The sequence below is a fragment of the Populus nigra genome, chromosome 9 (assembly GCF_951802175.1).
Source record: "Populus nigra chromosome 9, ddPopNigr1.1, whole genome shotgun sequence".
Lineage (NCBI taxonomy): Eukaryota > Viridiplantae > Streptophyta > Magnoliopsida > Malpighiales > Salicaceae > Populus > Populus nigra.
This window is the reverse complement of record NC_084860.1, coordinates 15205039-15258545: the sequence shown is the minus strand read 5'-3', so window position 1 is coordinate 15258545 and position 53507 is coordinate 15205039. Positions and strand designations below refer to the sequence as shown.

The 53507-nt window shown below is 31.6% G+C and overlaps 5 protein-coding genes and 1 pseudogene across 9 annotated transcripts; 3 read left to right on the top strand and 3 right to left on the bottom strand.

Annotated features, from left to right (window-relative positions):
* The first annotated feature begins 5628 nt into the window (after positions 1-5628).
* LOC133703536 (autophagy-related protein 18f-like) lies at positions 5629-11946 on the top strand. Of its 2 annotated transcripts, none has more exons than XR_009843903.1 (8): positions 5629-6469; positions 7742-8164; positions 8246-8677; positions 9065-9292; positions 9397-10227; positions 10302-10468; positions 10993-11121; positions 11258-11395. XR_009843903.1 is itself a non-coding variant. In XM_062128128.1 (8 exons), exons 1-7 carry the CDS (start codon positions 6242-6244, stop codon positions 11619-11621), a joined length of 2673 nt encoding a protein of 890 aa, XP_061984112.1. In that variant the 5' UTR covers positions 5629-6241; the 3' UTR covers positions 11622-11623; positions 11735-11946. The 2 variants fall into 2 exon arrangements, 1 of the variants encoding a protein (XP_061984112.1); XM_062128128.1 differs by lacking the exon at positions 10993-11121 and adding an exon at positions 11735-11946 and having other exon boundaries at positions 11258-11623.
* A 947-nt stretch (positions 11947-12893) lies between these two features.
* On the top strand, positions 12894-17620 carry LOC133703127 (probable galacturonosyltransferase 12). Of its 2 annotated transcripts, none has more exons than XM_062127559.1 (7): positions 12894-13369; positions 13579-14666; positions 15608-15663; positions 15756-15911; positions 15997-16587; positions 16672-16974; positions 17068-17620. In XM_062127559.1, exons 2-7 carry the CDS (start codon positions 14456-14458, stop codon positions 17350-17352), a joined length of 1602 nt encoding a protein of 533 aa, XP_061983543.1. In that variant the 5' UTR covers positions 12894-13369; positions 13579-14455; the 3' UTR covers positions 17353-17620. The 2 variants fall into 2 exon arrangements, with proteins under 2 accessions (XP_061983543.1, XP_061983542.1); XM_062127558.1 differs by having other exon boundaries at positions 12894-13388.
* A 5367-nt stretch (positions 17621-22987) lies between these two features.
* On the bottom strand, positions 22988-24207 carry LOC133702925 (uncharacterized). Its single transcript, XM_062127257.1, has one exon. The coding sequence runs from the start codon at positions 24076-24078 to the stop codon at positions 23050-23052; it is 1029 nt and encodes a 342-aa protein (XP_061983241.1). The 5' UTR covers positions 24079-24207; the 3' UTR covers positions 22988-23049.
* A 2352-nt stretch (positions 24208-26559) lies between these two features.
* On the bottom strand, positions 26560-29828 carry LOC133703846 (transcription factor ILR3-like). The gene is made up of 5 exons (XM_062128549.1): positions 29463-29828; positions 28444-28506; positions 27627-27704; positions 27372-27534; positions 26560-27212 (listed from the first exon to the last, which is right to left on the bottom strand). Exons 1-5 carry the CDS (start codon positions 29639-29641, stop codon positions 26946-26948), a joined length of 750 nt encoding a protein of 249 aa, XP_061984533.1. The 5' UTR covers positions 29642-29828; the 3' UTR covers positions 26560-26945.
* Positions 29829-34922: 5094 nt separating this feature from the next.
* LOC133702791 (photosynthetic NDH subunit of lumenal location 3, chloroplastic-like) lies at positions 34923-35603 on the top strand (annotated as a pseudogene).
* A 164-nt stretch (positions 35604-35767) lies between these two features.
* On the bottom strand, positions 35768-42574 carry LOC133703851 (kinesin-like protein KIN-14N). 3 transcript variants are annotated; one of them, XM_062128556.1, is made up of 17 exons: positions 42417-42574; positions 41888-42138; positions 41643-41787; positions 41440-41549; positions 41233-41352; positions 40939-41142; positions 39224-39400; positions 39075-39149; positions 38820-38966; positions 38603-38741; positions 38374-38483; positions 37742-37903; positions 37465-37670; positions 37021-37102; positions 36827-36931; positions 36633-36737; positions 35768-36122 (listed from the first exon to the last, which is right to left on the bottom strand). In XM_062128556.1, exons 2-17 carry the CDS (start codon positions 42077-42079, stop codon positions 35943-35945), a joined length of 2259 nt encoding a protein of 752 aa, XP_061984540.1. In that variant the 5' UTR covers positions 42080-42138; positions 42417-42574; the 3' UTR covers positions 35768-35942. The 3 variants fall into 3 exon arrangements, with proteins under 3 accessions (XP_061984540.1, XP_061984539.1, XP_061984541.1); XM_062128555.1 differs by having other exon boundaries at positions 42391-42573; XM_062128557.1 differs by having other exon boundaries at positions 41888-42135; positions 42391-42573.
* Between the last annotated feature and the right edge of the window lie 10933 nt (positions 42575-53507).

The following is a 53507-nucleotide window of genomic DNA, read 5'->3' as shown; positions in this document are numbered from 1 at the left end:
CATTTCTTCAATCTTGTTATTTGTTTGTAAGATTATATATTTTCCATTTTTGTCACAAAATCAATGCTTGGAATTTTCCGCTCTCAGTCATAGTTGTTCATTAAATATTGCTCTTCAATTCTCTTGCAACATCCTTAAAACACATTACGCATGTGTCTATATATACTAACGAAGACGAAAAAACCTTCAAATAATTCTAGATTTTTAAATGTGTAATCAAATTTCCCATGACATGAACTTTTTTTTTTTTGTGAAATCAGTGGTTGAAATGGTGAGTGGTAAGTAATTCAGCGAGCAAGGTCACTTGACAGTATTGGGTTGAAAGTTTTGGATCAAATCTTGGTCAGACTAGGAACCAAAAGGGAAGGCTGTCAAGGTTTAGTGAACCTCCTCGTGAAAAATAGCTGGCCATTCTAGATTTTGATATTTTTAATTTTAGACTCAAAATTCTTAATGTATTGGCTTGGTAGTGCGTAAATATGGTGGTAATTGTGATGGTAGTGGTGATAAAAATGTTGGAGTTATGATTCTGGTTATTTTTTATTTTAAAAATATTTTTGAAAAAAATTAAATTTTTTTTATTTGTTTTAAATTAATATTTTTTTGGTGTTTTCATATGATTTTAATGTGTTGATATTAAAAATAATTTTAAAAAAATAAAAAAAATATTATTTTAATATATTTTCAAATAAAAAATATTTTAAAAAATAATTACACTCTCAAATATCCCCATAATAGAATATATTGATGATAAAATAATAATGATGATAATCGGTGATGTTTGAAACATTTTGATGATGTAGTAATTAGTTTATAATCCATAAAATATCTTATAAGATTTTAAAAATTAAAAATATTTTCCAGCATGTAAGCAGAAAATATTTTACATTGACTATATTTAAAAAAAAAAACATTTAACGAGAAAGAAGCTTTTACCAATATAAAGTTTAAAGGAATATATAATACCTAAAACTTAATCTATAATTATGTTTCTATTAAACTATAAAGTCTAGATAAGTAATAAACTATAATATCTAATTAAATAATAGGCTATATTAATTATAAAACTAGAAGTTCATAATTGAGCTTTAACCAATCACGTTCAAATCAGATAGTAAATTAATTATGAAATATAATTTTAAATTAGAAAAAATTTAATTAGGGTAATTAATTTCTAAAATCCATCACATATTGAAGAAAAAAATAACATAAAATTAACAGGATTTTGAATCATTTTATTTCACAAAGACTAAACATGAAGAACTTCATAGAATAATCTTCAAGAACAAGTCTTCCACGTGCCCTATGTTTACCGGTAATTAATACCGAGTGCCTCTGTCGTTTCAATATCATCGGCCATCCCTCATGCCTTAATTATATCCGACATGTCACCTGTCTACGTCTTAGTCAATTACTAAGACGTATCCTATTCTCTGTTTATTCTGAGTATCGATAAAAATATAATAAAATCAGAAAATATTTTTGTTGCCCTGTTAACAAAAAAATAAAATAAAATAAAAATAAAAATAAAAATAAAAATGTTAGCACAAGTCCAGAGTGATATAACGCAATATTATTATGTTTAATAATTTTATTTTATTTTTATCTTAAATGTATCTACCCACGATTTTTCCTTCACGGTGAAGAAGACATTTCCCCAACATCAAGCCTTCGATTGGCCACCACCCCAGCCTACCACGACAAGGACCAGAATGATTTTCAAGCTGTTTAACAATTTATCATTATATAGGAGTTAATTTATATGTTATTTGATTTTTTTATTTTTTTTAATTACACCACTTTTCTTAATAAAATTATAAAATAAAATGATACAATTTTTTTTAACAAAATAATTCAAAATTTAAACTTGGTATGGATCAAGAAAATAAAATACACCATATAATTTTCTTAAAACAAATTATAACCTTTTTATTTTAGTTTTACTATATGGATTTTTCTAAATTTAATTTCAATCAATAAAAGAAACTTTACAGATTGATACGGGGGGGGGGGTTTCCATAAAAATTAATTTTATGATAAATATTTTTTTTAAATACACACAAATATAATTACCACGATAACACACGAACAAGATTATAATAATATAAACATAATACTAAATAATTGATTATGGGTGAATAATTAAATTTGTATCATACCTGTAATGCAGCTCAAACAACAAGGTATTCTGATAAAACTCTTTCAATTTGAAGTTGAGTTCATATCATGCTATTAGCTTATTTATATAAAAAAAAACATCTTAATTAAAAGATTAAATTATTAAATGAGACTATAAAATATAATTTATATTATTTTTTAATATATTCCTTTTAATAAGCAAAAACGTTTTCATTGTTCTTGTAAATCTTGCTTCGACTCATTACACAAGCCATTTGTATTTCTTTCATTAGAAGGTACGTAAAATTAAATTGAAACATTCTCGTGTATTATATTTTCTGTGTTTTTTTTTTTAATAAAATCTAAATGTCTTGTCATATACAACTTTAGATAATGAGAGGGTATATTTTTTTTATTAAAAAAAATTAAAAAGATTTTGATAAAATAAAATAGTTTGATATATACCGTAGTTCTAAACATGATATTTAAAATTATCATAAATAAAAAATATGATATATGTCAAACTATATTAATTTGCTATTTTTTTAAAACTATGTTATTCTATCAATTTTTTTTATGAATAGTGTTGATTTTAAAAAAACAAAAACAATATATTTTTTGTTTTTTAATGTCTTTAAAAATAAAAAAAAAATAAAAATAAAAATACATATGATATTAAAACCTTTTATAAAGAATATTTTGAGCAATGAAATTCATAGATAGACTAATTTTTATTTTAAGTGCCAAGAAAATAAAAAAACTGTATTCTCCTTTATCAACGAGGATCAAAAGTCCATCCTAAGAAAATGGGGCTAAATTAATAGTCAATCATTCACTAATTAAGGAGGATTGCCCAATGATTTGGGTTTAAGTAAAATTCATTGTAACAATACTTATAACATATCATGTAATTTAATGAATTTACTGTTAAAAAACAACTTTAATTAAAAAATTTAAGTTATTAAACAAGTTTTTAAGATATGGTTTTTATTATTCTCTAACACACCTTCCAAGTGAAAGCTCTCTGAACTTGAAATTTGTACATGCTCACATTACATTATACTTAATTTTTATCAAATAAATAATAATAGTGAGATTTGAACTTCTAATCGTTTGATTACTAAAGTTTTGATATCATATTAAAAAATCAATTCAACTCAAAAACTTAAACTATTAAATAAGATTTCAAAATATAATTCATATTATTTTCTAATATCCATGTTCTTTAGCCTTTGATATTAAATTGAAGCTAAATTTATGTTAAATCTGTGAAATGTTGGAATATACAATGAAATGGAATTCGGGAAATTCAGTAAGTTTAATCCAACAAGTATAACTATGGAACTTAAAATCATAATTAAAAAAGAAATCATTGAACTTAATTTAATTATACCACAGAAGATCAACAAGCTTTTAAACCCACATGTTTCAATTTTCAAAACCAGAAGATTAATTCAAGAATAACACATAATATCATAGAAATTAAATCATTGTATTATTAATTATTCTGTACGTGATTTACTCAAAGTTATTATACAAATTAATTATTCTCTACAATGAACTTGAAATGAAACGGGTTGTGGATGATGAACCAAATTCAAAAACTTATCCTTTGATTCCCAATCCTTCACAAGCTTAAGTTTGGACACCAAGTCTTGACTAGAATATTGAATAATCGCCCAAGCTGTTGAGTGTTGAACTGAGCAGCCTATGGTGTTTAGGATTGTATTTTAAAAAAAAAAACTAAATTCTTTTAGTTTTAGCTTTGAAATATATTTTATTTTGTATTTTCAGATTGTTTTGATGTGATGATGTTAAAAATAAATTTTAAAAATAAAAAAATAATATATTTCCAAACAAAAAACACTTTAAAAAATAACTTATACTAGACTCCTAAACATGCATCAAAACTACGAGGGTATTTGAAAGTGTAGTAGTGATTATTTTTTAAAGTGTATTTTCTCGGAAATGTATTAAAATAATATTTTTGACATCAATATATCAAAATGATTTGAAAACATAAAAAAATATTAATTTGAAGTAACGAAAAAAATAATTTTTTTAAAAAATATTTTTAAAATATAAAAACAAAAAAGCCTTACCTGTATCTAATATACAACTATAAAGGAGAATACGGGAATAAGGGGATGATTGAATGTTGTTTGCTTGCCACTCAAGAAAACTTAGCTTTTCAAGCAAACCATTCAAGCCAAGAAATTCTCATGTTTCATGCTCGATCCCTTAAAAGGCTTAAATATCCCTACATTCTATATAAGATCCTCTCAGAGCCCATTGATCCTGAGATATGCACCGTAGATCAAAATGATCACCGCTTTGGCAAACTCAACATAGATGCCAAGAATACAAGAAATACACACCAGTTTAACCGTGCAGGAAAACCTAACCAGACATATCCGCTAGCATTCTCGAACCCATAACTTCAAGAGGAAGAAAAAAAAATTAGATTTTTTTTTAAAAATCCGACAAGAATAATTATTTACTTTTATTGTAGAAAATAATAATAGGATATTGAGAGATGTCAACCTTGTCTAGCTCCATCTATGAACTCACTACTTACCTATCGATGGGTGGACAACTCTTATTGCTCGATTAATCCACTTGGTAAGGTATTTTAAGGGGTTGTAGTAAGTGTTTTTTAAAATATCTTTCTTTTTAAAAAATATTAAATTAATATTAAATTAATATTTTTTTATGATTTAGATATGCTAAAGTTAAATAAAAAATTTTAAAAATATTATTTTAATATTTTTTCAAGTGAAAAATATTTTTTAAAAACATTATGCATTATAATACCAAACATGCACTAAAGCTCGAATTCATCTGATTTGTCTTTTCATGTCCCAATAAAAAACCACAGTTTTTAAACTTGACTTGGTAGTCAACTCGGACCAAGATCCAGGTCACGGGTTTTAACCGGCTTATTCTGAGTTGATCCCCAATTATTTTTTTATAAAACAAAACGACATCGTTTTTATTAAAAAAATAAGTAGTTAATGGATTACAATCAAGTTTTTAATTGGATCAACTAAGTTTTTATCTTTTCTTATATTTTGTTAAACCCATCTGAGTTCCAACCTTAAATCAGTCTGATCTCGGGTCAACCCACCAAACCAGACCAAGTTTTAAAACTATTCACAAAAAAAAAACCTTTCCACATTTTCTTCAATTTATCTAGAATTATTTTTTATTAAAAATTAACATATTTATGAAAATATTTTTTAAAGTTTACCGGGTGATTTAAGGACTAAATAATTATTTTGCATTTTGTTTAAATTTCTCATGAATAATTAAATATACACCTCCATGCTTGGTTTATTTAAAAAAGAAAAGAAAAAGTGAAAATGGAGAAGGTGAAAATTGATTAACCTCATTTAATTAAAGGCAACAGCAACCAGACGTCCATCTTTTTATCGTGTTTTTTTCTTCTTATATATATATATATATATATATATATATATATATATATATAGAAAGGAAAACACGATAAAACTGAATGCGGAGAGGGACAGAGACGTGAACGGAGACACGTTTCCTCTATTTTCTCTTTCATCATACTAAATCCTTCCTCTTCTCATTATCCTTTTCTCTTTCAAATTCCTCTAAAAAAAACCTTCAAAAAAAATATCAAATTAATCACCTAAATCAAATTCTCTGTACCATAAAATTAATTAATTTTTTAGACAATCCAAAATATTTATTCATCTCTTTGTATATTCCTCCATTTCTCTTAATCATTCTCTTAGTTGGGTTTTCTTTTGATCTTTTTTTGCCTCAAAACACCCCAAAAAAAACATTTTTTTTGAAGTTGAATTGGTGGTTTTTTTAATATATATATTTTTATTTTTGCCTTTAGTTTAGCTGCCTTTTTTCATATAAATAAAATTGGAAGTCATGGATGCACTTGTAACCTAGAAGATTCAATTTTTTATTTTGGGTTGAGTTCAGGGTTTTTTTTCCCCTGTTCGATTTCTTCTATGGTTTTTTGATTCTTCAAAAAAGGAGCAGTCTTTTGTTATGCTAAAAAGGGAAATTGGAGAATCAGAGGTTATAGCAAATTGGGTATTTGCTACCTTTGTTTTTTTTGGCTTTTGTTGCTACTATTATGAGGAATAGTAGTATTAACAGTGATGTTCAACAACAGCAGCAGAAGAATTTGCAAGGGAGAGTTAATGGTAACAATATTAATAATAATGGTTTTTTGCCGAGCTCGTTTCGGGCGATTTCGAGTTATTTGAGGATTGTTTCGTCCGGTGCATCAACGGTTGCGAGGTCTGCTGCGTCGGTTGCACAGTCTATTGTGGATAGGGATGATGATGCCAATCATGATCAGGTAAAAAAGTAAAAAAATTAAACGTTTTTAATAACTTTTTTGTCTATGTTGTGTAAGATTGTAGAGAAGCGAAGATGTTAGATTGTTGATTTATGGTTAGAGAGATTGAATGTGCAATCTAGTTAGGCTATATGATTTTTTTGTTTCTGGTATTTTAGAGTGGGCCATGTTGAATTTTTAATTGAAAGTTTTGTTCTTTTTAAGAGGTTTGTGTACATGTATGTGAACGTGTGAATCTAAAGTGCTCAAGTTGAGATTGGGAATAAAGTGGGATTTTTGAAGCATAAGCAGTTCATATATGGTGTGTGATTTAGTTTGGAAATTAAAAGATGTTGGTGTTAAATTTGTGATCCAAGTCAAGATTATGGAGTTTGAATGTGCAAAATAGCTCATTTATGGTGTTGTGATACTATTAAATGTGTTCTTTATTAGTTGGAAGTGGTTTAATTACGGTTAGGCAGGGGAAATTTGGAACTGGTGTGTTATTTTTGAGTGAAAGAGGGAATGGTGGATGGATAGTGAGGGATGGAAGAGTAGGAAAGGTACTGCCTTACATGACCGAGTGGATTATGTACCTTCTTGAACCTATGTGTTCCTTTGATTCTGATATATTTTCAAGTGAACGAAGTTGAAAGGATTAAGAGAGAAGGCATGAATGGAGTTGGTTTTTGCTTTCTTATCTTTCAACTAGATACTCTTTTATTAGTCAAATCAAACAAGAGAAGTTTGGGTTCAAAGTTTGATTTCTTTCCTTACTTTCCTTGCTTCTCAAATAACTGGAGAGATGGATTACTTTCTGTCTTCCTTTCTTTTAGTTCTAAGCCAGTTCATCCCTTCCCTAACCAAATAAACTTTTCATGTGAAAGATATGGTGAACTGTGGTGCTAGCCATTTCAAACTTGTTGAATAAATTGATGTTTGGGGACTTCAAATATATCTTTCAATTGATTTAGGGGATATTGATAGATATAAATACAAGTCTTCTGTAATTTTATTTTGGATGATAAGGCTGATGTTCTCTGCTGCAATTTGGAGAGTGAAAATTCTAGCATGCTCATTTGTACTTATCTTGCAAGTTAAATCACAGCGATTTGGACTGTTGATTTTATATTCCACTATAAATTGAATGGGATACTAGTGTATGACTTCTGGTCATAATGGAGAGAAGTTGAAATACTGGGTGCACAGCAATCTGGCCTGTTGATTTGGAGTTCTTGAAATCAAGATCTGAAGGAGAGAGCTCTGATCCTTTATCATTTGTATAATATGCAGGTCTGCTGGGCTGGGTTTGACAAGTTAGAGGGTGATGATGATGTCATTCGTCAAGTCCTCTTATTGGGATATCAGTCTGGTTTCCAGGTTTGGGATGTTGAAGAAGCAAATAATGTCCGCGACCTTGTTTCCAGACATGATGGTCCCGTGTCATTCTTACAAATGCTACCAAAACCAATAACATCAAAGAGATCAGAAGACAAGTTTGCTTACAACCGACCTCTTTTGGTAGTTTGTGCTGATGGTGTTCAAGATGGGAATGTTTCTAATAACCATGACCCTGTTAATGGTAGCACTGTGTCAACTGTTGTCCGGTTTTATTCTCTTAGATCTCAGTCTTATGTACACGTGCTAAAGTTCAGATCAGCTGTTTATTCTGTAAGGTGCAGCTCTCGAATTGTGGCTATTTCTCAATCATCTCAGGTTTGTTTGCTTGCGCAGATTTGTCTTTTTCCAAGCATCTTTTTTTTTTCAGCATGTGATAGTTAGGCTTTTCTGCTGCAGGTACACTGTTTTAACGCCACAACATTGCAGCGGGAATATACTATTCTTACAAACCCTATGGTCATGGGTTCTCCTGGTTCTGGGGGTATAGGCTATGGGCCTCTAGCAGTTGGTCCCAGGTGGCTGGCTTATAGTGGAAGTCCAGTTGTGGTTTCCAATTCTGGTCGTGTGAGCCCGCAACATCTAACACCTTCTGTGAGTTTTTCTGGCTTCACTTCAAATGGGAGCTTGGTTGCTCATTATGCAAAAGAATCAAGCAAGCAACTTGCTGCTGGAATTGTGACCCTGGGAGACATGGGATATAAGAGGCTGTCCAGGTATTGTTCGGAGCTCTTACCTGATTCCCATGGTTCCATCCAATCAGGGAGTCCTAGCTGGAAAAGCAATGGAACTGTTAATGGTTATTTTCCAGATGCAGATAACATTGGAATGGTGTGTATTGTGCTTCTCCTTTTGTTTTGTTCCAATTGCTACTAGAACCTTTCTTTTCCACACTGTTTCTGTTTACCCTTATGTTAATTTTAAAGTAAATGTGTTTTGTTTGCTTTGATGAGTTTCGTTTTGGAGAAATGCATGATATTACTTAATAACAATGGCACATTAAGAGTATTAACTGGCAACCCCATGCAAGTAATGTTCATTTGTTCCGAGAGATGAATTTCTGCCCAGGAATGTTATGTTAGGAAGTAGTTATGAGATGATGCTATTGTGTTTCATCTGCATGTCTTTTCTGCCTCGATTTGGATTTTCTTTAATAAACTGGTACAAGTATGATTGCTCTTGTAGAATCCCCCCTCTTATGTACTCTTTGTTTTTCAGGTTGTTGTCAGGGATATTGTCAGTAAACTTGCTATTGCCCAGTTTAGAGCACACAAGAGTCCTATCTCTGCTTTGTGCTTTGATTCTAGTGGGACCCTTTTAGTGACTGCCTCAGTCCAGGGTCATAACATTAATGTTTTCAAAATAATGCCTGGACTCCAAGGAAGCTCCTCTGCTGGTGCATCTCATATACACCTCTACAGGCTGCAACGTGGATTTACAAATGCAGTAAGACCAGAACAGATGTTCTTATATTTTGTTTTGGATTATTGCATCGTGTGCAGATAGATTTGATCTTTGTTTATCTTGTCTCTTCTGGTTTTATTTCTCAGGTTATACAGGACATCAGTTTCAGTGATGACAGCTACTGGATTATGATAAGTTCATCAAGGGGAACAAGCCATTTGTTTGCTATTAATCCCTTGGGAGGATCATTGAACTTTCAATCTTCTGAATCTAGTCATGTCATGAAAAATAGTGGATTGGGAGTAATGACCAAGCCGACTGTTCGTTGCCTGCCCAGTTTAGGTTTACAAATGCATGGTCAACAGAGCCTTTGTGCATCTGGCCCCCCACTCACACTATCTGCTGTCAGCAGAATAAGAAATGGAAATAATGGTTGGAGAGGCACTGTAACTGGTGCTGCAGCGGCTGCTGCAGGCAGACAGGGTTACCTTTCCGGTGCTATTGCTTCATCTTTTCACAAATGCAAAGGCAGTAATGATATGTATGTGGATGGAGCGTCTTTCAAGTCAAAGTACCATCTTCTAGTTTTCTCTCCTTCTGGTTCTATGATACAATATGCATTGAGGATATCAGCTGGTGTAGATTCAATGGCAATTGCATCTGGACTTAATGCAACTTATGAATCAGCTGCGGAAAATGATGGAAGGTTAGTAGTTGAGGCAATGCAGAAGTGGAATATATGTCAGAAACAAAATCGAAGAGACCGAGAGGATAATGCTGATATATATGGTGAGAATGGGAATTCCGATAGCAACAAGATACATCCTGAAGGCATAAAGAAAGGAAATAGTATATATCCTGAAGATAGTGCAGTCACAAATGCAAAGATCAGCTCTGAGGAAAAGCATTATTTGTATATTTCCGAAGCTGAACTGCACATGCACCAACCTCGTTTCCCATTATGGGCAAAACCTGAGGTATTTTAAAAAACTGTTAATAAAAAACATGCACATTTTAATTCGTGTCTGAAATGCTGTCAATTGCTTGCCAGATATACTTCCAATCAATGATGACAGAGGGGATAAAAGTGGATGATGCAGATGCATTGCAAGGGGAAATTGAGATCGAAAGAATTCCAACTCGCATGATTGAAGCAAGGTCAAAAGACCTGGTCCCAATTTTTGATTATCTTCAAACACCAAAATTTCTACATACAAGGTAGGCATAAAAGTTTTGTATCCATTTACTTTTCTGATTATGTTGAAGTCTTCAACTTTATTGAATAGAACTCGTTAGCCCCTTCAAAATGGAAAAATCCCTCAGGTTTAAAAAGCGTCAAAAGAATTTGGCCTTTTACAGATTGGAGTTCAATTTTGTATGCAGAAGGCTCTTGTTTCCTACCAAAATATATTTGTTTCTCAGCAGAAAATTTTATATTTTTGCTGATATCAATGTTCTCTTATTTTTACCCAGTATAGTTTGTTTTGAAATGATCCTACCTTATGTGACTTCATCTGTAGAAAGAAAAAAAATTGTTACTGTGCCGATCAAGTGTTTTTTGATTATCGTTTTTTCACCTGATTACACTCTTTATTTAATTCCTAAGAAGATGGCCTCAAAGCTGATCAAAAGTGATTTTAGATTCCTAGTGTAGATGTATATTCTATTTTATGGTCAAACAAATTCATTTCCTCAAATGCTATTAAGTTGATTGGGGATAAAAACATTTTGATTTTTGGCAGCATATATTTTTGTGGGCTGATCAGATTGGAGCATTTATTGAGGGATGATTGAATCATGAAATCCGTGACTAAGGAAAACTTTGTTTAATTTTTTGGGTACTGCAAGCGGCTAAGTTTTAGAAGTTGCAGGTTACTGAAACATCTTTATGGGAGTCCACATCATTGATTTATTTATTATTTCCTGTTTTTCATTTCATAATTTTTTATGTGCAACAGGGAGAACCCATATTGATTATCATGCAAATATAATTTCTATCACTTACAGGGTTCCTTCCTTAGATAGCAATAGTAATGGGCGTCTGCAGCATCAAAGTTACGGGCCGTCTGAAAATGGCAGGCTTTCTTGCAGGAGCAGCTCTGGCTCCCTTGACTCCATGACTGAGAATGGTGCTGTAGTGGCTGAACTTCACAATGGTGTTGAAGAAACTGGGTGGAATGGTTCTAGGATGCCAGTAGAAACTAGGGGCATTGTAAATAGCGACGGCAGCCCTAAAACTAATTCTCGGCTTGAGGTTGTAAATAATAGAGAGAGCTCAAGAACGGAGGCTCAGCTCAAGTTTGTAAATAATAACAATGAAGGTCTGAAAATGGAGAATCAATTTGAAAATGAAGGTGATGAATTTGATTAGAGGTAATTTTCTACCCTTGAAATCTTTTGAGTTCATCAAAACGAGTGCGTTGAGATTGATCACGCTGTCAGACACTAACGTGCAAATTTCGTTCTCTTATTTTTTCCTTTCAGGTGTGCAGTTATTCTTTTATTATGTGGAAGGGTCATTAACCATGTTAAATATTGTGGACAAGAGTGAGGCTTAGGTGGTTTGACTGTGAAGCGGAATTGTGGATTACTGCTACTATGTTACTGGGGTTTCGTACTTTTGTTCACTTTGTAAATAACCGCCGAATATTCCCCCCAATCAGTTGGGATATGTAAATAATAGCATAACTTCATAACTTTTAGTTCCTTAAACAGGTTACTTACCACGCCGCTCCGCAGCTTGGATCAAAGATCTTTTTAACCAAAAAACGTAATAGGATTTTTTTGATATTATTATTAAACATAAAGGCAATCGACTGCATCCAGCCTTTCATGAAGAACTGAAAGGTTTGTTGCAGTCTTGTATCTAGACTGCTGTTTCTCGTGGCGCCGCTGCAACTAGGATTGTTGTTGTCTCAGTTGCTGCTACTTTTTTGCTTGTTCTGGTACTATGTTTTGCATCCACCACTATTGGCGAAGGTGTTATTTTTATTTTTTTATAAAATAAAAAAATAGATTAATTCTGGTCAAGTTGTCTAACCCGTAATCCAAAACTTGCTTTAGATTGATATAGAGTATAGTAATTATGGTGTCTTCAGGTTCATTCATTATAGTAACAATTGAAAAAATAGGTATAATGTCACCGGTCGTGGTTTTATCTCTGTTAAGGTATCATTTACGAGTGAATTTCAACTTGATTTTTGTTAAAATTTGATTTTTTTTTTGTTTTAAATTAATTGTTTTAATGTTTTGTTTTGACTGATGTTTAAAATAAATTTTTAAAAATAAAAAAATATTATTTTAATATATTTTCAAATAAAAATTATTTTAAAAAATAAACATTACTTAAACTTTCAAATACCCTCTGAATCTTTAAAGCGCCCAGTTTGAACTTTTAAACCTGGTGCTACAGATTCTTGTGATCCCCCTGTTCTTTTCAAATCATAATTATCTGATATCGATATATAATGTCAATTGTGTATCTACTTTAGTTGATTTGACTGCTATTTTATCACCATAACAAACATCATTAGTTCCAACCTTATCCAATAATCTTATTTGAATGCCTCGCATAACCGAGGAATCAAATTGTTTAGTATTAATGTATCCATGTTTCTGCCTTTTTTTGAAATCTCAACAGTTAAAAAAGAGGGACTATATTATTTTAATGGCATCTTTTCAGGAAAGTGTTTGTCTACCATATGCATGCTCTCATCATCATCTAGAAAGCAGGCATGGTTGTGGCATCGTTGTTTTGGGACATGCATGTATTTATGATCTGTTTCTAGTCGTGTGCTTACCTTCAAAACATCATTGGGTTGTCTCTCTTCTTATATACTACGGCAGCCTTATCATCTGATATTACTGCCTCGAGCTTTTGGTTGTGTTTTCTTCATTCACTTTCCAAAATATTAGCGTACTAAGCTTGATCCATGTGCATTAAAGTGTGTTTTTTGTTGGCTATGTATTTCATCAAAAGGGGTATAAGATGTTTTTTGTCACACAGAAAATAAGCTATGGACTTGTTAAAAGAAGCTGACATGCTCTGGTGTCAATCTTCAAGTATGCCTATTGAACAAAACCATGACTTGAAAGAACTTGCAGATCAAGTACCTACTGGTAAGGGAAGATATCAAAGGTTGGTTGGTCGATTAATCTATTTTTCACATATAAGACACACCATAATTAAAGGAATAATATATCAGAAAATACTATACTCTAATTTACTTGTAAATTGTTAATTTTTAGCTATAAAATAAAGAAATCAATGTGATATTCATAACAACATGTTTATATTCTTACATGGGTTTTTATTCTTTTCCGAGCAGAACACAAGCAAAAAGATTGTACAGACACGGTCTTTGTTCTCTCAGGTTCTCCGAGGATAGAGGACCAACCTGGATGCATGTTCTGTTCGCGTTTTGCAGGCATTTCTGGCGAGTTTCCTGCTTGCTTGTCAGTATCAGAGATTGGTCATCAGCTTGCTAGTTCATAAATCGATTATATTGTGAATATATCAGACCAATCACGCCCTAAGTAATCTGATTGCTATTCTCTACAATACTGATCAGCTTGATTTGTTACTGGAGAAGAATAGTTTCCTGTTCTTACACACCAAATAGTGTCCAAAACGAGGAGTCATTTTCCATTTAGAAGCCTTGTGATGTCGAAGTCCAAACTCCCTTCATCATGCTACAGAGCAAAAAAACTTCATTTGTTGGCAAAGTTAAGTGGCACCAAACAACAAACCTTCTAGTTAAATATATATATTTTATCAAACCCTTCCTCTCAACGTCCCTCCTTCAGTGCCAAGCCAAAGTACTCCAAACCCTTTAAAGCCTGTTCTAAGTCCCATGTCTCTTTCTCCTTAACAACCCTCTTCGATCTTTCTCATGTATATTAAAACATTCAAAAAACAAGTCTAAAAACACACACACACACACACACACACACATGTCTAGCCCAATTGCTAAGCAAGTTTAATTAGGTGACTGATAGAAACCTCCTTAAATTAACTCCTACCAAATCCTTCCTCTTACAGCCGAGTTCTTGCAATTCTACTCATCAGTTCTTCTTTGAGTGCGACTGCCAAATGATGAAATAACCAACCAAGAAAAGACAACAAGAAACTGCTCTACTTTTGGGGTTGATATTGCTTCTTGTTTCTTGTTTTTGCTGTATTTTAGGTGTTTGGTTTGAAATAAAATGCGGCTTCTTATATCACCAAGTTTGAGGCATGTAACAGTTCTTCCAGGAAATGGTGTTAGAGAATTTATCAAAGTGAAGGTTAGAGCAAGAAGGGTTTCGTATCGAATGCTCTTCTACTCTCTCTTGTTCTTCACATTTATTCTTCGGTTTGTGTTCCTTTTGTCCACCGCTGACACCATTGATGCAGAAACCAAGTGCTCTACACTAGGTACATTTTCAATATTAGTATATTGCATTAATTTCTTTTCGGTTCTTCTTGTCATGTCTTTCAGTAGATTTTCAAAATGCAGATTGCTTGCGTTGATTGATGATATAGTTAAGGATTTAAGAATAATGTTTCTCCAAAGCTAGAGATTAATGAATCTTAAGATATAGCTATCAAAGAGAAAACACACACACACACACACACACACACACACATATATTTTATCCAAAAGAAATTAAGGATCAAGAATCATGGAATGAATTAGATAAAAAAAAATAAAATACAAGGATAAACTTGGAAATGAATTAAATTAAAGAAAGGCTGATGAGAAAATATGTTACTTTTTGGGGATCAAATGCATGGCTATTATGAAAAAAATAGAAACTTAAGGACCAAATTAGAAGATATTAATCCTTTGGGGCACCAAAGCATAAGGTAGTTCTGAACCTGTCAAGCGCTCTTGCCCCAACATCAGGCTATTTCATTGACAATTATCATTAATAAAACAACCATATATAGCTAGTCAACTGTTAGCACATCAACAGATCTGAAAAGGAAAGATTCAACCATTTGATACATTCACCAATGGCTGGTGTGAAACCACCCTCTGCCCTTAAGAGGTTGCCTTAATAGTTGTTGTGTGTTTGGTGTTGTAGTAATTTTTGCTTAAAAATAAATTAAAAAAAAGTTATAAATTATATTTTTGTTTTAAAAAAGGTTTTTAGTGAGAGTTTTCGGTGAAATCTATTTAAAACTATAGTTTGTGTTAATTAATTAAATACTTTCAAAACTATAGTTGGGACAAAATATAATTCCAAACGGATTCTTAATCCTAATATAAATTAGAATGAGGATGATAATATTATTAGTACTTGCTAATGCAATATAATTTGGTATTTAACAGCTTAATGATCTAGCCTTAATATTTAATCCAATACTGATAGGTTGCCTGGGGAAAAGACTAGGACCAAGAATATTGAGGAGAAGGCTTGATTCTGCTGTAAGCTCCTTAACCCTTGAATTTGATTTTGTGTATCAAACTTTCTATAATGTTAATTGCTAATGATTGGATTCATTGTTTGGTGTCTAAAGGTACCAGAGGTGATATATCAAGTGCTAGAACAACCACTTGACAATGATGAATTAAAGGGAAGAGATGATATTCCTCAGACATTGGAGGAATTTATGGATGAAGTGAAAAACAACATATTTGATGCAAAAGCTTTTGCTCTCAAGCTCAGAGAAATGGTATCTTATGGTTTATATCTGCTGTTTGATGCCCACACTAACTGATGGGAATTCTCATTGTCAATTAACAATCGATATTTTTCAGGTCACTCTACTTGAACAGAGGACTAGAAATGCCAAAATCCAAGAATATCTGTACAGGCATGTCGCGTCAAGTAGCATACCTAAACAGCTCCTTTGCCTTGCCTTGAGGTTAGCCCATGAACACTCCACCAATGCAGCTGCTCGACGCCAGCTCCCATTGCCGGAACTCGTCCCTGCGCTTGTCGACAATTCTTATTTTCACTTTGTCCTAGCTTCAGACAATGTGCTTGCTGCTTCTGTAGTCGCCAATTCACTTTTCCAAAATGCTTTGCGCCCCGAAAAGTTTGTTCTGCACATAATAACAGACAGGAAAACGTATTCGCCTATGCAAGCATGGTTCTCATTGCACCCTCTATCTCCTGCAATAATTGAGGTCAAGGCATTGCATCATTTTGATTGGTTCGCAAAGGGGAAAGTCCCAGTTTTAGAAGCAATGGAGAAGGATCTAAGGGTGAGGTCACGGTTTAGAGGGGGCTCGTCTGCAATCGTGGAAAGTAGCACCGATAAACCTCATATTATCGCAGCAAAGCTGCAAACACTTGGTCCCAAATACAATTCAGTGATGAATCACATTCGAATTCATCTACCTGAGGTAATAACGTTTCAGCAATGTTATACAAACATGAGCTTTATTCGATCCTCGTAATGCTTAGTGTCAATGTTCCTGCTTTTGCAGTTGTTCCCAAGTCTAAACAAGGTTGTGTTCCTAGACGATGACATCGTGGCGCAGACCGATCTTTCGCCTCTTTGGGACATTGACATGAATGGAAAGGTTAATGGGGCAGTAGAAACCTGTCGAGGACAAGACAAGTTTGTCATGTCGAAGCGGTTAAAGAACTATTTGAACTTCTCTCATCCTTTGATAGCAAAAAATTTCAACCCGAACGAATGTGCTTGGGCTTATGGCATGAATATCTTCGATTTAGAAGCTTGGAGGAAAACCAACATAAGCATAACATATCATCACTGGGTTGAAGAGGTAATCACCGATATAAATCACATTGTTTCCAAGCAACATGTGATGATCCTCAACATTCAGTAATCAAAAATTGTTCTCATTTTCTCCTTGCAGAACTTGAAATCAGGCCTGAGTTTGTGGCAGCTAGGAACATTACCACCAGGTCTAATAGCATTCCATGGTCACGTCCATGTTATCGATCCCTTTTGGCATATGTTGGGGCTAGGCTACCAAGAAAATACTAGTTTGGCCGATGCTGAGACTGCCGGCGTCATCCATTTCAATGGTCGAGCAAAGCCTTGGCTAGATATAGCATTCCCTCAACTCCGGCCCCTGTGGGCCAAGTACATCAACTCTTCTGACAAGTTCATTACGGGCTGTCATATTAGGACATCATAACTTGAATTTTGAGAGGATAACGTTGACCGCAATGGTGGTTAATATATGTCTATCTATGAGGAGGCAAAAAAGGAAAGAGGAGAGAATTCTTCACAAATTCAAGGTCTTGACTTCAGAATGTATAGATATATACAACCACAGGCATTTGTTTGATTGATTTTTTTAGAACTCTTCCTCTGTGGCTGAAAGTTCTTCCCTTGCCTTCCCTTTTTACTTCAATTCTCAATTCAATTTTAATCAGAAAATCATGTTTATGGATTTTCAACCATTGACAACATCTGTCGTTCATTATAACGATTATCTAATAACATTACTACTCAGAATAGAACATCTGCACGCAGCCGCAAAAGGAACAAGAAATCATTTGGTTGGATTCATAGGATTGGCCCTCTAACAAATTTAAATCAAATTTTATCAAGAAAGGAAATCCGGATTAAATGGAAAAGGGCCTAAATCAAAATTGAATTAATTAAAGTAAAAATCAATAGATTATATTAATAAGGGTGAAGAACTACAATTTTTTGTTATGTTTTTATTGTATTGTAGCTGGTAGTCTTCCTCTAGTGTTTTTATAAAACGGATGCTCAAAATAAAGGGAAAAAAACAGAAGGCAAACATCGTTATCTGAACTATGACTAGGCGCTACAAAATGTTGATAATTGTGGTTAATTAAGCAATTAAAGATTAATAATTGGGGAAAAATCACTAAGTAAATTCTTAAATTATATCTTACTCTCTCTTCTGGTTACATTTGACACTAAAACTTTGAAAAACTTAGCATACTTGGTAATTATTGGGTATTGTAGCCAAACATCGAAGGAGCATACTTTGAAATCTATTGTCTTAATTAATTAGTTCTAACTCGAGGTTGAGCCTTCTACTAGTGGAAAGAAATGACATAGAAAACCTATCCAAGGATGTTCTGGGACCAGGTCGATAGGTAAAAGCCCAAGAAGATGACTTGGAAGGAAAAACTTGAGTTCTTGTATTGACAGCCATAGGTTTTGACTTGAGTGTCTGATTATACAAATCTTATTGATCCAGAGAGGTGATTCAGAGGCCGATAGCCCAGTACTGTCCCGTGTTATACCGTTGGTCAATTAATTTTCTTTTTTTTGTTAATATAAAATAAATGTTAACATGCATTGATATTCAAAAAAAAAAAACCCACAAAACTCAATTTATAAACAACTCAAAATTGATTTATCCTTTAAGGAGATAGTTTGGCTCCATGGTTATCTAGGACTATTGTGTCTTATCATGATATTAAATTTCTTAGTCATTTTTAAAAGGTTTTGTTAGGGGAAATGAAGAATAAAATTATTATTTTCTACTACTTGTTATCCACAAATAGACGATCAAACTTAAATAATTAATGGGACTTTATATATAATGTTAAGAATTATCATTCAAAATAATTTAAAAAATTAGAAAGATTACCTATCATTTATTGAATTTGCTTATAATAGAAGTGTTCATTCTACTACTGATTATTCTCATTTTAAAATTGTCTATGACTTTAATCATTTAGATTTGATTTTTTTGCTTATTAATGAAATGGTTAGTCTTGATAACAATATAAAAGTACATGTAGTAAAGGATATCAATGAGAATTTGACACAGTAACTACAGGAAAGAAAAAAATAAATAATATGCATTCAAAGCTAATAAAAAGCAAAATATGATTTTTTTTTAAATTAGATAATTGGATCTGAGTATATATGCAAAAGAGAGATTTCTTGAACAAAGAATATCTAAGTTAATTCCAAGAGGAGATGAGTTATTCCAAATCCTTAAAAGAATTAATAACGATACTTATAAAATGGATCTACCAAGTGAAGTGAATATGCCTATAAAATATTTGGGCCAAGGTGGATTTTAAAGAAACAATATCAACAAGTGAAGATCGATGTGATGTTTTGAAATAAGATGAGTAGGTAAAAGGCAATAAAGCCCTTGAAGGCTAAAAATAAGTATAAATGAATAAGGGGTATTGTAGTAATTGAACAAAGAGTTGATAAATATAAATATAAAAGAAAATAGAAGAAGAGAGCTGTGTTTTAAGAGTGAAAAACTGACGGGAGAAAAGAAGAAAAGGGGAGGAAGAAGAAGAGAAAAGAGGGAAAGATAAGGGAAGGAGAAAAGAGTTGGAGAAGATAAGTTTAAAGGTAAGATTATGTATAAATGTGTGTTCTTTAAGCTTAAGTTTCTGTTTTGATAAATATTAGGGTTTTGAATATTGTGTTTTGGGTTTGATTGATGAATTAATTGGAATGTTATGGGTTGATTGTTGTGGGTAATTGGTTAATTAGTTGATTGTGAGAGATTGTAGGTAAAGATGATGATTTTGAGTTATGATTTTGTTTGAATGGTGAAATCGTGCTAGAAATCAGGAGATGATAGTATGTAATCTGTGAAATTCTGGGTTTGAGGTTGAAGATGACGAAAATTCAATTTGGTCCCTCAATTTATGAAATTACAGTTTAGTCCCTAAACTTTGGAAAAATTATAATTTGACTCCTAATTGTATTTTGAGACTCTGGACAATGTTATTATGAGGTTAAGGATGATGAATCTCAGTTTGATAATTGATTGGAAATATTTTCAGTTTGGTCCCTCAATTTTAGGAATTTACATTTTAGTCCCTGAACTTTATGAAAATTACAATTCGGTCCATGGTTCATTCTAGACAGAATTAAGGAGGTTTATGGGTGAGATTTCAGTATGGTTATGTATTTACAGTTTGGTCTAGTTTTTGTAAAATTACGTTCTGGTCCCTGTTTTGGAAAATTATCGTTTTAGTCCATAAAATTAGGAGACTAAACCTGGTTTTATTTTATGCATTGGGATCTTTTGTTTGAGTTGTTTTTGAGTATATTTTCATATTGTTGTAGGATCTCCTAACGATCCTCAGTAGAAGTTTCGGGTCTTTCGTCTGACATTCCTTTTAGTTCTATATTTTCCAGGTGAGTGGGATAATCTTTAATATGCATATATGATAAGTAAATATGTATATTGATTATACAATGAGTACAACTCATTAATTTCTTGAATTTTTATATATGTTGCTTATTTTCCGAGTACTCATTTATTCTTGAATTTGCACTCGCAATCTGTCGAATTAGATTCTATGTGATATGATATACGTTTCTCTAATGATTCTATAAATATCTATTATGCCTTGATATGAGATTTGTCAGTAACTTCATGCTAACGGAGAGTAGTTAGCCTATGTGCACATAGTATTCTGTATATCTAGCTGGTGAGAGAGGCATCAGCCTGTGGCGACTGATCATCCCACAGTGGTCATCTTCGGGTGTCATCTGGTCACCTTCGGGTGTCATCTGATCTCTAACATGTAGTCCATTACGTTATGATGATATGTTTAGTATGTATATGTATATGTATATCAAGATAAATTATCTTGCGAACTATTAATATCAAGAATATCTAAAATGTATATTAATTATTATTCCCTCACTGAGATGGTTGAACTCACCCCTCATTCTTAATATTAATTCAGGTTCTTAGTTTCTGATAGCAGGTGAACTTTGTTGAGTGTTCCTGCTTCTTCAGTTTTAGGTCGGTATGCCTTACTTACCTTTCAAGGCTGTTTGATTCGATGTCTTAGGCGCTCCACTATTACCTTGTTTTAATTAAATTTGGATTTTGACAATGTAATGAGTATCATGGATTATTGTTTTTGTTTTAATTACTGATGAAGAGTTTTAAACTATCTTTTGGTTTCATCAGTTTTGAATAATATAATACTTCTGAAGATTATGAAGTGCTGCGTATTTTTGAATAAATTATGTTCGTTTTGAGGCTTAGCGTAGGTGGGGTGTCCTTCCGACACCACTCCTGCTTTGCCGGTCACGGACCCAGGATTCGGGTCGTGACAATCAAACATTAGTCAATTTAATCTATATACAAGAGGGAATTTGATCCATCTACTTTATGAGCTAATTAATTTCGGTAGTTAGAGACTTATTTTTCTTAATGTATAATTTTACTCTAATAAGCATAAATTTTTATCCAAGTGTTGGATCGGGCTAAAATTCCACCCCAAGTTTTCAAAGGCATTGTTTTATATTGAATTAAAATATCAAGTCAATCAGACATCGAGAAAACCTTGCGATAAAGTCTAAAAGCTACCGTACAAGAATTGTATTAGTTTCCAAAATAATTTAGGATTCTTTTTGTATTTTATTTAGAACTCTTTTGTTATGTTTTCAATATTATTTAAGATCTTTTTATCTAGTATAAATAGGGTATTTATCTTGTAATTAGTTTTTTTTTTTATAGATTTTGATTTCGACAACTGTTATTGTGTGTTGTGAGAGATTTCTCTTTTTTTGGTTCTTCAAAGAACTTCTCTTGACTTATCAAAGAATTAATCAATTTTCATGGCATCCTTTATACTTCTCATTCGTGATTCTCTATAATTGTTGGGTGAATGTTTGTTATTATAGCCCTAGTGTCTCAATATGGGTTATCGATATGTCAATATCAATTCCAAACATAATCTTAGCTTTTCATGATTTGTGATCAATCTTGACTGTGAGTTTCTAAATTTTTATATCCATGGATTCATATTATACTAGTTTTTTTCCTAACATTTTTTTTAATAAATCAAAACTAAACTTACATGATCTTCAAGAATTGATGTTATAATTTTCTCCAAAATCTCAAAATTATTAATAAAAAAATATTCAAATAACAACATTTGTAAGTACCATCATACCTCTATGGTCACATAATGAATTCTTTTAGTATTAATTAAATCCTCAACATTAAATAAACCATAGAATCATAGTTTTCATTCAAATATGTTGTAGCTTCATTGTAACAGCATTTCCTTTTGGCATCATTGTAATTGCGTGATGTATGTTTCACCTAATTTAATTACAATATATATTACGTTTTATGTGATTGCTAAAATTGATTTTTTAATTTTTTTTTTATCTAAAATGAAGTTAAAATATAAGAAAATTACCCATAATAGAAAAACATAGAAAAAAAAAATACTTGGGATATAAATATATGCAAATAAAACATAAATTTACACATCTCAAACTTGTAAACAGACAAGAAAAGCCAAACTAGAAATGCAACTATAAAAACTAACCTAAGGGGAGGTTGGATGGTCAAAAAGGTTTCTTTCATCTGGCACCTTAGACCTATCACCTAGAATTATTATTATTTTTTATTATTATTTTGAATGCACCAGGTCAGTGTGAGGGAAGCTCCCTTAAGATCGTCCAAGCTAGTCTGAGAATATCTATTTTTTAAAAGAAAGAAGAAGAAGAAGAAGCTATAGAAACTAGTTCATTGGATTCACACCTTTTATTTCAAGAATTTGATTCTATCATTTTAATTCAATCTCCTTTCTTAATAACTTGATTTGTGCCTCTTATATTTTGATGCACTTCAATTTATTAAATTTAATAATTGAGTTATTAAATTTGGTATTTAAGTTTTGGTTCCATTAAACGAACCAAGTCTTGTGATATAGGTGAGCCGTTTTGTACAAGTGGAGTTCAAGTTTGAGCAAGAGTCTGGAAATGTCTGTTTCATATATAACTTATGGTGGTAAGTGTGATGGAGGAGCAAACAAACGTATAGCATTAGAAGATTCAAGCGAATTACCAAACTTCATTGACGCAAAAATCCAGAGCATACATTCTCAAATTCTATTTACTTTCTTCCTGTTACATTTGACACCAAATCCTTGAAAAACCTAGCAGACTTGGTAATTGGCGAATTGATAGCCATCAGATTGTACAAAACATTCTCTACTTCACCAATGGATGGTCGTGCCTTGAACCTTGAAACAACCTTCAATTCTCCTCCTTCTTCTTCAACAAGAACAGTCCATTTCTCACCACTCACAACCCCATCTCTGACACACTTGAAAATCACTCCTTTTCGCTTGCTCAAAATACCTCTAACCTCCAACCCCATGAATGAATATACCACTTCAAAGGATCCCACAAAGCCACTCAAATCACCAAACTCGTTCTCCTCTCCAAACCCCCATTTGGGGTTGAATATGACTACTGGCTTTGGGTACAAAATATCAGTAACAGTTTTGATATCAGGCAACTGTGAAGTCTCTGGCCCCAGAAACACTGCCACTTCGGCAGAACTCAAAATTCTGTTGTCTGTGTTTCTGACTGAAGAAACGTCGACGTGCTCAACATTTTTTGATGAATTGTAAGATTGAAATGCTTCTATGCCTCTGTTCTTCAATGTGGGACTCGGCCAGAGGATTAAAATCTTGACCGGTGTCCCTCTTCTCTTAATGGGCAGGTCTTTGAAAACATCAGAGGCAAGTTGAGAGAGAGAAGTTGGCGAGTCATCTATGACTGGGATTTCCACCTGGAATCTAGGTTGCTTCAGTTTCTTGAGTTTGCCAGCTAGTTTTGGGTTGTTTAGGGGCTTCTCTAGGGTGGTTGAGAGACAGGTTTTGGCTTGAACAATAGCTTCTTCTTTGGAGGTAGGAGGGGAGCTGGAGGAAGATAAGGAGTGGATAGAAAGAGCGGGACTTCTGGATTGGTAAAGGAGAGGTGAGGGGAAGGAAACACGGCAATGGACAAGGTGGTGGTGGTGGTGGTTTTCTGGGAAAGCAATACGTGGAGAGAGAGTTTCATGTTGAAGAAATTGTGTAGAACGATTTGTAGTTTTGAATGATTGGATGTGAAATTTGAGAAGATTGGAAGCCATGGGAGTTTTTGTAAACAGGATAGCAAGATTTTGAAACCAAGACGGTACACGAGCTGGAAGCAGATAAAAGAGATATCATGGCAAATTGGCAACCACATAACGCTGGCATAATGATGGCCCACGGAAGGAAGAGGTATTGAAAAAGCAACTTTAAATCATACCAACCCCCGATGAACAACAGTCTATCTGCTTGTAGGTATTTTTTTTTTAAAATAACTTCTAAAATAATAAATTATTTTTTAATATTTGATAATATAATAAAAAATAAGTTGGAAAATATTTTCCAGTATTTGATTATATTATAGAAAATAAGTTGAAAAATAACTTATTAATGTTTTATTTTTTTCAAGTTTATTAAAATAATAAAAAGTTGAATGAAAATAAAATTAAAAAAAATATTATTTCATAAATTAACTCAAATAAAATAAATAATAATCAAAATAATAGAAATCAAATCTAACAAATAAAAAAATTGAAAGATGAAGAAATTAAAATAATAATAATTACCATTTCATAAATTATTTCAAATAAAATAAGTAATAATTAAAAGAATGAGAATCAAATTTGATAGATAAATTTTTTTAATTAAAATATGATAAGGAAAAAACAAATAACACTTATAAAAATAAGGACCAAAGTTAATATAAAAATTAAATTCTAAAGGATGAAATTGAAGAAAAAAATTCAAATATATATATATATAGAAATTAAAAGTTTGAGGATCAAGTTTGATATAATCAGCAAATAATATAATATTTTTAAATTTTTCACAACTTTTAGAAATTATTTTCCATTCAAAATAAAAAGAAAATATTTTTTTAGAAACCAAGTCAAATTTTTCTTTCACTGGAAAATATTTTTCGTTAATCAATTTTTTTAATAATAAACAAACACAAAAACATTTAAAAAATAATTTTCAAAAAACCACTTTTCATACAACAAACATCCCATAATTGTAAACCAATTCCAGAAACTAAAGAAACAGACATGATTTTGATTGCAAAGTATATGATCAGAGGCCAGCAAACACAAACAAATCATAAGAGTATCGTTGTTATGTCTCATGAGTTGTTTTTTAAAATATTTTTTATTTAAAAATATATAAAAATAATAATTTTTTTATTTTTTAAATTTATTTTTGATATTAATATATTAAATAATGAGAAAAAATTAAAAAAATTTAATTTAAAATAAAAAATTTAAATATTTCAAAAATATTTTTAAAATAGTTCTGGCCATTGAAATCTAAACTTTATCAAAGAGACAAGCTTCCTTTGCCAAACATCATACTAACCTTCTACTGTAACCCCCGTTTGTTTCCGTGTTCTAATCATTGCTTTTTAAAAAATTTAAGATTTTTTTTTAATTTTTAAAATTGATTTCTTATATATATTTTTTAATTATTTTAATATACTATTATTAAAAAAAAAAAAAACAACGGTAAAACCTAATCCAGTTTACTTTACCCAATTTTAGTCAAACAAAAAATTAACACTACAGAAACACAAACTTCTCCAATCAAAAGGGCACCAAACGCAAAATGATCAATGGAAACCAATAAGAAAACCTACCCAAAAAAATCAAATTAAACAACACAAAATTGAAAAATCAACAAAACCCAAAAAATTTTCTATCTTAAACAGAAAAAACCAGTTCAATTATCCAATCAACAGAAATTAGAGACAGCCATAATTCAAATAACAAAAAGCTTAAAACTTTACCTTAATTTCTTCCAATTTCTCTGCGTTTGATCAACAAACAGAAAGCGGGCATGCATAAAATCAAAGTGGATTCTTGACAGGGATTTTTTTTTTCAAGGCGAAATAAATTTTAATTATTCTAGAGAGAAGAGATCGAAAGAGGATCAGAGATAAGAGACGAGTGTACCAGGTACTTCCCCTTACATTCTCCACCCCCATTTGGTCGACGAGGTACCCTGGAACCAAGCCTTCATTTTTTTCCCGCGAGCGACGCTGTCCAATCTTCTCTCACGCTACTAGCCACCACCTACTGAGGAGTGCTGCAGCGCTGCACTGTTCTAAAGAGCATGAATGTTATGGGAAAAACACCATACTTGACTATTATAGCTGAGGAGCCATGATTGAGAGCATGGCTATGATGCTCTCAAGGCATCAACCAGTTTCCAATTTCCGTTGCTGCTTTAATGTCCATGAGAAAACATAATTCCACTCGCTGAGTTGATTGGACGCAGCCAAACACCACAAGTTCTTGACATATTCTAATCTGTTCAAAGGCCTGGTACATCGCTACAATTTGAAATGGCAATTTCACTCAATCAACACAGCATGAAAGCATTGTATGGGACAGATTTGGGCTGGATGAGGATATTCCAGTCAGGGTTGTATGGTTGATAATTGGTTATAGATATTCAGGTTAACCCAGACTCAACTTACTACCATCCCTGACTACAAAGAACAAGGCACATGCATGCCTAATTCCTCAACCATTGAGGACAAGAGATGAGTACTCAACACGAGTGAAAATTTATTTATTCAAATACTGTGCAGCGATCCCCTAGTTTGAAGAGTCCCGCGGCCAGCAGAGATTAAGGGGAAGCCATAGACGTTACCAGTAACATATGAACTGGAAGAAACCAGTCAACTTCTAAAGCTAAAGAAACCCCTACAAGCAGTCAAACCGAAACATAGCTTGCCAGACTAAGCTTATTAAATTTACAAGTGAACACCAGCAACGATTCATATAAAGTCCAGATTGAAATACAATCAGTCAGCCACCAAATCCAGTGAGAAAACCTCAGCAAAAACTAATGCAGACAAAGCAATGGCAAAATAAATGCATTTTGTTTGGGTGCAAAATGCAAACCCAATTCATAGCAGGTCACCAACTTAAGCAACTGGTGGGCGGAGCACATGATCTTGCGATGTATCCACTGCAGCGGGTGGCATGAACTGCCACATGGCAACCCCTGGATAACTAATGAAGGGCATTAATTTGTTGCCAGGTGCTTGGCCTTGAGTAGTGAATGCTGCAGGGATTGCAGGAGGGGCAGGCATGAAGCTGGGTTGTGAGTTCATGGTTTTCAGCTGCTGCTCCAACTTCTCCTTCTCTGCCTTCAGCCTCTGCTTCTCATCACGAAGCTCATTCTTCTCAGCCTATGAAAGACAAAGGAAAGTTCAAAAGAATTGCAGCAGTTGTATTAGGTGGCAGGATATTATGCAAAGGGAAGAAATCAAACACATAAATAAATAACTAGAGCCCAGAAGTCCATCACAATAAAAAATAGAATCGGAAGCGCATAAATGTCAATAGACCTTCAACTCCTTAATCTTCTCTTGAAGACTTGAATTTGAGTCCTTCAACTTCTGGGCTTCACCTCGTAACTGAGTCACAATGCGGACAGCATCAACCAAAATAGCAGCCTTGTCCGTTTTGGGAGTTCTCCCAGGATCCAAGATAGAGCCCAATTCCATAAACCTTGTAGACATTCCAAATACAGAGTGTGAGTGCCTAGGAGAGGCACACAGAGAGACAGAGACAAAAAGGGATGCAAGAGAATATGAGAGTACTTGTCATTTAGCCTATCCCTTCGCAACTTTTCCCTACATGCTTTGGAGCTAGACGCACTACACGATTCAGATCTACTCCTGCAGCAAGGAAACATGTGTGAGAGAGAGGTGGGATGACATCACTGCACAACATGCTCACTCCAATCCACTTATTTAAAATGTAAAACAGACAAACAAATAATTCATGCATGTATCACACTTTTGTACATGCAAAACAGATTAACATAGTACCATGTTAAAAATTATTCCATAAACTGCATAAAGAATAGAGCACATGATAACTCTACCCTAGTGCTACTATATGTAATATCATCTTCATGATGCTTGTTTAGAAACACCTCTGACATATGGGTCTTACTGTGGGACTGGTAGCAATAGTTATCATATAGTAGTAAAAAGACAAATTCAACGAACACAATTGGAATGGTTATCTGATTCAAATATATTGGCATAATATCTTTCAGACTTTCACTTCAAAGACAACCATTACCAGCAAGCATGATTGCAAGAGACTTAACAGTAAAGGACAATCTGGTTTATTTTTCCTCAATTATGGCATCTAAAAAACAACATAATTATCTACGCTCTGAAACCAGGTCTATGCTGTTCTGTCTCAGCATAAAGGCATCAAAAGGTGGGTGCACGAATTCTCAATTCCAACTCCCAAACTTTCCAAGGAAAACACATATACGGGGAATAAAGTTGAATCAGCTCAACAATATCAATAACCACATAATCATTACAGGGAATTCAACACCCAACCCCAACCCCTTCCTTTTTAAAGGGATTAGAGCAGAGAAAGACAAAAGTAGTGTACCTCTTCTTGGAGTTTGGTTCCTTCTGCACATCACAATCCCCAAACGATCCATCAATTTCCTCACTATACATGTAATCACACATGCACTAATGGAGTTAGAAGATCAAGTGAATAACCACAAAACAAGAAGAAAGATGACATTCAAATCCAATTTAAGTACCTGTTACAAGTATGTAATTTATATATCCAAAACAAGAATTGTAAATGTCACAAAAGATAAAAAAGGAGGTGAGCGGGAAAAAAGAAACTAAGGAACTTAGAACGGAAAATACAAAAAGGCCCTTCAAGTGAAAAGAGTTTTTATCTCTCACTCTCATTAATGGAAATATGAAACACTAATTACGAAGAAAAAGTCAAAAGCTGCCCATTTCAAACTATTATAACAGAAAGAAAGTAAACCCTCGCTGTTTGCAAGTTCCTACTTCATAAAGAAAATCCATGTGCCATACTTGCAACTTACACAAGGTCTCAATAAGTACTACCCTCTTGTCCACTTGCTTATACAGTGAGTACTGCTCACTTTATACAATATAGCTATACTATTCGTCTGTGCGCAAATGATGCAAATCAAAATTCCACTACTTAAAACTGAAGCTCATGTCACAATAAAAAAAAAAAAGAGTAAAAGCAAATTGGCCTCTAACTACAAGATTATTCGAGGTAAATACGCCCCATAGTAACCACCCTTCAAATTTCCGCCAAGACCCACCACAATTCATCTTGTAATCAACCTACTAGTTAAATCAAATCATGCATCAGCCACCAAATTCTCAAAGGAATAATCCAAAAGTCAATCATGCCTTGAACAATTACATAACTCATTTGAAACTCACTTAACTACTAGCATTAACAAGCACAAAACAACCAAAAAACATTGAATCTCACTATTCTTAACAAACCCTAATCACTAAAACCCCTAAATCAGCCAAAACAAAAATAAATCCCTGCTTTTTTATATTAATATGATCTAAAAGCAACGAAAATTCAAGGGAAATTGGGAAATTTAACGAAAATCCTACCCGAAATTAGGAGACGAAGCAGTAACAACAGGAGCAAAAGGGGTTTGGTGGTGCTGTTGTTGTTGAACAGGGGGCGAAGGAGATGGCCAGGAGAAACCAGAGAAATTGGGATCATGAACTGTAATATCATCCATAAAATACGAATCACTCACCCAACCCGCGTTTCCCGTTGACGCCATTTCTTCCCTTTCCACTCAACCAGCAATTGATTTCCCAGAAATATTTCGTGGGTGTGTTTTTTCTGTTCGAATTTTCCTGGAAAACAAACAGGAGGAGAGAGGGGAAAGGGGTTATATATTGGTGTTGGTGTTTCCGGGTTGTGTTTTTTTTTTTTCCTTGGGGGGGGGGGGGGGGGGGGGAAGCAGAAGAGGATTTGATTGGTGGAAGAAGGTGGTGGTGGTGGTGAAGATTCGTTCGTCATGCTGCACCCCCCCAGTATCCGCTTTTTTTGGGCTTTTCTCTTTGGGCTTTTAGCAATGAATTTTGTTTTCGGGTGTTGTTTTTTTTTTTTTATTAATCTTTTTCACAAATGCCGAGATTATTTGTGGAGATGATGTAAGAGTCGATTTAACTATAAATTCTTTGGAACATAGTTGTCGGATTTAATTTGCAAAGCTGATTTGAGGGGGGAAAAATACATTAGTTATTAAGAGTTCACTTAGCAAATTGGTGAGGTGTCGAAACAATGTTTTGTCTTGTTTATAATTTTAAAAATATTTAATTAATTAACAAGTTATATTTATTAATTATGTTTTTTCAAATCAATATTTAATTTAATTTAACTAATAGCGTGACGTGAATTGAATTTTAAATTTTGAATTAAACTTGGTTACGTTGTTGGGATGATGCCACTTGTTCTTTTTTATATTTCAAGTGGGATTTGAGAACGATCACAACACAATTAATAATAAAAAAAAAAGAGTCTTCAATCTTGATCACTGGTATTGCGCTTTCCAATTAGGGTTCCAGGAGAGAGAGAGAATGGGATATGATTTTATTACATTCAAATTGACTCAAATATGGAACTCATCCCACCTTCAAATCAGCTTCCATTAAGTAATTCCAAGCTTTAAAAATTATTATTATTATTATTATCAGAAGCTAAATTATTGTATCCCTACCCATAAAATATTATTTATTAAAATAGTATTTTATTTTTGTATTTTTTTAATTTTATTATTTAATATTAAATTGTTTTTGAAATTGTATTTTATAATTTTTTATTAGATTATATACTAGTTTTTAAATTTATTGAAAGTGGAGCTTTACAATCTTTTTATTTGCTTTCTATAAACTTATTTTAATCTCATGACTTAAGTTGTAGATTTAATATTTTTTAATTGAATTTTGATTAGTTCATCCTTTAATATTAGATTAGTTAGAAATTAGACTTCATAGTTTATTTTTTTATTTATTTTCTATAAGTAATTATTATTCATGCTCTTTTCTTTCACTTTTCTTTCTACGGGGTTATCTTAGTCTTATAACTATGATTGTGAAGTTAGAGAATTAATTCGGGTTGGTTCAATTCTTTTTTTTTGTTTTTTTTAAATAAATATTTTTTCAGTTTTGTCCTTCAATACTAAATCATTTGATAATTGAAATTCATAGTTTTATTCATTTTGTTTTCAACTAAGTTACCCTAGTTTCAATTTTTAATATTGAGAAATTGATATATTAGATCAACCTGAATTTCATGGCCTAACCCATCAAATTTACAATCCTAGTAATCCACTTGGTTGAACTTTATTACTGAGTATAAAAATATTTTGTTTAACTATTCTTTACTCAGTTATTAGATAACAAAAATAAACATTCATAAAACCAAGCACAAACCAAGTTTAAAATAAATTTAAAATTATCAACTACATAGAAAACAAACCAAAACAATTTATGTAGATAAATTTAAAATGAAAAAAATGTTGAAGAATAAATAAAAAATAAAAAAAATGCAAAATAAAAATAAAACCACCTCCACCTTTATTTTTCGCGTTGCAACCCATGTTTTTTTGGTATGGAAAGTATAATTGTGTCCATAAATATGATCAACTACATAAAATAAATCAGTTATTATTGGAGCAACAGAGCCTGAAAAAACAAAATAGTGAAAGCGAAAACAAAAGAAATCCCTCAATGCTATAGATATTTACTCGAACCCTAACACAAAGAGACTCCATTTCCAGCCTTTGCAGTGCAAGCATCGTTGCAGTACCTGAAAAATCACAGAGCATCAAATAAAAATCAGAATAAAACAGAAACTACTAAGCAATGTTGCCAATTAATGGTACCCAATTGATTTGTTTCTTAAGAACTAAGAAGAAGATATTGAGGTTATTTATTTTTTAAAAATCAACATTATTGTTTTAATTTTTTTTTAAATCAGAACATGTTTTTAACCGGATCGAATAAATTATTTATGGAAATGCCTTTACATGTTTAACATATATGCAATGTTGATTATTTTGAGAATAATTCATGCATGTGTAATTAATTAGTAGCTGGAGATCACATAAAATTATTAATTAAATTAGGTTTCTGGAGATCAAAATTGTTTGATTAGTTGGTATAATATAAACCCTCATTAATTATACATGATGATTAACGGCTACTAAAATGAATTCTTCTAAATTAGTACAATAATTTCTCCCACGTCACATACACACACCCATAGCAATATTTCCCTGATTCAAATAGTATCAAAAGAATCATACATTAGTGAAAAGACAGCTTCTCATCCATAGTTTTCTGGATGCGATCATACAATGTCAGCAGCAGATCAGCAACGCCTTCTCCACTGTAACAACACAGAAAATCAGAATATTACTACATTGAGTCTAAAAAGAGAGTGGATTTCATAGAACAGACAGGAAAGCAAAGAAAAACAAAGGATCTAGGGAGGGACCAAGACATGCCTAACTGTGCTAGTAGGTAGAATCCTGACAGCTTCTACTCCTTCCTTCGTTAATGCAGTTTTAACCTGGGGTTGGAAGCCATATATTATAACAATGATGAGAAAACGAATTGGGAAAACACTCCGTAAAAAGATGGTGAAAAGTAGACAAACTTGTTTGATCCTTGTAGATAACTCAGATTGCACCTCTGTCCTCTGCAGGGGTACTGCCCTTGAAATAGGAGTGTTGGGGCAATTTTTCCATCCTAAAAGTTTGTCCACCTGCATAATTTCGAGACAAAAAAAAAACACTAATTAGAGGATCAAGAATTAAAGCAAGGCCCTTTTTTCTGAAGAAGAAGAAGAAGAAGACCTTATTCAATACAAGGACGAAATCCTTATGAAACAATCTCAAGAGCTTGACTAATTCAATTATTTCGTGATCGACCCCAACAGCAATGTCAAGAACTAAAACAGGAAGATCACATGAAAGCCAAGCCCGCAGACGCTTGTTAGAATCTGACTCAACAGCGGAGATATCAACGATGAGTAAACCAGGGAGATTGATTGGTAAAGGACCATCAACTTCTCTCTCTTCTGCTGCTGCTGCTCCTGCTGATGCTCTCTCCTCTATGTACTTGGCTGGAAAGAAAGCGGCACTCCTGCCACCATGATTCTGCTGCTGCTGCTGCTGCTGCTGCTTCTTTATATCATCATAGCTTCCCATATATTCCAACAATTTGGTTTTCCCACAATCTGTTTGACCCATAATACAGCAAACCGGAACCTTTTCCACAGACATTGTCGCTCCAATTGCCCTGATGACGTGATTGATGGCTTAGTTCCATATATATATATATATAGAAGAAGGAAATTCCGAGTGAAAAAAGGAAATATATAGAAGGAAACTGATTATATATTTCCTTTTCCAAAGTGCGAAAGGAAGAGTCCCAAAACAAGAAGCGGTGTGCTTACTGCGGCGGTGTCACAAGCCGGCTTGAGTCCTGTCCCTTTCTAAAAGGACGTCAAGATGCTGGATGTGGACTATTGCAGGACGTTTTTCAAACTCATGATCACCGGAAATTAAATAAGAAAGGAGCTCTCTCTTCCATTATTCCTGGTGACCGTCAGCGTAACCAATTAATTCGTAATTATAAGACATATTTATATATTACCGCTATTGTTTTCTTTTTCTCTATCCATTTCTCATGAGAAAAGGAAAAAATAATAATTTGTAACTCTTGGAGATTTAACTGGTTAGGTTTTAGGTTTGCTTTCTATAAATTATCAGTTTAAGTCTCACAAATTTCAGGGTCATTGAAGATTTATATGGTTATTAATTTTAGAAATCATGAAATTAGTCGAGATTCGCATAAGCTGGCTCGAACATTCATATTAAAAAAAAACAATTTGTATTTCATTATGTGTTTTTACTTTATAAATGATAAAGATGTCATATTCTGTTGCTCCAAATAGATTGATTGACTTTCTAATTCCGTTCATCTCAAAATTATTGTCTACTTGAAAATTATAAATTATTTTCCTACAATATTCTTAATTAATTCATATTTTTGTAACAAATCTACAATTACAAATGCAGTATCTTCGAAAATTATGAATAGAAAATGGCATATCAATTAATGTCATTCATAATCCATACAAAAAATCAAACATGAAATTCACTTTTGAATGAAAAAAAATGCATTTAATCTTTTTGATTCGATAAAATATTCTTTCAAAAAAATATGCCATACTTATTATAATCTTAAAACTTGATGATTATTTTATGAATAAGTTGAACATATCAATATTCAACTTGGGATATATGTTAACATTTAATATATTCTTAAAATATTTTAAATTATTATTAAAATATTTATTTTATTATTTATTAGGTGAGTTGTTAAATAAAGAAATAATTCAATAATATTTTTATTTAAAATCAATTTAATCGAGGAGCAGTATAGTGTTGAGATAAAAGAATCAAATTTTAATTTTTTTAATTATGTTCAGAATATATATATATATATATATATATATATATATATATATATGTGTGTGTGTGTGTGTTTGTTTTTTTGTTTTGTTTCTTTTTTCTACATGTTGATTATGGTAGTGAGTGCAAAAGACGGACTTGATGAAGCATAATTGTTAGTGTGTGTGTGTATTTCATAACTCATTTTGTACCTCAATTTTTTTTTATATTTTTTTAAATACAAAAATCTCAAAAATATATTTTCAATTAAATGCGATCAATTCTGGTTATTTAATAATTTGTGACATTTTTTTATTTTAGTTTTTGTGTCAAGTTAAGATAAAAACAAACAAATACAAAATAAATAAATAAATCTTTAGTTAATTATTGGGATGAATTTTTTTCAGAAAATATCAGTTAATTATTAGGATAAAAAAGATTTTAATTAAATCCTTCCAATAAATTACTGGGATAAAAAAAATCCTTATCTTGTTTCTCTTGTTGGTAATCTATAGAGGCTTGGACCTAATAACAAACTAGGCAAGTTCAACTAGTTTCTTACGTGATATCCCCTTGCCTGTGCCTTCCGTGGAGAATGGAGAGCTCTGTTTCTTACAAGCATCACAACTTAATGCTTAGTTTCTCATTGTATAAAAAAGAGTCGCTTGAGTGTAGAGTTATGACGTGGTTGCTGCAACCATTCTTCATTTTTTATGCAATGCAGAACTTGCAAATGAGGTGACAGGCACCCGTTCTTCTCCGAAGAAGGGAATCTATATGGCAAATGTTGGCTTACAAGGAAGCATGCGCAGGGTAAAGAGATTTACATGGCTTTGATCTCCTGGCTCCGGGGACTTGATAGGACCAGACACCCTTACCCATGTCAGGAAGTACTTGAGAATCAAGTCCACCTTCATGTACTACGATTTGGACAAGATTATCTCCGCAGTTCCAGTCAATGATAAGCAACCTCTTACTGATAACAGATTGTTTGACAATTTTGAAAAGGTAAACCAATGGTTCCATGCACAGATATTTCTCCACTTAATTGCTGAAACTTCCTTTTATATGAACTTGAACTTCGAAAGCTTTATTTGCACTAATTGTTCAGTTTCTGATTCATTGACTGCTTGAAGTTGCATCAAGGAGGAAAAACCTGTCTGATACAGAATCAAGTTATCGAGACACAAAAGTACTTCTGCAAGATGTCATGCAACAGAATCCAATTGATCTGCAGAGTAAATTTACCTATTATCCGGATGGATTCAATGTTTAGTCCAGCTTTTCCAGTGATGGAGAAATATATTCACATTACAGTGTACTTTCTATTGATTCCTAAATTGCAATTTAGCCTTCCCACTTTTATTTCAAAATTCTTGTTCATGTACTTTTTGGCAAATGACACAGATATAAAATCTAATGTAAGGGGATAAAAGAAAATAGGAAGTAAGCAAGTACAATAGAGTGAGAGCAAGTAATTACATTCTCAATTACAAAACAATAGAACGTAGTTCACTACACAAGTTACTATCAGCTCATGTTAGGATCACTCTCACTTTCTCAATTTACCAATACCCGTGACAGAGATACATAATACTATCAACTCATGTTAGAATCAGCCCAAGCTCAAGCGAGACTCAAAAGACCGCATGTTGGCTTGACGTCGAGGAATACCTATCTCACAAGCATTAACCCTGGATGCAAATCGGAGTGAGCAAAGTGACTCACCCGATGAAGAGTGATCAGGAGATATGTTTACGAACATCAGTGTCTTTGAGTCTCCACCCAAACACGGCTGAAATAAGATGGAATTGAAGAACACAAATATCTTAGATCACCAGGATAAACAAAAACAGTGGGAAAGAATGATGTATAATGTTCATGTTAGCCAGGATTTAATTTGAAATGCCACCTAATTACGTTTAACTTCCCAGAAAAAACTATTCAAGTAATTTTCTTGGGATGCATGTAGGGAGGTCAAACATATAATTCTGTATCACAAAAGCTCCAAGAAGATATTAATTCATATATAAAAACCTTTTGGCTGACATGATGGCTAGGAGATCTTAATAAGATAGATGAAAATACTTGATGCGGCATGGAAGAAAAATAAAACTTCATGTAATAGTTTAGTGTGAAGATCTTCAAAGAAGAATTACCCTCACACCAAAGAAAGTTTCTTTCATTGTTGTGTATGAGATTTTGCTACTAGAATCATATAAATAAAAAAGACTTGATCTATCAAAGATAATTCCATAGAAGTAGCAGCTTAAAATTCATCTTCTAAGTCCTTTAAGCTACTTACCTGCAGAAGATAAGTAAGCTTTGAGTGTCTAAACGGCACATGATCCTCCTTCTTTGCCAATGCAAATATAACATTGCTTAAAGATGATAAACTTTTATTGATAGCCTGATAAAAATTGTGCAAAGAAAGTAATTGATTACAAAGAGTGAATAAATCATAAAATACTATCAGATCATAATAGTTAATTCACATACTTGGGTTTCTCTCAATCTATCTCCAGTTGAGCCACTCTTAGAAAGACGCTCACTCCCAGCAAGATCAATAAGATTCAAAACACCTTGTACTTGTTGTTCTGTGTTCTAAGGGATGCAAACAGACATTCAATTTAAAGAGGAGAAAAGAAAAGGAACAGCATAAAAGACCTTGAAAAAAACAAGAGTATTCTTACCTCATTAACACCAGATATTCGCAATGTGAAAACAAAGTGACTTCTAGATGATTGCTCGTTCATTTGAGTCTTGCCAACAGACCTACAAGAAACAAAATTTTAATTTGTGGTTCCATATCCCTGTATTTGAGGGAAAACAAGTTTAAAACATACAACACATTGTAGTTGTGTGTGCATGTCAAACAAGTTTCCTTTTTTAAGACAACCGAAATTAGATTGTTTTACTGCCAGTTTTTATCCAGAGTAGCAGGTATCAACAATAAGTAGAGTTGCCAATACAAAAAGAAATATGGAGATTCGCAAACATTGCAAACAAATACAGTATTGTATAAACATACTAGATGGTTAAAACATCTATTTTGGTCATACATAGCCATATTGTCGAGATTAAAGTAAATGACTTGAGAAAGCTTAAGGAAAATTCATGTTCCAAACTGTACTCACCTACTATGAGATGCCTGATCCAAAAGAAAAGAAACCTCTCTAGTACTGCAAACATCCACAACAGTAAGATCGGAAACGAGGGTGTTCCCATTGGCATCGTGTTTAATTGCATATTGCTTTCCATTACTACCATACTCTGTTCGTGATGAATCTTTTGTCGACAATAAATCCCGAATTGTTTCATTGTATATTTCCAACATTGACACCTGTTATTGTTGTATAAATAAAATTATGTCATCGATTCTAACAAAGAAAATCTAATGGCATTACTATTCACCTGCATTTCATATTTCCAGCCTTGGGACTGAAGAGATTGCCTAGTCTGGAATATTTGTTCTAATGACCTGGGAATCAACCCCTTCTGCTCCAGGTTTCCCGATTTGCCCATCATGGTATAAGTTTTACCTGAACCTGTTTGGCCATAGGCAAAGATGCAAACCTGGAAAAACAAAGCTAATCATCTCTTAATGCAAAAGAAAAGAAAAGTTCAAGATTTCTCTTTCCATCACTAACTGAATGAACAACTTAAGATAACTTTAGTGCCAATATAACTGAAAAATTAAGAACGGACAATGAGTTGAAACAATTGATTTAAAGTGGGAAAAGCTAATGAGAGCCCTTAGGGCACCCAATCAGCATTATCTGAAAGCATTTATTGGACTTGTTTATTGTTAAATCGTGTTTTAAAAAAAAAGGAGTAAAAATCAAATATTCAAATAAAAGTCAATGATATTAATTAAAAATATAAAATAATTGTTATGTTATATGTTCATGTTTTAAGTGTTCACTTAAAGGGATTGGGAAAAAAGAAAATAATCAAATTAGCACATAAGTGCACACATGCAGTTGCTATTTCCCACATGTGCTCTTGAAATTGCAGTAGAAAAGACTTGGTGTTGGATAAATCACCTTATAGCCATCAAGAGCACTTTGAACAAGCTGTGAAATCTCCACAAAAACATCCTCTTGTGATGCATCGGGCATAAAAACTTTATCGAAAGTGAAAGAATATTTTTGCCCTGTTGAGAACATAAGCATAACATTAGTTTGAAAGGTTCAAGATACATCAATTTGAACAAGAGAATAATATCGCAGACTAAAAAAAGTTCTGTCTATTATTAAGTTATTTCAAGCATACCATTTTGTGTCAATTCAATGGCTCGCCCTAGAGCTTCTGTCGTTGTGGGATAAGATACAACTTTTCCATCAGCAACAGGACTGTCCTCTGGTATCAGAGGACGCACTCGACAAAACACACGAATATTTCCCTTCAGTTCCTGCAGAGCATAGCAGAGCTTCATAAGATAAATGTATGTTGCACTCAAATAGAAAATAGTTAGAGACTTTACAATTACCAATATTGTATTGTGTAGCTTTTTTCGAAACTTCTCTCCTTCAACAATTTTAAGTTCTGCATCTTCTAAGCGGTTCTGTAACTCGCTTATAAGTTTCTTTTGTGCTTCAAATTCAGTTTTCGTCTCAAATACAGATAAATCAGATACCTAAAAAGAGAATAACCCTAACCATAAAAATAAATCCAAATGACAATATAAAATAGCAACAAATTAAACAAGAAAATGAAAAATCTCTTGAAAACTAGATAATAGTACCCTTAATTTATTTTGGGTAGCCTCTAGCTCATCCTGCAGAGTCTTCAACTGGTTACTCTGGGATAAACATTTTTCCTGTGCATAAATTTAACATGTAAGGAAATATAATTGTAAATGCATAGGAAGTCAAATCAAATTTTAAAACAAACCTTCAATTCATTAGATTTTTCAACGAGCTCTTCACAATTCACTACTTCAGCTGTTAAAGTTTGCACTTGCAATAGCAGACTATCACGATCCTCGCTCACCTGTTGCAACTCTGCCCTTAAAGATGCAACTTCATTCACCAGTGTGTCCTTTTGCTTTGCAACTTCATCCACAGATGCCTGATAGGATTATCCATCAATAATCGAGTCAGAATACTAAAAGAAGAGTAGAGAAAAAGTTTTTCAACTATGCTTAGACTAGGTAAAATATAGTTACAAAACAATATAGGGATATTTTAGGGACCACATATAACAACAATATAGGGATATTTTAGGGACCACATATAACTACCAACATTAACAAGCCCCCACTAAGATCTAATGCCATGATTTGACAACCTTTAACAAGGCTATGCAAAGAGGTCTCAAGTTAAAACCTCTACTTTATAACCAAAAAAACAAAGACTGTGCAAGAAAATAAGTTGGTACTAACTGAATATCCTTGGACTAGGCAAAAAATCTTATCCAAATGATTTCATGGTCAGAGCACTCAACCTAATTAAAAATTTCTGTCTATGATGAGGTCCATTTTAATAGTTTACCCATCTTAAAACCCTTGGCAAAGGAATGTGGACCTTCCCCATTGAATTTTGAGAACATTTTCCTATAGCAAGGGAATTTAAGTTAGATCACTGAACTGGGACAAGCTCACCAGATTTATTGTCACTGTTTGCTTCTCTATGCAGATATCAATTCCTGTAATGCTAGGCTTTTTGTCTTCAAAAGTTAAATATAGGTGGACCCATACTTTCAGAACTGCCATCATCATCCTTCAAGATCAAGAACGTTGGCATTCAAATTTGAACTTTAATGTTAAATGAAAAGCATTTTTCAACCTTCCTTACATCCCATATTACAGATCTGTAAGTCAAGATATCACTATTCCAAACAGCTTAGAATTTTAGGTTGGATAATTTTTCAATTTTATATAGTAACACCATTTGAGATGAAATTATAACATTTTAGCAACTTAAGATATCACAATTAAACTGCTTAACATAAAAAAGCCTCTAGAGTGGAATGTAATTTCCCATGTTTTGGATACATTTTTTAGTAATGTATATATAATTTGAGTCTAGACTCTGTACATCTTTCCTTCCGAAACCAGTTAAATTCACAACATTCTTAATCTTTTGGGCAGCCTTACATTTTGAACAGTTTTATTTCAAGAAAATGCTTCTATCCAAAATTTTCAAGTGTTCCTTAGTGAACACTAGATCTATAACAGAAGGTAAATATTGCAGGCCTACATTTTGAAAGCAATAGGTCCAACATACATGCCAAATGGTGCTTGAAGCCTAAGTGCATCAATACTTAATGGCAATCCTGATAACAGAGAGTTGGAACTACAAACTTGTAAGTGTTTTTCTCATGTGTGCAACAACAAATCCAATTAGTAGAATGTTTCTTTCTGTACTCTGAGCTACAAAAAATGGTCCTAACTACCTCATAGGTAATACTTACTAATAAAAGTTTCTCTCGTAACTACTGATCGCTTTTTTCTTAACAAGTGTCTACTCTTGCAAGCACATTGAATTCAGCTTCCTGACTATTCATTAAGAATAACATTGCACCATGCATTTAACTAGTGTATGTCACGGGAAATGATTCAACACTTCAACAAGAAGAAAAAAAAAGGAAGACCAATAAAAGCTTACTTTGCATGAATTATATTGATCTTGCAATGACATGCATTGACCCCTTAAGGTGCTAAGATTCTCAACTATAGCAGCTTTCTCTTTTTCTCCGCGCTTTACATTTTCATGAGCTGTATCAAGATCTGTCTGAAGCTTGCTATTGTAGAGTTGTAAGCTTGAATTGTACTCCTGTAGTAACTTGTACATATCGCTTACTGATGTTATCTGCAGGATTCAACAAAGAATATAAGCACACAAGATAGGTCACTTCAATAAAATCATCAGGACTCATTCAAAAAACATTTATTATGTTACCCTTTGGTTAGCACTTTGAAGCTCTCCTTGAATCTTTCCTTTCTCTTCCAAGAGGGAAGCTTGTGACTTCTCAACAGTAAGTCTGGCCTCTTTCTCTCTGGCAAGAGAATCCAATGCAGCCTGGAGAATCAAGAAAGGAAGAAATCAATTCACAAATCAGTATTTTATTGGTGAAGCATGCTTAAGTTTTCATTTACTCTTTCTTACCAACTTCTCAGATTCCTCTTTGGAAAGTTTTTCCTGCAGAGAAGCAAGGCTCTTTCTCAACTCCACGATAATCAAATTCAACTCTTCTTCCTTGTTTTTCAGCATCAAATCTAAAATGAACAAAAATTTCCATTAGCAACCATATGCTTAGCTAGCATCCAATAAACACAAAGAAAAATAAGGGAAACAATAATCAAGCATACCCATTTCAGCACATTTACTCTCAGTAAAATCCAATGCATTTTGCAACTTCTCCTGCTCAAAGAGGTAACCTCCTTCTAGCTCTTGAAACCATTTGATACAAAGCCTTAACCTCTTTATATAATCCATCATGTTTTCACATCTTTCCTACATAACCCCCCCAAAGCAGCCAATCTTAAAACACAATTGCCAATTAACTGTTTTAAAATTAACAGAAGAAAAAATAAAAACAAAAACTTTCACTAACCTTGTAATTGAACTTGTTTTTGTATTTCATTCTCTCATTCAACAAACCATAAACATCTTCTCTTGTGAACTCAAACCCACCATACTCTGATCCAGCATTACTAGGCGGTACACTATTTAGACCAACCTCTTCCTCACCATTTACAACTGAAAATGCATGCCTCATTCTGCCATTATTTGCAGTCCCAACCATTTTTTCTCAAATCCAAGTTCTTGCCACTTATCTACACGCACCTCATCACCAATACACTTCTAAGAAAATAACAAAAAGAAAACAGAAAAGAAAAAACCATTAGCCCAAAATAGAAAACAAAAAACCAATTCCTCACATGGAGATGAGAACCCTGATTTCTAAACAGTAAAAAAAAAAGAAGCTTTACATGTGAAGATCACAAATAAACTTCTCTTTAAAGACGACGACAACAACAACAACAGAACAAAATATCATTATCTACAAAAAAGACCAGACCCATTAATAAGAAGAGCATGAAGAAGAAAACCCACATTTTAGAAATTTAAAAGGAGCTCACTTGTGCAGAAGGATTAGTAGCGGTAGGAGTGGATATGGTAGAGGAGTTGAGACTTAAGTGGAGGCTTGTTCTGATTCTTACAGGTCAGTTTGAAGCAGCAAGGGAGAGACAGAGTTTGTGTTTTTTATTATTATTATTATTATATTTTTTTAAAGAAAGCTAGCAGTACTAGTGATATTTATTTATTTTGAGATATATATTAAAGAGAGAGGGGTAAGTTTGGTGGGGCCGTTGATTGTATTCAAAGCTACAAATGAGAATCACAAGCATTGCTTTTAAGAGCAGGAAGGAAATATTTATCTGCAGAGGTGAGGCAGATAATTTTGGAAGGAACAGTGAAATTGGAGGGTTTTTTTTAACTTAGCACAGTGAAATTTTTTTTGATAAAATAGAATTGGCAAAAATTATTTAAGAATCTAGCATACTTTAATGAAGTCGTAGATAGCGACTCGTCAAAAGTCATAAATGTCAATTGTAATATTTGAGTTTGTGATATTTGAATTGCAGATATTATATGTGACTTCACTAAAAAAAATAATCCTGGAAGAATTTCTTTAATCATTAACTCTTTACCTAAAATATCATTATTCATATAATTCAAATAACTAGTTTTTCAGCATCAAAACATAATTTATATAAGCAGCACATAACATCTTCAATCATAAATAACAAAATTAAACCGACAATTAACATAACATAATATTTTATTAAAATTAAACTAATTATACATTTATTCATAATTTTCATAGTATAAAAAAATCTGACTATATCTAATAATCGTCCTATCTCATGAAAGGTCCTAAAGTACTTGTGGACAGGTTTGGAGAATCACCTTAACTCGTCCAACTCGAGGATAGGTCTGTAACAACCATATAGGTGTGAAGAGGACCAATATCACCACAGCTCGTGAATGGACCTGGGACGCTCGTGAATAGGCATGGGATGCTCATGGACGGGTCAGCATCTCTATCACTCTCACAATAAACAATCTCATATTTTGTTAGTGTCACTTCAAGACGTTCAACCTCCCTAACCTCTTGAAATCCATTATGACATAAATTGAACGTAGTGTTGGTCATAATATATCTCATCTCATTGACACTTTCATGAATAGTCATTGATGTTTTTCAAGCTTCTCGTATCAAGTTATGAATCAATATACATACATAAAAAACTAATTTGTAGTCATCATCTATAATAACATTAACAATATTTAATAAATGTTGTATATAAAACAACATTGCATAGCAGTCGATTCTATCTCGAATATCGGAGCGCATAATGCATTAGATTGCATGGGCACCTCGAGAAATGTGACCAGATAAATATAATGAAACAATGTGTAATGGACAAATATCATCTCATATAAGTATATACATTAGTCATCAAATGTTGCTCCTCAAAAATATAATCTATCATAGCATCATCAACCACTTTTCTTTGCGCTTACCCTAATGACTACTATTATGCAACTCATCATTGATATCAACATGATCCGGTATATATTGAGATAGTTCAAATTGTCACATTATCCAATCTAAGCAATGCATCTCAACAATGTTGAAGTACTACAACGAGACTTGTGCTAACTAAAGGTCATATTCCTCACGGCATATAGGTGAAGCTAAAGTATCAAGTCCTTTGTATATGACATCTATATAACCAATCAAAACATATGAAAGACTTATATTAGATAACAAATTGTATTCAAATAACAAAAAATACAATACATTTACAACCATTACCTGATGTGGTTGTTGTGCGTCCAACTCATCCTGACAGAACTCATAGACATGAATAAGATTTATCATGAAATGTCTAGTCTCATACCTTCTGACATGACAAGCCATAAATCTAGTATATTTTTTGCATTCAATTTATATAAATAATATGTTGATTAAAATTAATTTTAGTTTATTATTACCTAGAACAAATGGATAGTGACATTTGAATGACAGTGTCAAACATATTATTACCCAACTTACTAAACGTCCGATATGAGTATGATCTCATGATCAAAGCTATATTAATCAACACTTACAATTTTAAGTTAGCATTTAAAATGTAATTAATTCTAACAATCAGAGAATTTAAAATAATTATACATGAAGAAATAATAAAAACCCTGATAATTTTATTTTTTAGACATGCTTTACGTAGTTGTCAATATAGATATGCAATCATGCCCCCAACTCTCATTATAAATGACCCAAAAAGAACAAAAGTATTGTATTCTAGTAGTACTCGTGAAAATAAGACCTTCAAACATATGTAATATGTATATTAAAGCATACATAATCAATTGATCCTTTATCATATTTGTTAGGGATCTTAAACTTTATATTCAACCATGTTAATTTAATGAGATCACCCCTATAAATACTGGCCGGAGGCACCTGTTCTAATAGATAATCACAAAAAACATTTCTGTCAATTGACCTTTCATGTTCAATTTACATAAAAAAATTCTAAGTGTAAATTAAAAATTTTATGCAAGTATTTAATTAAATAAATCGATAATAACTTGTATAAATAATTAAATAAAAAGTCATTAACGATAACTAAAAGTAAAACTAGAAAAATCAAAAGATAGATGTAGATCAAGATATTTGATCTCACAACATAGGATACTTACCTAGTTGTGTATATTGAATTTTTTATTAAATTCAATTTTTCTTCAATCAAATGATAATAGAAATATACAAAATATGAAACTGATTAAATAAAACAAAAGAGGAAAATAATATTATGCAATGTTGCATATATTATAAATATTATTTAAAAATATATATATTTTTTAAAAAAATAAAGTTCATCTACGTGAAACATAAAAAGAAGTTTGTAGATGAATTAGAACAATATCTTTAAAAATCTTATACACATAAAACAATTTAAAAAAAACTCTATTAAAAAAAACAAAATAAGTAAAATAAAAAATCATAAAGGAGGGATATTAATTGAAACATAAAGTAAAAAAAATATTAAAAAGAAAATACATATTAAAAAAAGGTATTCATTAAAAGAAAACCAAAATTAGATTTTATTTTAAAAAAGGAAAAAGTTTGTATAGTATAGTTGTTGCAAACACATTTAAAAGAAACAAGAAAAACAAATGGCTTGGATTACGAGTCTAATCAGGTTTAATAAGTTGATTATATTTTAATTAGATGATAGAAAAAATATCCAACAATAATAGATGGATAAAGTTTTTATATAAAAAAAAATCATGATAGCTTGGAAGTGAGAAATTAGATAAAAAATGGATAGAAAAAATTGTCTGAGTTAACTCTGGTTAGCATGATGGACATTTATACTAGGTAATATGAGGCGAGTCAGCCCATGTTGACTTATAAAACTCATTGTCTAATAAGACCATGTCAACTCGGTAGAAAAAAATTGAAGAAAACCACATAGTAAATATTTTTTTGAAAAAAAACAGTGTTGAACTATGAAATCATAAAAGAAAATGAGCAAAAAAATAATGTTGATCCTTGTTAATTTTTCAAATCTATGATCCAAGTTATTAAATTGAAAGCATCATAAATGAAAAAACCGTAAAGCCAGTTCCTCAACAAATCTAATGTTGAAGGATGAAACTGAAAAAAAAATTAATTACACAAAAAAAATCCAAAACAAAAAAAAATATAATTAAAAGAATGAGCGTGAAAATAAAATAAAAATAAATAGAGGGTAACAAAAAATTTTTACTAAAGAGTTAAATTGAAAGAAAAGCACTTTAACAAAAAAAAGGAAAAAAAACCAAATTGAAAAACAAATACACCATGAACTTTGATTGAAGAATAAAATTGAAAACCAATAAAACTTTAACAAAAAAGTTAAGGAAAAAACTTAGAAATCAAAAAAATAAGGATTGAATTGAGAAAATAATAAATGAAAAATTATAATTGAAGAACTAAATTGAAAACAAACAAGAATTTAAAAAAGGACCAAGAATAAAAATTAGAAATGGAAAAAATAAAGACTGAAATCGAAACACAAAATACAAAGAGGATTGAGGTGTACTTTTTTAGGGAAGAAAGAGAAAAGAAAGGGAAGAAAAAACAACCACTGGTGATAAACTGTACATCCTCCACTCTCATACATCTCTCAATGAGGAAAAGAATGCAGCGGTACTTTCAACAACATGATGAAAGAGCAAGTTTTGCCAACGGGAGGCACCACAAGCGCTGACTAAAAGCATGCGCCAATAATTTTTTAAATTTAAAAATCAATTATTCAATGTAAAAGGACTAGAACACCCTTCATAAATATGGAAATAACAAAAGAAAAACCAAGTGAAATGATAAAAATTCCCCTGCAAGCATGCCTTGTTTTTTCTTGATTCCAAAGGTAAAGACATCTCTTTATTGTATTTAAAAAGATACAAACACACTTGGTGAATAGCTTTAATTTTCTTTGATTTTATGTGTATTTTAGTAATTTTAGTATTTAGAAAAATAGTATCTCTATGAAAAAATATACATTAATATTTTAGAAAGATTCTAAAAATAAATATGTCATGGAGAATAATAATTGAGAACCTTTTCTTTTAAGAATCCAGCATGTTTTAATAGCCCATCCTTCTTATCTTTTTCTCGCTCACATTTGCAACCTTATCTGTGTCAAAGAAAAAATATCCCTGACTTCACCAAAAAGAAAATATCTCTAATTTAATTAGAGAGAATATCTTTATATGCATGTGGGCTCGGTGCTTGACTAGGTTTAGGGATGCCGGGTTTAGTAGATTGTCAAACCCATACATGTTTAGGCTCAATGTTTGGTTGAACTCAAGATTACTAGGTTATAACTTGATCTATAATTCCTCTTAATAAGAATCCAAATAAATAAAAATATAAACAAAACATATTGATACATTAATTAGTTTTATGAGATTATCCTTTCAAATTAAATATGATCAAATTAGAATAGTGTAAATTCTATTTTTATGAAGAACAAAACAAAAAAAAGTAAGATAATTAATTTTTTGAATTTTCAATAAGAAAGTGCAGTTAGGACAACTAAATAAGGAAAAAATGATTATTTTTATAGGACAAAGAAACAACATATTCAAAGTCTAAAAGTTTTGTTTTATAGCTTAAGAATTTAGCTTTTAAACAAACGAAAACAATTTTTTGAATGCTATCAAGAATTTTTTTTGGGCGAAAAAAATAATTAAAAAAAGAGCTAAAAACACCATTTTCAACCAACTTTGACAAGTGTAAGGGTCGTTATGCTCAAAATTTCAGTATAGAGGTTAAATAACTAAATTCAGAAATATTAAAAACCACATATAATTAATTTATTCATATATAGTTTTCCGCTGGAAATGGAATATGAACCTTTTAAATGTGGATGGACCGCTATAATTGTTAGGAGCCAATAAGACGGAAATGCCCTTGGCTTTTAATGGCATTTCCCAATATATTTTTTTAGCAACCATTTCTGAAATTCGAACCTTGACTTTTGGTGTTGCTGTGCGGCTAGCCAAACAAACAAAGGAATTTTATTATGGTTGATTACACAAACAAATTAAAAGAAACTAAGCCCGTGTGAAGAAATCATTGTAGCATAACATTTTTTACCATTTACTTTTTCTTAAATTACTATGAATTAAAATAATATATTTTTTAAGTTTAATCCCTTTTCTTTGTATGCAATTGAAGCTTTTTGAACTCAGATTATCATTTAATTACTTTTTTATTAAGGAAATATTGGATTGAAATGTAAAAGACCGACCAAAGTGAGTGACGTAGGTTGCAAATTTGAATTTTATTTTAAAAGTTTGTTTTGATTTTTTTTTGTTTGTAAGTGATCGGTTAATTTAATTTTAAGAAATTTTTTATTTTCTAATTGACTCAAACTTTTTTATAGGTTATTCAAATTATTTTTAGTTCAGATAATTTCCACAATTTAAATATTTTTTTATTAAAAAATCATTAACAATATTTAAATGTTTATATATATATATATATATTAAAAAAAAGTTAATCTCACCCGCAATATAGTTCAAGTACAAAATAATCATCTAGAATACTCTACAGGGCTTCAACACATGAAAGGAAAAAAAAAGCTGACAGCTTTTTCATGACAACACTTTTCCTAGAAGCAATCTCAATACTGAAAAGCAGAACTCTGTGCCTTCCATTTCCCAACAAATTATTTGCACGAAAACAAATAAGTGGCATAATCAACTATTCCATCCATATACACATCATCGTTATTAAAATCTTCTTGTTTTTTACGGGTCAACTCACCTGATGATGTGAAACCTCAATTTTATTTCAAACTATTTTGAATATATTAAACTAATTAAATCCAGCTAAAAATCAACCGAATCAATTCCATTTCTTATTATTTTTTATCTAAATTAATATTGTTTTAGTTTGGTTTTTTTATTTTTGTCCTAATTGACATAGTTTTAGATTTTATTTAGGTGTGTCTAATAATTTGCAAAATGATTAGTAATAGTACAATGTAGAGTAATCTTATAACTAAGTAATCTAGGTTTTGAACCAGATTATATCTATACCGAGTTTTATAATTATAATCATCATATTAAATAATTTTTAAAAAAGAGGATAACCTAATATTAAGCTACTCCTATTATGTAAATTAATTAAGTGGAAAATTAGGCAAGGTCCTAGCCCTATAATAATATTGTTTTTATTATAATATTGTTTAATAGATGGTCCAATAGTAAAAATAGTAAAAGTTTGGGATCAAGAGATTTGTTTTCTATATAGTATCAAGTTCAAGTTCCTTGGTTACTAATATGATGACCACTAGAGGCTTATATAGTTGTTAACTTTAAGATCCGTAAGATTAGTTAAGGTACACGCAAACTAACTCATATACCATATTAATAAAATAAAATAAAAAATTTGTTAATCAATCAAACACAAAAGTCACCTGCATTATCTTTGTTTTTAAAAATGGGTTGGCCAATGATTATGTAATGCGTGAATAAGTATTAGAAAAATAAGAAGTTGACTGGAAGAGGTAAAAAATAGGGAAATATTTGCCTGCCTGTTATCATCAAAGCTAGCAGCTACACAATAGCAGAGGGTAATAATTGCTTTGGAAACCGCGATGATTAATGTTTTCTCCCAGGATGAACATCTCCACTGATTCTGGAATCAGCATAATTTGCACACCTCCACTTCTTTCTAGCTGTCAGATTTTTATATGGAACGACTTTTTTTTTTTTTATGTGAAAAATAAATAGCAGAATTGGATATAAAAATTTATATTTGATTTTAAATTGAATAGATATTTTTATTGTTTAATTTGTAAACTTAAATGATAAAGTTGAACAAACATTTTTAAGATGTATTTTTTATATTTAAATTCATAATTTAACATTGAATTTTATCTTGAAAATATTTTTAATTATTTTTTTATGTTGTTAGATTGTTTATAAATGTTGGTTTTTAAAATAAAATTTAAAAAATTTAAAAAAATATTATTTTAATGTATTTTCTAGGAATATACATTTTAAAAAATAGTTACTATAATATTAAATATTACCAGAATTTTCAAATTATCAACTCTAATTGATGGTTAATATCATCATAAAAGAAAAGGAGAAAACACCAATGTTATACATAAAATTATTTAATAAATCTTGCAAGATTGTCAATTTCCAAAACTAGAAAGGTGGAAAATGAGGCTAAATGAACTGAAGGAGCAAGGAGTCCCTTTCCCGTACGTAATAATTAAACTAGGGCACAACTCAGTAAAACCAAAATTACTATTATCTCTTTTGCCACAACTGGTGAGTGAATGGGAGTGCAGTAATTTTTAATTTTGAATATGTTTTAAAATTATATTTTATTTGAAAAATATTAAATTATTGTTTTTTAGTTTTTTTAATGATTTTATATACTGATATAAAAAATTTAAAAAAACATTAAATATATTTTTAAACAAAAATTACTTTTAAAAATTATCATGCATCGCAATATCATACATGCTCAAAAATCAAATTACGAAACTTGAGATTGTCTATAAGCTCTCAGATAAAATAATGTCATCTTGATTTAGTAAAGTAAAATAAAATACAAAGGATGTGGAGAAATGATTAAATTAAACAAATTGATTGGATTAAAAGAGAAGTTATTTAATGAGAGGGGTGAAATTGAAGCCAATAATAAAAGAGTAAGGAGTTAGTAAAGAGAAAGAGAAGTAGTGGGGTAAATGGATTAATAAAAGGAATGATGAGGTCATTGTGAAAATATAAGTAAATATAAGAGGGCAAGATACAAATAAAAAAAATGTAATTATAAATAACAAGAAATCTCTAGAAATTCCTATAGTAATGACCGGCCAAGGAGAGGAAGAAAGATGAAAAAAGAAAAATTAAGAGGAAACCTTGTAGATTCATCCTTTGAGTTAAAAGGGATGACTTTGTCAAAATTTCGGTATAAATTTCAATAAATTTTGTATGAGTTCAATAAAAAAAATTCATAAAATATATATATAAAAAAATTTACCATGTTTTTTTTTATATGATTAATGTGTCGGTGTTGAAAATGAAAATGTTACATTGTTGACTGGTGGTTTAGACTGTAAGATTAGACAAATAATTTTCTCTTGGCGTCAAACGGGGGTGGAGAATTTTTCACTTTCTCTATAATAAAAGCTGTCTCCCAGATTTGGCAACATATATAGATAAAAAGAGCAAGAGTCCCCATCTCACATGGTGGAAGTAGTTGTTCTATCCATTTGGCTGTCGGTGCTCAGTTCCATTCATGTGATCCTTTTCATAGAGTAACAATCCCTTTAATTTTGGATGCTTCTTCTTCAGCCATGCTCGTTGATATTAAAGAGTACTGTTCCATGGAGAGATATGCTGAATTATTTCCCAAGTTCAAAAACACAATCGAATCTTCTTTATACCTAATCAAACAATGCTTAGGCATCTTTCTTTTTAATGTTAATAGCTTAACTATCATCTTGGGTCCACGTTACGAGCCTGTTTGTTTTCACATTTCAAGAATAATTTTTAAAAAATTTATTTTTTTTATTTTATTTTCTTTAAATTAATATATTTTAGTGTTTTCACATCATTTTGATATGTTGATGTCAAAAATAATTTTTTAAAAATAAAAAGATATTATTTTAATATATTTCCAAGTCAAAAATACTTTTAAAAGCAATTGTTATTACATTTCTAAACACACCCTATATATATATAATGGACACGGGATCATTTAGGTTGTCGTATGCTTAACGTCTTACAATAAAAAAATAAATATAGAAAAAAATAAAAAATACATAAAAACAAATATATTTTGGGGATAATTTTAAAATGAATTTTTATCATTTTGAATAAAATGGATAGAAAAACACATTCTTTTTATCTTCATTTCTTTTATCTAGATATGTTGGCATGCTAGCTAGTGCATGTGCATCTCTTGTTGCTAGGGCACTTGGATTTGATATGATTTATACTACGTACGTGGACTTTTTGTTCCATTTTAATCGCAATACTAGGAGATTGGTGGCATTTGTCTGAATGATATTTGCCTGTTTATCAAGCAAACGAGGGAAGATCTAGCTACTTTGATTCAGCGTAAAGATGATAAGAACTTTCATCTTCAATCAAAGCTCTTTCATTTGGTGTCTTTGAATGCGTGATGAAGCATTAAAGAATGTTAAGTGGAAGATATTCTAGAAACAACAATGGATCCAGGACTAGGGTTCAATGAATAATAAATATTCTTAGCAATTAAAAAAATATTAGCTATTAATGCTTGCCGCTGTGATTTAAGTCTGCATTCAACATAGACAAAAATAAAAATAAAAAAGGATTTTGTATAGAATAAGCTAGCATCTTCTTGTCTATGAGCTTTGTGATTGCTAATATAATGATCACTTGAAACTTACATGGTCGTTAACTTCAAAACCCATGAAATTAGTCGAGATATGCACAAACTGACCCGGTCACCAACATTAATCGAACAAAAAAAAATATCTTCTCGCGCGTGTGTATATATATTTCCTTTACTTGCTTTTATTATTTTTGGATTTGATGTTGATTTTGATTCTCTATTTCATTTGTAAACTATAGGAAACTATTCATTCAACTTTGAAAGTCTTTGATGGCTTATTATCAATTAACTAACTTGTGAGTTTTCCCACAACTTTTTTGGATTTTCTTTATAAAGATTTTGAGTATGATAAATTTTATTTTCTTTAATTATAGGTTGTGTTAAAAATAAAAGGAGTTACATCACTTTTGTTTATTATATCCACTTTTGCTTTATTATATCCACTTTTGCTTATAATAATTAAAGGGGAAAAAAGCTATTACATATATGCTTTTGATCTAGGTGGTGTTTGGCATTGCGGTTAAAATACTGTTTGTTTAAAATTAATTTTTTATTGTTTTCGAATCGTTTTAATGTGCTGATTTGAAAAATAAAATTTAAAATATATATATTATTTTGATGTATTTTCGAGTGAAAAATACTTTAAAAAGCAACCACTACTGCAATGTCAAACACTACATTAGAGATTATTTAGTATTGCGATTGCTTTTGTTTTTTGCCCAATCACAAAGAAAAAATAATTTTGTTAATCAAATAACTTTTGCCTTTTGTAATGTGCCTTGCACATAATTGCGTTTCAAATCCTAGCTTTGTAGAAACTAAAATAACATGTTTTTTCATTCATGAAAATTTTATTTTTATTTATTTTGCATACAAAAATTCATCTCATGACGATTTTAATTGAACACATAGTTTTTAAAATATATTTTTATAAAACTATGGCTAACAATATTATTTTAAAACGTAATCGTAAAAGCCACCACAATATAAAATATTGATTGTCTGTTTAGAATTGTGGTAGCGGTTGCAGTTTAAAGTATTTTTTACTTAAAAATGCATTAAAATAATATTTTTTTATTTTTTAAAAAATTATTTTTAAGATTAGTATATCAAAATGATCTGAAAATATAAAAAAAACCAAAATTTAAAAAAAACTCAATTTAAACCGCGTTTCCAAATGAAACCTTAGCCAATAAGCAAAATCATTTTAAAAAAAAAATCAAGAAAAAAGGCAACTCCATTTTTAAAAAAATATTAA

Excerpts from the sequence above, each read along its gene's own strand:
- LOC133703536 (XM_062128128.1), top strand. The coding sequence starts at position 6,242 with ATGAGGAATAGTAGTATTAACAGTGATGTTCAACAACAGCAGCAGAAG. Across the intron at positions 8,678-9,064 it reads ATGCAGATAACATTGGAATG|GTTGTTGTCAGGGATATTGT; the intron begins GTGTGTATTGTG and ends TTTGTTTTTCAG. Across the intron at positions 10,469-11,257 it reads CCAAAATTTCTACATACAAG|GGTTCCTTCCTTAGATAGCA; the intron begins GTAGGCATAAAA and ends TATCACTTACAG.
- LOC133703127 (XM_062127559.1), top strand. The coding sequence starts at position 14,456 with ATGCGGCTTCTTATATCACCAAGTTTGAGGCATGTAACAGTTCTTCCA. Across the intron at positions 14,667-15,607 it reads AACCAAGTGCTCTACACTAG|GTTGCCTGGGGAAAAGACTA; the intron begins GTACATTTTCAA and ends CAATACTGATAG. Across the intron at positions 15,912-15,996 it reads CTCTCAAGCTCAGAGAAATG|GTCACTCTACTTGAACAGAG; the intron begins GTATCTTATGGT and ends GATATTTTTCAG.
- LOC133702925 (XM_062127257.1), bottom strand. The coding sequence starts at position 24,078 with ATGGCTTCCAATCTTCTCAAATTTCACATCCAATCATTCAAAACTACA.
- LOC133703846 (XM_062128549.1), bottom strand. The coding sequence starts at position 29,641 with ATGGCGTCAACGGGAAACGCGGGTTGGGTGAGTGATTCGTATTTTATG. Across the intron at positions 28,507-29,462 it reads GCTTCGTCTCCTAATTTCGG|TGAGGAAATTGATGGATCGT; the intron begins GTAGGATTTTCG and ends TTACATGTATAG. Across the intron at positions 27,705-28,443 it reads GAACCAAACTCCAAGAAGAG|GAGTAGATCTGAATCGTGTA; the intron begins GTACACTACTTT and ends TCCTTGCTGCAG.
- LOC133703851 (XM_062128556.1), bottom strand. The coding sequence starts at position 42,079 with ATGGTTGGGACTGCAAATAATGGCAGAATGAGGCATGCATTTTCAGTT. Across the intron at positions 39,150-39,223 it reads AAAAATCTAATGAATTGAAG|GAAAAATGTTTATCCCAGAG; the intron begins GTTTGTTTTAAA and ends ATTTATGCACAG. Across the intron at positions 37,671-37,741 it reads GCTGGAAATATGAAATGCAG|GTGTCAATGTTGGAAATATA; the intron begins GTGAATAGTAAT and ends CAACAATAACAG.